Raw genomic sequence first — 52970 nt, forward strand, 5'->3', positions numbered from 1 at the left:
TATTGCATTCAGTAGGCAAAAGATGCAGTATTCAAAGTCTAAATCCATAAGACCAGCGATATAGGGTCAGTCCAAATGTCCATCCAGCCCAGTATCCTGTCTGCCCACAGTGGCCAGCACGAAGTGCCCCAGAGGGAATCAACAAACCAGGGAATCATCAAGTGATCCCTCCCCTATTGCCCATTCCCAGCCCCTGACAAACAGAGGCTAGGGACGCTATCCCAACTCATCCTGGCTAATAGCCATCGATGGACCTGTCCTCTGTGAACTTATCTAGTTCTTTTTTGAACCCTTTAAAGTCCTGGTCTTCACAACATCCTCTGGCAAGGAGTTCCACTGGTTGACTGTGTGCTGTGTGAAGAAAAAACTTCCTTTTGTTTGTTTTAAACCTACTAGCTATTAATTTCATTTGGTGACCCCTAGTTCTGATGCTATAAATATACGTATTTAGAATTCCATACGTCTGTATCGACCATTCTTTACATAACTTCTGACTAAGACTGCACTGCCCAGAGTGATTACACCATCTGGCTAAATGTGTGGTTCCCCACCTAGTGTGTTTGTAACTTTTCAGGGTTTTAATGCACTCAGTATTCTCCTGCCAAGCCTATGCACTTGGAAATGAAACACGTCAGATGTCAGCAGAGCAAACACAAGTTATAGGAAGGTCGCAAACATTTTGACAGTGAGTCATCTTGATGTGGTTACGGTAAATGAATGGCAGATTTTTTTTTTCCCAGAGAAGCTACTCTGGGCAGGGTCCAGAATAAGATAGCTGCAGTGTCTGCAAAGTTCAGGAAAGGAGGGATTTTGGTTTTTGGCACAAAACTAGTCCCCCTTTCCTGCAATGTTCCTCGGGAGTTGGGAAGAGAAGAGTGTCTGTAAATAAGCTTCTAACCTAATAATTAGCGACAGTGGGACCTTGCTACACAAAATCAAGATCTTTAGGGCATGCAGAGGGATGTTTTTGTTGTTTTGGGGGCTTTTTAAAACTATCTAAATAGACAAAACAAAAGATGGATTAGACCCATTTCTTTGCTGAAATGATTTTCCTCAAAGTCACACACAGAATCTGTGTCAGAGACACAGATCACACCCAAACCCAATCCCATGTCCTAGGTGAGAAATGCTAAATGGATTAACTGGTCATCATGAATCAACATTTCAATGGCACAATAATAGAAGTGTACTCTAAGTATTTCTGGGTGCTTGTCTACTTTTCAAATGTACTGATTTCATGTACAACTCAGAATACAAAGTCTACAGTGCTTCCTTTGTAATCAAAAATAATAATCCCAATAGCTGCTCTGTAAGAAAAAAGGAAATAGTTTTTTTCAGTTCACTTCCTACACGCACTGTAGTGCAATCTCCGCAATTATCAAAAGTGCAACTGAAAAATGTAGAAGTACTATGTTTTACATAACAACGCTCCAAACCGAAACTATAGATAACGTTTAGAGCCAACGAGTCCACTTGGTCCTACTTCTTATTCAGCCTGCCACGAAGACAAACCAGTTTGTTTATTTGTATGGGAGATGACAGTGCCCACTTCTTATTTACAATGTCATCTGACAGGAAGAACAGGCAATCCCCGAGCACTGTTGTAGCTGGTTGTGCGAGGTATCTACTGTCAGACATGCTAAATATTCCTCTGCTCCTGCATGATTCAACTTCCATTCCAGCAGACATGTTTGTATGCTGAATTTAAACTGGCATTCTATTATTGTTTAGCGGTGCTACTACAGCCGCAATTAATCGTGCAATTTTTTTAATCTCATGATTGAGGGGTTTGTTTAACTGTTTGACACTCTTAAGAAAAATGTTGCTGGAATAGCTACACTGGTAAGCCATCCTAAATCTTACAGCTTGGTGCCAGCTTGCCTGGAGGCTTTCCCTGATGCTCCCATTGGCCAGAATCCCAGCCAATGGGAGCAGCAGGGGGCAGTGCCTGGGGGTCCATAAGCACCCCCTATACTCTTCATTCTAGACCCCTCATCCCCATCACTCTCACACATCCCCCCTCCCATTGAGAGATCCCACCCTCACCCTGTTCCTGCACCCAGACCTTGCAACCCCATCCCTTGCTGCATCCATTTTGTCATCATAGGTGGCTGGCTGGTGGTCCATGGAAAGATTTACATTGAGCGGAGTGGGCCACGGGACAAAAACTTTAGAACCACTGCTGTAAGGCCAGGGCGTAGACGCATCCCACGTTGATGGAAAGGGGTGTCCAGCTCTGTGGCTAATCCACCGCTCCAAGAAGTGGTAACCAGGTTGATGGATTGACTTGGGTGTGTCCAAAGGGCTTTACATTGACCTAACTGGGGCCATGCCCAATTTTCACAACCTGAGTGATCTAAAGCCAATCAGAATTCTAAGTGCAGAGCAGGCCTAATCCTAGAGCTAAAACCTCTCCCTGATGCTGCTAAACCAGCAAAAGGGTCTAGTGGAGACCCACCTTTTCTAGCCCAGATCAGGAAGTGTGGGGTCTGGACCCACACTGACTATTATAGTGCTACCGTCGCTTTGCTAGCAGGAAAACTTCTTCTGCATTGCCAGTGCTGCTGGGCACACGCGGGCATGTCCCCCGTGGCACCCTCGCTGTTTACTTTCTAATCTGCAGCTCGGCCCTGCCCATCCCCTTTCCCTGCATTCGCTTGACAGCAATTCTTCGGGAGTCCCCGGGCTGCAGCACAAGTACAAGCACGCCCTCGTGATAAACAAAGCCACCCGCCGCGGACACAAAGCCCTTTTTGTTCCAACCTGCTGGTGCAGAGAAAGCCCCTTGGTGTTTCACGTTGGCCGGTGAGGCTGGCGGGGGCCCCGCGGGCCTTTGAGAGGGGAGGCGGGGCGGGGTAGGGAGTGATGCTACACCCAAGAAAGCAATCCAGCCTTGGTTTGGGCCACGGTAGGGGAAGTTCGGAGGAAGGGAAGAGTTAGTTTGTGGCGAAGCATTTGAGAAGCCTGTGCTGCCTTGTCCCAGGATAGAGAGGATCGGCAGAAAATCCGCAGGTGAGGGAGAGAGGAAGACCCAAAAAAGCTCCTTATTAATGCTGTTGTGTGGCCCCCAGGGGCTCCAGCCAGGTCTGGCCCCTATTGTGCTAGGAGCTGTACACACAGCGGGAGACAGTCCCTAGCCTGCAGGGACTAGACAAAGGGAGAGAAGGGAAGCGTCAGGATGGAGGGGTGGCGACGCAGCAGAAGCTGGGCATCGAGTCCAGCTAAGGCAGGTAGCAGCATGGAAGAGAGCGTTACGGGGGCTCCCGAGCTGAGCACGCTCTGTGTCGGTGCAGGGTTTGTGCTACTCACACAGCCCAGACGGCACTGTTGCTGGATTTACAACCCAACCCGCTCGTCCAGGCAGTTTTTGCTGTGTGGACATTTCTGGTGCGGGGGGGAGGGTGAATTGTTCAGGGCCACTCCAGGGACTAGAACCCAGCTTTCCAGTGCAAGCCCTATCCATTAGGCCAGGCTGCCTTGGGCAAGCCTTTCCCTCCTGCCCGCTTGATGGACTCCTGCTTCTTCAGCCGCTTTGCCAAACGGTGTTTTAGTTCTAAGTCCTGGTGTGTCTGCGCGGTACTTCATCTGGCACAGTGCCAGAGCCCTTCATAACCTGCCGTAAAACCAGGGCAGCGGGCCAAAGAGAGCAGCTTACGGGAAGCAAATCTAAATGAATAGGACGTGGACAGCACTTTTATACCCCATGCGTAAGCACAGGCAATTTGGACCTTGGAATAATCCCCCCTTTGCAATGGCTTCTCCACCTGCCTGGAAAGAGAAAAGACAGTGCCGGTGTCCGAACTCAGAGGCCTGGAAGGCTCTTGCTCCTAAGCCACTCTCAAAAGCCCGTCCAAGTATGCAGGGAAGTAGGTTTATCTTGTGCAAAGCCAGGCAGGAAAAGCATTGCCCTGTCCCTAAGGGAAGCGGTCGTAGGCTGGAAAGAATCACACTCTCCAGGCTCAGAAATGGGCCAAGAGCACGTACAAGCGGTCCGTTATCAGCCTGGCGACTGGTTACCGTCGGATGGCCTAAGAGATGCACCAGGGCTGGTCCATGTGGACGTTGGAGATCAGTTGGTGCAGAAAGGGCTTGAACAAGGCCTGCTTTATTCTCTGACCCATTCCAACACTGGGAGCATGTGCGGGAATCCCACGCAGCCGCTGACGGATACAACACAGACCCTACTTACGGGTGAGGTGAACTTTGCACCTCATGAGTTCCTCAGTCCTGAACCAGTGAGTAAGGCCTGATACCTCGTATCCCCAGAGCAGCACAGCTTGCCGGAGAAAGAAACTGAAGGCCTGATGACAGCTCGCTTGAGCATAGCCCTGGTGTGGAAGGAACCATGAAGAAAAAGGGACTTACAAGAGCCGGACTCATTCTCCCTATTTTCTATGGGCCCCAGAGGTGGATGCTTAAAACAGGATTGGGGCAATGTCTTTCTTCCTTATTGAGCGTGAAGCCATTATCCTATAACATAAGAACTAAGGGGTCACTAAATGAAATGAATAGGTAGCAGGTTTAAAACAAACAAAAGGACATTTTTTCTTCACGCAGCACCCAGTCAACCTGTGGAACTCCTTGCCAGAGGATGTTGTGAAGATCAGGACTTTAACAGGGTTCAAAAAAGAGCTAGATCAATTCACAGAAGATAGGTCCATCAATGGCTATTAGCCAGGGTTGATATGAATGGTGTCCCTAGCCTGTTAATGGGCAACAGGGGAGGGATCACTTGATGATTCCCTGTTGTGTTCACTCCCTCTGGAGCACCTGGCATTGGCCAGTGTGGGCAGACAGGACACTGAGCTAGATGGACCTTTGGTCTGACCCAGTGTGGCCGTTCTTATGTGGAAAACACCATACCGGGATGGGCAATGCGGAAGTGGGTACCTCTTGGATACAGCTCCCAAAGAAGCAGCATCTGATGGTCTTTTATTTCTGAATTTCTTTTCCACCATAAAGCTGAGGGTGAATCAAAAGACAAAAGCCGAACCGAGACGGTGGGGGAGGAAAACCCACTTCTCATTAGCAGTCTGCTGTGCACAGCTGGAGGAAAGAATCCAGAATTAGACACACACTGGCGGCACCTACTAATTGTGCCATTAACCCTGCTGGAAACGAAAGGGCTTTACAAATGTCATTCCGCGGTGGAAGTAATCACGCGCAGTGAACAGAACAGTCCATGGTGTGTCCGACGGGGGTGCTACCTCGCTGTTAGCAGCTTCGTCTCACGTCACTCTTGATCCAGAGCAAAGGGCTGTTGTAATGTGGCACACACACGGGGCCTCTCTGCTGGGCAGTGCCAGCATGACTCCTGAATTAGCCGTCTTGTTGGGAAAGCAGCACTTCCCGGACAGGGATCCGAGCACAGAGAATTCTCCTTGTAGTGCTCTGAACACAGTGTACGTTTCTGCAGTGTCTAATGCATTGCTGTGCAGTGACGATGTGATGTGGAGGCTCAAAGCCTTCACCGTACAGTATGGATGTTAAAGGGAAAAGATCAAGGCTCCCTAGCTACTTTTCAGGAACAAAATCAAGTTTCTACCCTATTTTAGACCCATCAGGTGGGCATCCCCCTGGGCAGCAGCGTGCGGGAGAAACGCACCTGGCTTCTCAGGAAACTTGGCAACATTTGCTCTTTTTGCCTCCACTTGACTCCTTCCTCCTCCAGCTCCCTGCGGGCGATCCCTTTCCGACTGAGGTGTTCGCGGAAGTCAGAAATCTTAAACTGAAGAGCAGCCGCTGCTGGGTACAGATGAGGGCTTCCTCCGTGCTACTCTGGATGAGTTTCACCAGTCCTACCAGCCCAGGAACTATGCGTTATGCTTCCCAGCACCATGTCTAGTCACTATTCACCGATCTGCGGATGCCAGCATGCTCCTGGGACAGTTTCCTTTTGAGACTGGTGGTGCGTCTCCACGGAAGCTTCTGGCGGCGTTTCTACCTATGCTGGCTTTGACTGAGATAGCTGTGTAACGCCAGTGGCGGGGTGGCAGGACGGGCTAGCTGCCCCACCTACAATCCCACCGGGATCTTTGGCACAAATTTGGGGCATTCTTTCCATGCTCAGTTCAACTGGTTTTGATGCCCAAGAAGATCCACCTGACCTCCCGCAGCAAACCCAGCCAGACAGCTGAGAAATAAGCACCTGACTCCAGGAGAAAGAGCACTTTGATGGCATTAAACAGGCCTAGGAAACATCTGAAAGGTCCAGACTCTAGAGAATGTGAGCTAGGAGGGAAGACTGAAAGAGCTGGGCTTGTTTCGTTTGGAAAAGAGTAGACTGAGAGGGGACATGATAGCAATTTCCAAGCATCTAAAAGGGTGTTACAAGGAGGAGGGAGAAAAATTGTTCTCCTTGGCTTCTGATGACAGGACCAGAAGCAATGGGCTTAAATTGCAGCAAGGGAGGTTTAGGCTGGACATGAGGAAAAACTTCCCACCTGTCAAGAGGGTTAAACACTGGAATAAATTGCCTAGGTGGGTTGTGGAATCTCCATCCCTGGAGATATTAAAGAGCAGGTTGGACTGGGATGTTCAGGGATGGTCTAGGATGGTGCATGGTCCTACCGTGACGGTAGGGGACTGGATTTGATGACCTCTCAAGGTCCATTCCAGTTCTAGTGTTCCGTGATGCTATGATTCTATAGCCCCATCTAGCTCCTGAGTGCTCACAGCAGTACCAATAGCGTCTGGAAAGGACCCTGAGATCAACAGAGCCAGGTAGATGAGTTTACTAGACTTAGGAAAATGAAGCGGCGATTTAAATAACATTTCACGAGGGATACCGGAGCGGTCAACAAAGGCTTCCCTTGTCGACTGCAGCACATCCAGACTGCCCCTCTGTGCCACCAAACAGCTGATCAGCACAGCGTGGCGGCCATTTTGATGTAAATGAAGCGGCGATTATTTAAATCGCCGCTTCATTTTCCTATGTCTAGTAAACTCATCTAAATGGCTCCGTCGACAGAGCCATGTGGTCTAGACATATCCTCATTAACCCGAGGGATTGTGGACAGGACATGGGCAAATGATCTACTGATTGAGGTAATTAAGGTTTCTAGATTCTGCTGCTGGACTAATTCCCATGAAGTGTTGTCTGTGTTCCAGGGTTGGAAGGCATTAGCTTCCACTGCCTTATAAAACATTGATATCCATGAGACGGGACTGTATGTGATACATTGTCAGATGGGTGTTTAAGTCTGGATCCTTTTCAGTGCCCAGCAAGGGTCTGACTAGCAATTAACATCTCTTAGGATGTGTCTAAACTACGTGGCTCTATCGATGGAGCATGGAGATTAGGCTGATCGGCAAAGGGAAATGAAGCCGCGATTTAAATAATTGTGGCTTCATTTAAATTTAAATGGCTGCCACGCTGAGCTGACAAACAGCTGATCAGCTGTTTGTTGGCTCAGCGCTCTAGTCTGGATGCTCCCGCACCGACCTGAAAGCCCTTTATCGACCTCCCCGTTATGCCTCGTAGGATAAGGTTTACCGGGGAGGTCGATAAAGGGCTTTCATGTTGGCAGGGGAGCATCCAGACTGGCCCGATCTGCCAACAAACAGCTGATTGGCAGAGCGAGGCAGCCATTTAAATTATTTAAATCGCGGCTTCATTTCCCTTTGCCGAACAAACAAATCTACATATCTCCGTCGACGGAGCCATGTAGCTTAGACGTACCCTCATAGTCCTCTGGGGTTGGAGCTGGGTGCTCAGTGTCTCTGAAAACCAGTCCCTATGTCCCAGATCCACAAAAGTTGTTCCTAATTTCCACTGATTTCAACGGGGCCAGTTGACATAAGAACATCAGAACGGCCAGCCTGAGTCAGACCAAAGGCCCATCCAGTCAGTGTCCTGTCTGCCCACAGTGGCCAATGCCAGGTGCCCCAGAGGGAGTGAAAAGAACAGGGAATCATAATGTGATCCCTCCTCTGTCGCCCGTTCCCAGCCCCTGACAAACAGAGGCCAGGGACACCATCCCTGCCTATCCTGGCTAACAGCCATTGATGGACCCAACCTCCACGAATTTAACTAGCTCTTTTCTGAACCTTGTTCAAATCTGGTCCTTCCCGACCTCCTCGTTCCTTTTGATGATCTGGGCCTGGATCTGGATAATTTGCACGCGTCTTCAAAAATCAGCAGCCACTTCTGGAAACATTGTCTGCCATCCTTCTGCGGTCAGTTCCCCCGCCTGAACTGGTGCTAGCGATGCGCCTTCTCTGGCTGTATTTACTTGGCGTGTGTCACAGAGGAATCTTCCTCAAGAGGGAAAGCGAATGGAACGGTCATGGAGGACCCAATATAAGAAATATCTGCCGGGTGGAACCTGTCTCTTAGTTTTACTAGGACGGTCAGAAAGATGGGTTCAAAGCAACAGGCTCCCTGCGTGGCATACCTCCCCTCCCCAGTCTGTACAGTGTTCCTCTGGGTGTCCAGATCCTTGTAATTAAGCTATTAGAAAAAAAAATCACCCCAGCCGTATCACCACAAGCTGTGGTGCCCGGCGAAGTGAAGGAATGCAGGGTGAGTTTAGCGCGGCTGCTCCAGCCAGTGTATTCTTTGGGGTCCGTTGCCAAGGGTTACATATTGAGAAACAGCCTCTGTGCCGTCTCGGTTTCTAGCAAGGAAAAAAAAATGGCACTAAACCCTGTCAAACCCAATTTGACTAACAGTGACCCGGGCAGGAGCCTTGTGATATTTCTTCATAATCCGCCTGCCACTTCCTTTCAGCTATGACTCGATAAGTGAGCAAAGTGCAGGGCTCCGGCCTGGTTATCAGCTTTTCCGCCTGCTCCGTGGACGCGAGTGCTTTTCCCTGCGGAATATGGGGGATGGCGGGGGGACGCCCATACCAGGCCTCCTGGGCTACAGCGCAGTGTACAGCCCCCCTCGGCATGGGAGTTTGTTTCCACTGAACAGACTTTTGTCCCATTGTGCAGTTTAACAGCTGTGAGCACGTCCAGTCTGAGCGCCAGGGAGCCCCCGTTCCCTGCTTGGGATCGGTGCAGGTTGTGAAAGAAAGTTCAGGTCACTTCTGGTTTGACTGGAGCTGTGTTGTGCTTCTCGGTGACGACAGAGACCTTGCTGCGACACCCTCAGTTGTTCCCTTGGGAGTGGCCTGGCAGGGATGAAAGCGTGTGATGGATCACGGGCGTGGCTGGCCTCTCCCCCGCGCCCTGCTACCACACCTCTGCTGAGGGACGCCCTGGGTCAGTGTGAGGGCCGTGTGCCAGGGGGCCAGCTGGTGGGGCGGCCTGCCCCACGCACTCCGTGTGGGATGGGGGCTGGTGAACCGGTATGGCCCAGTTGCGGGTCCCACCGCCTCACTCGCGTGTCCACGCTGCATGGCGCAGGCCTTCTACCTCAAGTCTGTGGACTGAGTCACCCAGCGTGACAGGGTTTGGGTCTGAATCACAGGAGGAGTCGGGATCTGCCCCTCTCCCGCTCTCCCGTCCTTAGCAGCTCCAGATTTTGGTTTGTGTGTGGACAGGAGGAGTGGGGGTTGGGCTCAAACCTGAGGTAGCATCCGGGCTCAGGTAGACGCATAAACAGGCGCTAGCCCTGGTGCACAGGGGCAGGGCTTGGGAAAGGGAGTGGAGCTGTTCCTTGCCCACCATGGGGCAGGAGCGCTGCCTGCGGGTGTGGGGCATCATGAAGCCCCCTAAGAGTCAAAGTCACCTCCCAGTGGGTGCCGGGGGCAGGGGAGAAGGCTGCCATCCCTCGGGCGTCTCCTTCCCTCCACAGGTGCCACAGCTGACTCGGCCTGCTGCTGGCTCCACTCCCTTTGCCGTAGCCAGCAGCAGCCACCGGTGAGGGAGAGCAGTGGGCCTGGCGTGGATGGCCAGGGGAGGCACATGGGAGGTGGCAGGGGAGGCCAGGGGAAACATGGGGGAAGCCACGAGGGGTTGGTAGGCAGGGCCAGGAGAGAGCAGGCCCCCAGGACCTGAGTATTGCTGCAGCATGGGCCCCCCAAGCCCGTATTACTCACCACCCCTGCCATTCGGGTGCCCCTTGTCTCCCTCTAGGGGTCGACCCAGGTCAACCGGTTTATTAGTCTTCTGCCATCCCCGATTGAGAGAAGTGAGAGTCTTTAGCTCCACTCGGCTCACGCTTTGAGGTGCAGGGTTCAATTCCTGCTGCTGACAAGCCGGCCAGAGGCATGAGATCATATAGGCATGCACTGTGCCTGTCTCCCAAAGAGATCTGCAAATACACGGCCCCGCTGTCCGCCCCAGCCGCACCACCTCTGCCTGTTGGCCAGTGTCTGGTAGACGGGGCCTCTTCGTGGCCCGAAATGTTAAACCCGAGTGCAACGAGCCGCCCAAGCTTAGAATAGGGTGAGCTCTGTCTCTTCACACGACTTCTGTTCTGCATCAAGTATGAATCACCCACAGACCCCGGCAGATCTACCGCAGCGGAGCGCAATCAGGCAGCCAACCAAAGGCTGTTGCAGTTCTGGGTTGTGCAGAGAGACAGCTCCTTCCCCAGCAGAGCTGTGCGCCAGGAGGCATTCAGAGGATTAACCACGACGATCCGGGGTCTGGCGGGATCCGAGAAGACCCAACACAGGCTAGCAGGGCCAAGTTCTGAGTAACGGAGGGTATGCGACCAGTCTGCAAATGGGCTGCCCCCACCCAAGCGGCCGTGGCCGTAGACTGACCCACGGTTCTCCAGACCTGACCACCCGAGCCACCACAGACTGAGTGAGTGGAGCAATTGCTGTGAAGGGGAGCTGGAGGAGAGCCGGATCAGCTGTGGCTTGGGCCCTGGGCAGGATGCAAGCCGCTTGCTGAACAGTGCGGCACAGTCGGATCTTAGCCCTCCGGGTGTGAATGTGGGGGGCGGGGGGAATGGACAAAGGGAAACACGGGCCAAAAGAAGCTTTAGCCATAATCCCAGGGAGACGTACCCGGGAGCCCCTTGGCCGTGCTTTGAAATGGAAGCCGGGCACGCGATAACAAGGACAAATCCAAGTGGGCCAGATGTTCTCACGGGTCTTTTCCATCTCTAAGCTCTAGAGGGGGATGAGACAGCATCCCTCTCCTGATGGAAGGAGGCGCCTGCGGCCAATCTACGTGAGCAGGAGTCCCGCCGAGGTCTGCTGCTAGGCCTCAGACCCACCACTGGCCCCCTCCCAGCCGCCTCCTTCCTTTTCCCATCATGCCACCCAGCGCGGCTAGCCAGCAATAGATCAGCTGGGCTCTGCTTTAAGCCATTAATGTCAGTGAGGCTTGAAAGATAATAACAGTAAATGCCGTCCTGGGCTTCCTCTCTCCACGGCAACCGATTCAATTTGCAGCGTGATCCAGCAGCATATTGATTTAACTATCTACCGACAATGACCTCTCTCTGGGCCGTGCGTTTTAGCGGCGGGCTGCAGTCTTCTGCATTAATATTTCAATAGATTTATTGTTCAATTGCTTCAGCGGAGGGCGGGAGCGCGGGGTCCAGCATGCGAGACGGAACGAGGCCCGGAGGCTGGCGGGGAGTCGGCTTGGCAGTGGCAGATGCTCGGTGTTCAGCGCCTGCCCTCGTTCCCCTTTGCTCAGAGTGTCCCACCTGCCCTCCCAGGCTTGGTCTCCCCGCAAGGCCAGCACCCAAAATAGCGGCACCACCGGACTCCAAGCAGGACCGGACTATGGGGGAGGTCGCCCCAGCACCCTGGATAAATGCCAGAGACAGGACAGTTTTATAGAATCCTAGACCACTAGAAGTGGAAGGGATCTCGAGAGGTCATCAAGCCCAGTCCCCTGGCCTCACGGCAGGACCAAGCACCATCTAGACCATCCCTGACAGGTGTCTGTCCAGCCTGCTCTTAACTATCGCCAGAGATGGGGATTCCACAACCTCCCTGGGCAATTTATTCCAGTGTTTCACCACCCTGACTGGCAGGAAGTTTTTCCTCATGTCCAACCTAAACCTCCTTTGCTGCAGTTTAAGCCCCTTGCTTCTTGTCCTGTCCTCAGAGGCCAAGGATAACAATTTTTCTTCCTCTTCCTTGTGACACCCTTTTAGGTACTTGAAAGCTGCTGTCATGTCCCCTCTCAGTCTTCTCTTTTCCTAACTAAACAAGCTCAATTCATTCAGCCTTCCTTCATAGCTCATGTTTTCCAGGGCTTTAATCTATAACACAAGAACTCTGCATAGCTCTAAAGTTGATCTCTTCAATCAACAGTAAAAGATACTACCTCACCCACTTTGTCTCATTAAAAGTTCTAATCAGTCAGCTGATGAAAATTTGATCAGAAAATCAGCTGACTTGCTTTCGCCAAAGCATTACAATATTTGAGCTACCTATGAAATCAGACCTGGAGACCAGCTGTATGCAGGCTGTATTTTTAAAGGTTCATCGATCAAGTACTGGAGAGGCTGAGAATGGGAGATTCATCTTGATGGTTAAATAATGCAAACACACATTGCGCACTTCTCCTCGTGCTCCAGGAGGTTGCTGCAGCCATTTGTGTGGACATGGAGAGCCAATCGTATTTTTCCTAAGCTCGGCTTAAAATAAAGCGCCCCGCGACAGGGAGTTCAGAATTCATTCAGGCATTTCCTGCTCTGTTTGCTCATGGAGTTGACATGTCTGCACATCAGGGCGCTGGGATGCAAAGATGGAAACACGCATCATTCAGGAACAATTTAAATAATTGACCTGGTGTGGATTCATCTTCCTTTTTGTTTTCCACACTGTGACATCCCTGAGGGCATCTTTAACCAAGGCCCATGGCCCAGATATCTATAGAACTGCCCCAAATCCATTCATGCATCCAACTGTGCACACTGGCTTGCATGGCTTGAATCCTTTCCCCAGCGCCGTGAATGGGGAATTTGATTAGGGGTTTGGAACGAGTCCCATATGAAGAGAGGCTAAAGCGACTGGGACTTTTCAGCTTGGAAAAGAGGAGACTGAGGGGGGATAGGATAGAGGTCTATAAAATCATGAGTGGTATGGAAAGGGTGAATAAAGAAAAGTTATTTATTAGTTCCCATAATAGAAGAACTAGAGGACACCAAATGAAGTTAATGGGTAGCAGGTTTAAAACTAATTAGTGAAAGTTCTTCTTCACACAAAATACAGGACTATGTAGCACTTTAAAGACTAACAAGATGGTTTATTAGATGATGAGCTTTCGTGGGCCAGACCCACTTCCTCAGATCAAATAGTGGAAGAAAATTGTCACAACCATATATACCAAAGGATACAATTAAAAAAAATGAACACATATGAAAAGGACAAATCAAATTTCAGAACAGAAGGGCGATGGGGGGGGGAGGTAAATGTCTGTGAGCTAATGATATTAGAGGTGATAATTGAGGAAGCTATCTTTGTAATGGGTAAGATAACTAGATCCTTTGTTGAGACTCAGGTGTAAAGTGTCGAATTTTAGCATGAATAACAGTTCAGAGGATTCTCTTTCAAGTGCAGTCTTAAAAGGCTTTTGAAGCAGGATGCAGGTAATTAAGTTGTTGAGACAATGTCCTTTCTGGTTGAAATGGCAAGAAACTGTTTTTTCTTTGTGATCCTGTCTAATATCTGTTTTGTGACAAGGACATTGTCTCAACAACTTAATTACCTGCATCCTGCTTCAAAAGCCTTTTAAGACTGCACTTGAAAGAGAATCCTCTGAACTGTTATTCATGCTAAAATTCGACACTTTACGCAGAGGTCTTAACAAAGACTCTAGTTATCTTACCCATTACAAGGATAGCTTCCTCAATTATCACCTCTAATATCATTAGCTCACAGACATTTACCTCCCCCCCCCCCCCCCATCTCCCTTCTGTTCTGAAATTTGATTTGTCCTTTTCATATGTGTTCATTTTTTAAAATTGTATCCTTTGGTATATATGGTTGTGACAATTTTTTTCCACTATTTGATCTGAGGAAGTGGGTCTGGCCCACGAAAACTCATCATCTAATAAGCCATCTTGTTAGTTTTTAAAGTGCTACATACTCCTGTATTTTGTTTCAGCTACACCAGACTAACACGGCTACATTTCTATCACTTCTTCACACAGCGCATAGTCAACCTTGCCAGAGGAGGCTGTGAAGGCTAGGACTATAATAGAGTTTAAAGAGAAGCTAGATAATTTCATGGAGGTTAGGTCCATAAAAGGCTATTAGCCAGGAGGTAGGAATGGTGTCCCTGGCCTCTGTCTGTCAGAGGCTGGAGATGAATGGCAGGAGACAAATCGCTTGATCATTGTCTTCAGTCTACTCCCTCTGGGGTACCTGGTGCTGGCCACTGTCAGCAGACAGGACACTGGGCTAGATGGACCTTTGGTCTAACCCAGAATGGCCATTTTTATGTGCTTATGTTCTTAATTTGGGGGTTGATTTCAATGGGTTTGCCTCTGTGTGGATTCATAGTGGTGCAGGGGGCCGGTGTGCAAGGCACTGTACAAATTCAGCGAGACAGTTCCCCTCTTAAAGGCCTTGAAAAGCTCAGTGTCTGAACACATACATTTTCAAAGGAGTGTCCAACGGTTTCTTGACTCCCATTAGCATCACTGCCACGTAATACTCACTGATGAGGGTGCTGTGTTTGGAGCGGTGTTAAAAGTCCAGGAACAAAGCAGAATGATTACAAGGACTGGGAGGTTAATTCTAGCTAATCAAGCAGGGAAACTGGATTCTTCTCAAATGACCTAGTCATGCTGAAACTGACTGCTGGCCGTAGCGCTTAGTCTAGTCAACAGCACCTTTCTGCAATTGTATTTGTAGAACCAGGTCCTATAGGTATGGCTACATGACCAAGTGTTGTTACAAAACTTATGCTGAGAGACGAAAGTTGACCACACAAAAGTCGCCAGAGGGGGTTCACACTCGTTCCCTCTGTCGGCAGATCATGTCCACACTGGGGACACCATCACTGACAGTGTGAGCAATGCATTGTGGGTACGTATTCAGCAGGGCAGTGAGGTGGGAAGACAGAGCTCATCCCTGCACTTCTTGGGATTCCCTCCGAGTTCTCCCCCAGCATTCCCAACTGCTGGGATCAGCCCCACAAGTAGCTCTGGGAGCACTCCATGTTGAGGAATGTCCAAGCAGCACAGCCATCTCTCCAGCCCTCTCCCTGCAGCAGCAGCCTGCCTGCTGCTGGGTTCCTAGCAGGGCAGAACAGGAGCACTCCAACACTTTTTTCTTTGTTCCCAAACGGAGCAGCTCACTCAGCTGTCAGACATTTCCCAGACCTTTGAAAGGGGAGGGGCGCATGCCTGCAGGGCAGCAGAGATCACAAAACACAGCAGAGCCAGCAGGGCAGGACTTGTGGGATACTGGCGGAAGCCAGTTTTGTCTACAAAACAAACAGTAAAGTTCACACTGGCTCACCGTCGACCATAAAGGGGCGGGGGGAGTGTCTGATAGAAGAGGAAGTTTAGTCACCAAAATTGGGTGTTTTTTCCGACAAAAGTTGCATTGCGGTGCAAACGTTCTCACTGTTTTTGCAGCCAAAAGGCAGTTTTTGGAAACACCACTTGGTAATGTAGACAAAGCCTAAAAACAGCTTTTATCCAGAACTCCATCCACCGGGGGTACTGACTTATAAACATGATGTAATAAAGATGAACACTCGTTGTCACTGACGGAGGGACCATGTTACCTAGCAACTTCTAGAACAAGAAATAATAGGCTTAAATTGCTTCAGTGGAGAGTTAGGTTAGACATTAGGGAAAACTTCCTAGCTGTACAGGTAGTTAAGCACTGGAACAAATTATCTAGGGAGATTGTGGAATCTACGTCCTTACGGACTTCTAAGAAAAAGGTAGGCAACATCTCTCAGGTCTGGTCTAGAATGGATTATACTTAATGCTGTCTCAGTTCAGAAGGCTGGACTACATAACCTATTATGGTTCCTACCAGTTCTGCATGTCCACGTAACAAAATACACCTCCCAATTAAATTAGCTCCACTGTAGATTATACCAGTTCTACCCATTTGACAACTCCGATGGAAACCACAAGTGATGAGAGCGAGGGAAACCCAAATTCTAGGCAACACTTCTGATACATGGCGACTCCCAGAAAACACTGATGTACAAACCAATCGCCACACGAGTGAGACTGGTTTTCCTTTCCTGGGCTTTAATACCACCCTCAAGAAGCCTACATCAAAGGAGGGGGCATAACAGTTAATTCTATATGGCAGGAACAGTATATATTAATAGTCCAAGTAATTATGCTATGATAGCTCTTGGCACAGAAAAGCATGAATTTATGTTCCGGCAAAGATCTAAAAGGTGAGAGGAGGAATTCAGTCTCCTTGGTGACCGAGACAACACAAAGAAAACAGAGAAAAAAGAAGAAACTGAAGCCCTTTGAGGTCATGAAGTATTTTTAGTCTCGCACCAATGTTTTCTCGTGCACCAAGGTCATTTAACAGCAGCTGGTACCAGGGATAGGTTTAAGGCTGGGTCCATTTTCCAAGGGTTCTGGGGTAATAGGACTCCAGATTATTTTTCATGCACTTCTTCAAAGGAAGACCCAGGAGACGGGGTGAGCGAGCTGTTCGCTTCTGAGTCAGAGGTTCAAATCTATCCAAAGTCCATGGTGAGACGAAAAAACAGGACTATGTAGCACTTTAAAGACTAACAAGATGGTTTATTAGGTTCATTTTTTAAATTGTATCCTTTGGTATATATGATTGTGACAATTTTCTTCCACTATTTGATCTGAGGAAGTGGGTCTGGCCCACGAAAGCTCATCACCTAATAAACCATCTTGTTAGTCTTTAAGTGCTACATAGTCCTGTCTTTTGTTTCAGCTACACCAGACTAACACAGCTGCATCTCTATCACTATTCTCCATGGTGAGAGAGAGTCATGATCAGCTGACAGCTGATGTGCAGTGAGTTTTCGCTAATGGCCCATAGTCTACCCCAGTGAAAAAGCTGTGGCACCCAGGGCTAATTATCATGCTGCCAATGGCTGTCACAACGCTGGCCGACCAAGGATGGAATGAACAGAGCGTCTCACCTCCAGGTTCAGAGCCAGGAGCCCTCCAGGAGAGATGGAGGTTCAGGGAGGGCTAGTTGGAGAGACTTTAGACCCTGTTTCCTTGACAAGCTGAGTATTTAGATGAGGTCAATTTCTAATGGGTCGGTCACCCTCACTGGCGGTTACTTTGCTGTATTAAAGGTCTACTTTCTCTTCTCCACATCGTGTAACCTCAGTGAGCTAGGAGGCCTTGCTTAGGAACTAGGAGTGTAGTTCGTGTTAATTAATGAATGTAAATTAATGTTAAGAAGTGAGATTTGCACTCCTGGTCTTAGCTGACCTAGTTGTCCGTGGTTTCTCCCCAACCAGCCACCATGAAGCTCTGTCACTAGTTGTCTCCTCCCCTGGTTTTTGCCATGTCTCGCCTGGGGTAGTGCCATATAACAAGCTAGAGTGAGTTGCCGGAATGGCCCCTGCGTGTTGCTACTAGCCGCAAACCTGGGCTAAGCCATACTCCGCTAGTGATAACAATTTGTCAACAGCTAATAACTTGCCCGAGCCGGCATGGTTGTCAGCAAAAGGCATTTCTGTGTGTATGATATGTGTACCGTGCTTACCGAAGGATTAATTCCTAAAGGCAGAAGCTTACAGAAGATGCTAGGAACCAGTGCCGCGTCCCATGGTATATGGCAGCAAGGTAAGTCTGGTTTTAATAATACACAATTAATCAGTGGATTACCCCGATAATCTACTTTAGTGATGGAGTTCTCTGAAATCTAAGCACCTCTGTCCTATTGCACAGCTTAGTTAGCTGCTTATACACCATTATGTTTCCTATTTCCTTACTGGACTCACGGCTGTTGCTTTGGACAGAATGTTGTATTCCCTGCCGTGTCTGTATCGCCTAGTGTCAGTTCAGGCAGCTGCTGTCAATCCTCCCTCCAAAAATGAAACACTCGGACATTCCGGAATCCACATTTTCACCCAAGAGATTGGAATTCCACCCTGTGATTTGCCAAACGGAAAAGTCCATGGAAATGGATCTCCCAGAAAACATGGGTTACAACTGCTTTTCGTTGGTCAACGTTTTCCAGCCAGCCCTTTTTCCATGTTATTGTAGTAACACCCAAAGGCTTCAGTCGGGATCAAGGCCCCATTGTGGCAGGCATTGTTCAAACACATGGAACAACCCAGTGCCTTCTCCAAAGAGTGCACAGTCTAGTTTAGTTTAGGCAAATGAACCCACTGGAAGTTTTTTACTCAGTCAACTCTGTGACAATGGCGGCTTTCATCTCTACTTCTTGTATGTGTTCCAATGTCATGCCCTCGACTTTCACAGGGTTAGGTTTCCCTGCAATTGTGTGCTGAGAACAGCCTTTGTTTCTAAGCCTTTCATAAACGGATTTTTTTTCTATGCGAAAAGAATTTGTCTCTCTTCGGGCTTGTCTCTTAAAGCTAAAGTGACTGTTCCCTCTTCCGAATGAAGTTTACAAAGCTTGCTTTTTTCATCTTCAAGAGTCAAAGGCTGGGGAAGGGGACCCTGAGCATTTCCAATGCTGCAGCTTAGGAGACACTTGAATGGTTTAGAAACATATCCACAGCCAACCCCCCTGGTCGTTCAACGGTAGTCACGCCAAACTGCCATTGCTCTGGGTGGAGCCCTGCCAAACACGTGGGCAGATGAAATGGGTTGTAGCCAGTTAGTTGCAAGCTTAGCCCCCCGAGTCCTCCACTTTGCAGTTGAAAGTCACGTGTGGGTCCTTCAACCACCAATCCCCACCATAATCTCCCCTCTCCTAGGAGGCCCAACAGACTCCCTTGTCTCTGCTGGCTCAGATCTTCCTGCCCTGAGCTCCTGGGAGGCTCCTGCCCCGCCTCCGGATTCCCAGCAGGCCTTGGGTTTCCCCTGCCCTGCAAGCGGGTTGGAGCTGCGTAAGGAAGTGGAGTCCCCTGCTAGCAGCAGGAAGAGAAACCTGAATTGGAGCATGGCATTTGTGCACGCCTTTGGTGCTGATGTCCTCTGCCTGCGTACGCAGCCGTGTGGTAGCGTGACGAGATCGACCCCGCACAGGCATGGGAGTCACGGCTGCCTGGCCAAAACGGGGGTTGTGCTGCTGTCTTCCGTAAGAGGTGGCAGTCACTTCCCTATCTATTGTACACAGGAGACGTGGGTTGTGGTGGGTGAAGTAGGTGATGTAAAATCATTCCCACGACTTAAAAAAAAATCTGCTGCTGATACGGTCATTGTAATGGTGTCTCCGTGGCATCATGCCTGGCTCTAGACACGGAAAGCGGGACTGGAATTTTGGGAGCAACCCATGGCCTTGTTCCCACCAAGTTCATTTCACTGAAGCTCTGGTTACTCCCTGCCTCTTCTTGGCCACCTCCGGGGACTAACCTTACTCCTTCGCGACACTCAGCAATTTTCCCCTGCCCACTGCCAGCATGCTGTCGAAGAACGCGCCAGCACGGGTGAGGGGAAACCGAGGCCAGAGACATCAAAAGCACACCCCATCGTTCATAAAAACAACGCCGCTCTCTGTTTGCAGAGAAAAGACTGGAAATGTGACCTAACTCACTAGACGGCAAATTAAAAAAAAAAACTAACATTAATTATTTTCAGAAATAAACTTGACTATTTAAATTGAATTGCTTGATTTGTGGAATCGGGGCTAGCTGTCTCGTAATCTTTGATCAGTTGAGGTTGACGATGCTGGGCACTAACGTAAGGGGCCCTGTTTTGGGCATGGGGCTGGACTCAAAGATCTCCCATGTACAGAGCCCCAGATCCTCAACTAGTATACACAGGCAAAACCAGGAAGGATTCATTGACTTCAAAAGCACTACGATTATCTACACCAGCTAAGGTTCTAACCCGGAACCAAGTATAACAATCTTTTCCCCTTCCTGCTCAATGGTAGAAGTAACCTGATGAGTTCATAGGGTTTGTTGTGTGCACGTGTGTTTGGCGAGTGTAAAGAACTGATGAAGTCCAAGCAGAAAGAATTTGTTCTGTCCATCGTTCCAGAGTGTAGAATTTCAGTGGTGTTCTACAGACGGTGCATTTATGTCTGTGTGGGCAGGTACAAACCATGACACAGATCGTTGGGGCCTGCCAAATGACTCCGTTTCCGGGAGGTCTTCATGCCTGGAGCATTGTGAATAAGATGCAGTGGCTTCGCTTGACCGGATTGGATACGCTAAATAAATAAACAAAAAGTTCTGGGGTCATTTTGGTACAGGAGTGATCTGTAAAAGAGACATCCGTATACATATAAATAGTAACTATGAAAGGTGCCAGAAAATGACTCCTGGATTTTGTGGGGTTAATAAACAACAAACAACCACAACCTCAACCACAACCTCAACCACAACCTCAACTTCTTCTTCACTGCAAATGGCTTGCAAGCAGCTCTCTGAGTGCAGCTCTTACCAGTACCATACCCAGGACTGCTGTCCCTACATGTTTAAAAATCATAAGCCAGGCCTCAGAAAATGCGGAGACTTTCAGAAGCTGAATTCTGGTCTGGTTCCTGGGCCCCACAGGGGAACATAGGTGCCATATTCAAGCTTTGCTCAGCCGCCAGGAGAGTGAGCAATCTTTTTCACGGCTACTGAATTTCTCATGTTATGAGAGGACTGTGGGACCCAGAGGGGTAAGGAAAACACATGATGAGACGTGTGATCAAATCACAAGCGGGGACGGAGCTGTCTTGTGGCAGGGCGTGCTCGAGGCTAGGCAGCTGGTGTGAAGTTTACTCTTCGGCAATTACAAGTTTCCCTCCGTGGTCGGCAGTTCGGCTCCTCCAGGGCCCCGACCATCGATTGGGGTAGGAGGGCAGATTGTCTGGCAGGCAGCTGGGGCCAGTTCCGTGGAGGGTCGGAAAGGGGCAGAGAGGTTGAGCCGGACTCAGTGCAGTGGGGAACCGATGCAAAGTGTGGCTCCACTGCCTGTGCTCCAACACTGCAGGCGTGAGCACTGCATTCAACACCCTGAGGAAACCAGAGCTGAATGCCGTAGCCAGCTCCCGGCTTTTTTAAGCAAAATGCCCGGAGGCGGCATTGGCTGTCTCCACTATGAAGCGGCTAGCAGAGCAGCCTTCTGTCTCGCTCAGCTGGCATTTACGGAGAGCCCTCCAAATGGAGTCTGCCAACCCCCGCCCTGTCGCTCAAAAGCTGCCAGCCTGCCTGCTCGCCTTTTCCTTTCGGAGCTTCCTGCGGCTTCTTGGCAAATCCCCCCCGAGCACCTGTTGAAAGGCAAAAGCAGCAACAGCCGGGTCAGCCACTGCTGGGACCAGCCCCCCACACCTGGCGCTGTTGGGGCTGATCCCGGTTTCCCCTGCTTTCAAAGAACAGCCCAGGGGCGCGTTCCGCCATCTGCCTCTGCTCCAGCAGAGCAATGTGGGACCAATTGCTGCTTGCTCCAAAAAAGACTCTTCAAACACCCCAGAGTCCCACTTTCCCCGTCTCCGGGAGGGAAAGCGGGAGGAGACGGGAAAGTAATTTCTCCCTGCACAGAGAGGCCAAGAAACAGAGAGGCCAAAATAATGACCCACCAGGGTCCCTTAAATTCACTAAGGGACACAGTCAGGTGTCTGGGGGGTGCAGAAAGCTACTGTTGTTTTTCTATGCACAAGCTGTTGCCTAGTAGAGCTGTAGTGTCCTTGGCAGCCATGGGATGGGCTGGAAAAGGGATCCAATAATTACACGCCAGATGTGGGGGGACATAGGAAGCCACAAATGACTCTACTTCCCCTGCCAAGTGCAGAGTGGCTTTATTTGGAGGCGCTGATGTCATTTTCCTGGCTTTCTTTCAGAGGCCGGGGTTCGAACTGTTGGCAAGTCCCAGAGGGGTCGCCGAGGGAGTCTATATCCACAAAGCCAACAAGGAGTCTTCTGGCTCCTCATTGTGTTGGCTAGTGCGTAGTTCAGTCCAGCAGCCCTTTCTCTTGCTCTGCTGACACTGCAGGATGCTAACCTGCTCCCTCTGGCTAGAGTCAGCGTGATCGGGGGTGAAACTTTGCTCTGGGCTCTGCCACATTCCACGTTGGGTTCGCACTCGACCTCACCAGCATGAAACCCACCCGTGAGAGCAGCAGCAAACTGGCCGTCCTCCGCCAAAGCAAGTCCTGCTGGGCCAGTGGGTCGGCTCGTTCCTTCGCAGAACGTCCCTGCATGCTGTGAACGCCCCTTTCCACGTCCTCCCCTCTGGACCCTCCCCGTCCCGAGGGGATGTCGCTAGCACACATTGGAACCCCAGGCAAACTGCAGTTCTGACACATTTCGGCCGCTAAGGCTACCAGCAGCCTTTGCCTTGGGACGCCTTTCCTCCTGGCGTAAACATGCCCTGAAGGTGAGATTTGTCTAAAGTGCCTAACAGAGTCAGGTGCCCAACTCCCATGTAAAAGGGAGAGAGGTGATTGACCAGCTTAGAGCCTCCTCTGGACACTCTCTTACAACCCAGATCTAAAGCCCAAGACGCTGCAGACTTTCTATATTCATTCTGTAGCACCTCATTCATCCTTGGAAAAGCAGGGGACTTCTCAGGCAGAACATAGATTTACAGGCAAACTCTCCAACCATCTAGCTCTGTTGCCTTCAGTGGGGTTATGCCATTGTGCACCCTCTGCGGATGTGGTCCTACATGGCACGCCTGTAGATCCTTCTTAAATTGTCTTTTAAACTATATATATATAATCATCCAGTTGGCTGGGCTTACAGCTGCATTTACTGCCTGCTTTGGGCAAGGACACCACACCCAGGGGTACAGCTGCCTAGATGTTGAGATTCAAGAAGTTACAGCTTTACAGCTCTTAGAATACCAGTTGTCAGCATCACGTCAAGAGGCAAAACAAAGTAAATAGTTAAGTTCCCAAGCAGCATTTTTCTGAATTACCTGTTTGCCAATGTCATTTATGAGTAGTGATGGAAAAATCTCTTTTCAGTGCGTGTGTGTGTGTGTGTTGCAACTAACATTTAGGGGTGTGTCTGTGCAAGTGGATGTGTGTCTATGTAGTGCAACTGACATTTACGGGTGTGGGGGTGTTTGTGTGTGTGGTGCAACTGACATTTAGTGGGGTGGAGGGGTGCAACTGACATTTACCCATTAAAAATTACCTCTTTCTAAGCCAGGTGGGGAACGAATGCAGACACGCCTGCTAATTGGCCTGGAGTATGTTTTCCTGTCCCTCCTCTTACAAACAGCCCTGTGTGCAGTGCTCCCAAGCAAATGAGTCTCTCCCTCTCCCCGGGGCCAAAATAGTACAGTTGTGTGGCTGGATGAAAGATGCAGCGAGGACGGGGTGGAATTACTGCAAAAAGTGCTTAGAAAGGCCAAATGACATGAATGAGGAGCGCATTGCAGAGGAAGCATTCCTCTGCCGGCAGTTTGGAGGTTCGTTAACTCGTTAAGGGCCTGTGGCTGAAAGACACCACACTTGCGCCTCTGGGATTTCTTGGACTGTCTAGGGGTTTTTGTGATGTTCACAGCCTGCCAACAGGTAATTTAGATGAAAACATCAAACTCTCTTGGTGGACAGTTGCAATACACCACTGCTTTAGTTCTCAGAGCCAAGCCACCTGCTTTTTCTCACCCTGCCTTCCTCTAGACGGGCTTTCTGCAGTTGGGGAGAGGAAGCCTTCAAGCCATGGAGGACCTGCTGGCCTTCAGACATTCCCCTACCCACTAGCTTCAGACAGATGTTTCAGGGTTTCTCACGTCAACACGGATAGGTAGAATCCATGTCCGCCAGTTCATGCACATGCTAATTCTCCAGAGCCAGGGGATCCCCTTCTTGACTAGTGCTCCAGTCATGGATTTCTAAGGCCAGAAAGGGCCACTGTGAAAAGTCTAGTCTGATCCCCAGTACTGCACAGGCCTCAGTCAGTCCCCACGGAAGTCAAGCAAGCTGTTTATCCCAGCTAAGAACCTGCTCTGGCATCCCTGTGGCTGCTAGAAGACTACTGTTTTGCTCTTTGATAGCATGAGGACTAGTCCCGCCATTTATGGGACCTCTAGCTTGGAAAGAGAAGCCCCCCAAAGCATTGGACCCATCTCGGGATGGTCCTGTGACCAGGCGTGATGGGTGCAATAGGGCACAGAGAGCAGAGACTCCGCCCTTCTGGAAACCGGTCTGTCCTCTCAACGAGAGGAGGAGGGAGACTGATCCTTTTCGGGGGTGGTTCAAGACTGGAATGAGCTAACCCCAGTCTCAAGGCCCATCATGAGCTCCTCCTTCTTTTCCAAAGGTAAGGCCCATGTCTCTGACCTTTGCTCAGTATAAACACAGAGCTGCCCGTAGGTTTCTTTTTTCAAAACATCCTGCCAACAGAAGGCATGCCGCTGCACAGGTTTCTTCCTTTGGGGAGAGGCCGAGAGACCAGACCATGCGTGCTAGGCATGGCGTCCCATTGCTCTGCCATTTCCACTCCTACACATCTGATGAAGTGGACTTTACCCACGAAAGCTTATGCCCTAATAAATCAGGCTACGTCTACACAGCAGCGTTATTCCGGAGTAACTGGCGTTATTCCTAAATAACAAAGGCCACGTCTACACACACGCAATTATTTCGATATAATGTCGAGCTGGAGGACTTCTTCCTCCGACTCCTGTAACCCTCATGGTAAGGAGTAAGGAAAGCAGACATGCCTTTGGGTGCCATGGGCCTGCTGATTGTTTTTGCATGGAAGGACAACCGTCCTCCCCAAAATCCTGCCCCTGCTTCGGCACGGACCCAGGACTGAGCCTTTCCTCCCGGGGTGAATGTTGCGATAGGCTGTCCGGGACAGCCATGCCAGGCAGACGGTACCCTGAGAACTGACGCTCGGTGCTCTGCCACGGAGAGCAGCCGTCTTATTTCTGTGCCATGCCGCAGCACCCCACTCCGGATCAGGCTGCCGTAATCCGGCCCCCGAGCTGCACCTCGGAAGGAGCAGAGGAAACGTTATCACTATGGCGACACATCCCTGTGACCCCCCCAGGCTGGATTTATTGAGGTAGCGAAGCCCGGCAGGCTCTGGATGCCAGATGAATAGAAAGCTGCCGTTCATAATCTGGCACCGTTCTCGAGCACTAACGATGCACTTTATTCTTTTTAAAAAGTGAAATTAACGGCACTTTCACTGCATGTCTCTGAGCCAGCTGCTAATCCCACGGCTTGCTACTTACCGCCGGTGCTTGGCAGTGCTTCTTCAATTCATCTTGAAAGGACTTTTGTGTCAGTCACCAGGAACCAGATTGCCTGGTTTAATCAGCCTACTCTTGTAATGTTCCTCCTTCCCGACTCTGGGCCGGATCCCGCTGCGCTTACTCCAGTCAGGAGCCCCATCCGCTGCAGTAATGAGTTAGTACTTCCAGAAATTATTCCTAAAGGCTTCCCTGTTGGGAAGCTCTTGTCGTATCAAAGGAAGGAAGCTCAAGTTACCGGCTAGCCAATGCATTGCCAGCCCTGTTGGCCACCGTCTCTTTGGTTCCAAAGAGGAGAGAACCACTAGGAGCCAAATATAGAGGTGAGGAAAGTTACACCAACTTAGTCTGCCAGCTCTCCAGCCGGTAACTTCCCACCCTTTGTTATCACGCTGCCTCTTCTGCCTCCAAAAGCTACATCAGCTGCCACCCCCACTTCTGCAGGCATCCAAGAGCACAGGAAACGACTTTCTTCACGGAACGTGTGTGCTTGTGTCCGGCAGCTAGCCCAGTGGGGCCTCTGCATGGCACAGCTGTACTATTTCCTTACGCGTCAGGGAAGGGAGAACGCATCTCTAGCGCCGCATACCCGAGAGTGAGGAGGACTAAGCCCTCACGGCAGCAGGTTACCCCACATGGGGCAACTGGCAGCACCAGAGCCAACCCGTTCTTTAGTTGTATTACAGCAGCATCTCGCCGCCCTGGCGGGGTCAATGGGGGTAGTAATACCTGGTGCTGTTCATCTGCAGCTCTTCACAGCACTTTGCCAAGGAGGTCGGTGTCCCTGTCCCCATTTTACAGATGGGGAAACTGAGGTACAGAGGACACACTTTGCCTAAAGCTCACCCATCTGGCTAATGGCAGCGCTGGGAATAGACTGCTGGTCTCTCCGTGCCAAATTTGAAAACATGCTGCTTTCCTAACCCCCTTCATTTTTCTCAAACAACATTCTGAAACCCTTGGAGCTGCCCCTTGGAAATGATCAGTTTTCATTGCAGTGTTTTCCTCTTCTCTGATGTGAAATGAAAGCTGTTGCAACTCTGGGACTGCATGGGCCGGCGCTTCTCAATGCTGAATCGGGGCCTTTGTCATGCAGGAGAATGTGTCCCAGCAAACAGTGAACAAATGCAAGAGTGCCAAGGAGTTAACCTCGAAGTCAATGGGGCTAAGTGCGTGAACAAGACTTATCCAAATGAGGTCAGTTTTGGGAGCAAGCCCAGTAGAGCCAAACAGTTTCCTTGCCCTTATCAAGTTGGGTAAAGTGCTCCAAGATCAGCAGGCAAAACTCTGTCATCTGGGCTAAGTATCCTGGTGATAGTATTATCATTCATTCATTCATTCATTCATTCAAGGGTTTTCCAGGCTGACAGTTCCCTGTTGACCCTGTTATTAGCAGCATATCAGATTGCTTAGGCAAGCCGTCCTCTGAGCTTGGCTTACTCTTACTCTATGAAAAATGTAATTGCCCATGGTTCTGAGTTACCACACGACACTTTCGAAACAAGCATATTAATCCGTAGGCATTGGAGAAAACATATTAAACCCATTCGAAGAACCTTCAGGCATGCTAACAAGCTGTCCAGCAATCACTCCCCAACACCAACTGCCCTTCAAATGCCCCAGCAAGGGGTTTTCAGTGGTTACAATTCGGAACAGCCTCCGCTCTGAGCACACCCCTGACAGCCAGTTCCTTGGTACAGCTTGGGCCTTTGATCTCCAGCCTTCCGGAGCAGATAATCAGCAGACAATGGTTCCCTCTGTGGGGGTTAGCTTCAAAAGGCAAAGGTTTGTGCCTAACAACAGGGGGTAAATTTTCATTTACCGCCCCTGAGAGATTCCCACTTTACGCTTTGTCCTAGATGTTTCATTTGACTCTGGCCCGAGGTTTACACTGGCTATATGTCCCCCGCCTCCCTGAGAAGTTCCGGACAATCCCACAACAATACCTGAGAGTTGTGTTTTCAATACGACAGACTCCAAAGGGACTTCGACTTGTTTCAGTAAATCTTTCTAAGGATATTGTCGGAAATCGCCACGTCTTTCTCACTGAGACCACCCGGGCTTTCGTGTTTTAAAAGGACCATCTTTCCAAGGGCTGCCCACGATGGCCATCGCCGACAGAAAGGGGGCCTCCTCTTTCCCCTTTTTCGGGTTCCAGCGTGTCTGCAACAGCCCTTTCGTGCACGAAGGTTCCCTGTGTCTTTCGATCTGGCAAATCCTGCTTTGGCAACTGAGAGGTGAACCTCAGCCTAGCATCTAAGCATGGGCGTAAGTCCAGCCTGGTTCACCAGAGTCCACCCTGCTCCCAAGCGGAAGCCAACAGGACTTACTCATGTGCCTAAAGTTAGGCGCAGGCTTAGGGACGATGCGGAGTAGGGAAGGACTGCTGCACTGGGGCATGATCGATCCGCAGGCAGGTGTAAGTGCCTGTAGCATGTGGCCCGCTAGTCCAGTCCCTTTGTCGTGTGTCTCTTTGACAAAGCTTTAGGCAGGAGAAAACCAGCTGGAAAGACTGGCCAAAGCCGTTGCAAGCCCATCCACTGGCCCGGGGCGGGAGAGCAGGCCGTAGAACCAGCACTGAGCTGAATTTCATGCTGTAAAACACGTTCTGTAGGCCAGTCCTTGGGAACCCAAGCCCCTCTTCTCTCTTCTGCCACCTTTCCAGAAACAAGCCATGACATGGGTGGGAATACCAGGGCGATTGTGCTTTGCGCTGCACACCCACAGGGGGCAGCAAGAGCCTACGGGGGAGCAAAATCTCAGAGGGGTTGCCGGGAAAGTCTGTACCTTTAAAAACAACAAGTGGTCCCATGGCACCTCAGAGACTACCCAAAATCAAAATATAGTGTCGTGAGCTTTTGTGGGCAAAACCCACTTCCTCTGAGGGGTTTGAGCGGAAATAACAGAATCCAAGAGAGATATAACAGTAGAAGAAGAACCTGTCGATCGTAAGACCCGTGTTAATGAGGCTAATTAAGTGGGCTGGACATGTCCCATCCATAGCTTTTGACGTGGAAATGCAGATGTTAAAGGCAGGAGAAATTGGACCCACACTGGTAAGTGGGTTCTAGGTTCTACAGCGGGTGCAGAGGAGGTCTCGACTCCACCCTCAATGAAAGCATCATCCAGCATAGCCAAGGCAGCTTAAGGGAAGGCAGTAATTTCCTGTAGTTATGGCTCAGCTTAAGGCTGGAGCAAGGCAGGTACCTACTGGCTAGTCTGACTCAGCGCCTAATTACTATCTGAAGTGGGGAGGCTCGTGGGTCGTTAGCTAGCGAACTTGGTTGTCCTTGTGTCACTGTCTAGCCCTAAGACTGCTCATTTAAAGGTGGCCCCTGGCCATGGAAGTCTACAGTGGGGGTGTGACATGGGAACTGGGTAGCATCCCTTAGGCCTCGTCTATACTGACCTGTGGATTGACACTCCAGAGGTGGTGATCTGGCATTCGATTAGCGGGTCTAGTAAGGATCAGCTCAATCGAACGCTGAGGGTGCCCCCATTGATGCCGGTACTCTTACTCCTCGCAAGGAGTAAGGAAAGCCGATGGGCACGTGTCTCCTGTTGCTCTCCCGCTTTGAGGATGGTGCCAAACTTCAAATCAAGTTATGTTGACTCCAGCTATGCAATTCACGTCGCTAGTGTTTAAAAACAGCGAGTGGTCCTGTGGCACCTTAGAGACTAACAGAAATATATGTGGGATCATGAGCTTTCCTGGCCAAAACCCTTGCGTAGCGTAAGTCAAACTTGTCCCCTAGTGCAGAGCTGGCCTTACATAGTTTGTGAGTTACTGCTGGCTGCTTCAGAAATCTCTAGACCAGCAGTGAGCATATGGAACACATGGCCTTGCATATTGTGTGTAGTTATTTGGACTCCCACTTCGGCAGGTTGGCGGCTGCATATTCCGTATGCTGCGTAAAGTGCCGGCAGCTGCCCTGCATTCCTGCAGTGCACGTTTTCTGCTCCCGCTTTGCTTACCCAGGGTACGTCTTGATACAAAGGCCGCTGTTTGCGAAACATGAGACACAGGCCAGCTCGCTCGGGGCTTCCGCTTTGCATTTTCCGACCAATTTAACAAGCACACGTACGGCCATGGTTTGCATTTATGCTGGGGCTGTGCTAACACAAACCCTCACAACAACCTGGGGGCTATGGGGTACGTGTTACAGCGATGATGAGATGTTCCGTAGGAAAGGTGGCAGCCACGTTTATTTCCAGCCTCACGTTGGCGTCCTCTCTGCAGTCCACAAGAAGCATCAGATCAGCCTGAAAATCGGTAAATTGAGTCAGAAGCTGGGGGAAGTTTTGGGGCAAAATGTGAGATACGGTAGCCTTAAAAATGAGCTGTACTCAATGTTGCAATGTACGAGCTGCCAAGCAGACAGGTGGCCACATTATGATAGTGTCATGCCTTGGTCACTCGCTGGGTGGAAAGCCAAATGGTTCCAGTGCCCCGTAAGGACAGTTAAGTACCCTCATATAGGGTGACTCTGGCATAGGAAGAACTAGCGTATTGCTTATCCAGGAAGCGTTGTCTTTACTCACCTTTCCTGGAGGTGCCTGGCTAAAAGTTGGTAACACTTTCTGGTTTCTCACAGTAACCCGTTCGATTCTGCCGTCTGTTCCCATTTGGATCCAGTTCTGGATTGCTAACCCCCAAGCTTTAAAAAGAAGGAGCAAGTCACGCCGGCGAGCCACTCCTGGGTGGCCTTGAGGAGGTTACGTTGTTTGTCCGTGCCTCAGTTTCCCCATCTGTAGCATGCAAATAACATCTCTCTCACAAAGGTGGAGAGAGAATAAATGCATCAAAGAGCGTGACGTGCTTTGAGATCTGCTGATGAACAGTGCTTCCCAAGTTTAACACTGCCCCACTTTTCCCCTATGGACAAGCCCGGATCATTCGGCCGCAATTGCAAATGTCAGCCTGCGTTTGGAGAGCCTCCCCTCCCTCCACGGGGTCTGCTCATGGGGCTGGCTTCATCGGGAACAGGGGCCACATTGAACGAGCACACCTCAGGCGAGAGGCCTTTTCGCCATGACGGTGCCATGGGGAGAGTTGTGGTGGAAAGGAGCCACGTCTGAGACAATCCGAACGCCAAAGAACAAACATGGCTTTGAAACCTCACCGGCTGCTCTGGGCATCTTGCTTTATTGCACCAGCTTCCTGAGGGTGGGGGCGGGGCCTCAGGGTACAACTGGGGGACAGGGGCGTCTGCTTTAAAGCTAGTAGAACGTCGCTCACCCTAACCAGGGTTGTGCAGAGCGATGCTGCGGGGAATATTTCCAACCTTCGGGGGAGGGAGGGAGGGCTGTGGGAAATACTCCATGTGAATTTAAGCCACCGGTAGCATAATTGTATAAGCCCTCCCCTGCCCACGCCCACCGCTCTCTGTACTTGTAGGGGGCGAACGAGGGCAGCGCTGTACAGACAATACAAAGCTACGTGGGGCTCCCTGAAGAGGCAGAGTCGGTGGTGAAGGCTGCGAGAGCCTGGCCCTGTGGGGCCATACGCCCTGCCTGTCCAAAGTGCTTGGTTTGGAGCCCAGCGGCCTTCTCCAGAGTCCAGTGAGGAGACGGGCGGCAGTGGTTGGGTTTGGCAGGGCTCCGGCGGTTTGAGCACATTTCTTGCAGCATGAGGCCACCCTGTTCTCCCCAGCGAATGCGGCTGGGACACGAAGGCTGGGATTTTTGGGGCGAGGGGGATGCATCTTCTGTTAGGCTGCCTCTACTCCCCCTTTCTTTCTTTCTTTCTTGTAACCTTAGGGTCCTGGGCATTTCTGCTGGGCTTGTCACACCACTTAGCGCTGGCGGCCCCAGCAAAGTCGCTCCCACACCATTGTGTGCGGACATGCACGTGCACCCCCAGTCAGCCATTTCTGCCCCCACCGAGGTGTAGCAGGCACCAGGCCCAACACTGTTCTGCTTCGGCTCCTTACATGCCTACCTCAGGTGTTGCCATGGCGATGCGGCCCACGTCGGAGGAGGTTAATGGCGAGGGCCAGCCATGCAAACCGAAGGCAGGGGCTGGGCATTCTGGGCCAAAAGGGCGTTGGGGGAAAAGCAGGGCTGAGCCTGAAATTAGCAGGCAGCAAAGAGCAGGCCCGTCAGAGTTTCCCCCAGACTCGGAGTCTCTGGAGGGTGGGGGGTAAGCTCTCACCGTGCAGCACCTCGGTAACCCTCCGGATCAGGGCAGGGGTCTGATTCTTGCATCAAGCGTCCAGGAGCCACACTGGGGAAGTTAGAGAACCCATCAAAGCTCAGTGCGGGAAAGCAGAAATCCCTGCCCCTTAGAGAGGTGGGTCAGCCGTGGGGCAGAGAGAGAGAGAGAGTTCATGGGGCCTCCAGCTGACGGCAGCATACTTAGCTCTCCTTGCCACCGTGTCCTCCCCGCGGGAGGTAGTGGCAGATGCTCTTCCCGCGACTCCACCTACGGCGGCGCGAACGGGAGGGCGCTCGGCTGCCCGTCAGTCCAGCGGGTCGTGTAGACGTGCCCGGAACGTGCACACCTCCCTGCTGGGAACACACAGGCACGGTCTGATCCGCCGCTCGGACACAAACCTGAACCGGCATCAGGCTGTTTCGGGCATTGCTCTTTCGCCAAGAGGGGCAGCACAATATACCATCTTGTCCGGCGAAACCAGACTCCGATTTGGCAAAGGGCGAACGAGAGGCACTGGAAATAGGACACAGGCTAGGGAAGGGAATGGACACCCTGGGCCTTGGGGGAGGGCAGCTGGGAAAGTCTCATAGGGTGGGGACCAGTTGGGGGGGCAGATGGTGATATCAGAGGGGTCCCTCCAGCGGTCCATTTTCTCCTCCACTGTTCTTTGAGGACTCCAAGGGAGAGTGATGGTGGAAACGCACCCGCCCCCGCCCCGTTATTTTCTCTTCACATCAGACACTAGTTGCCCGAGTTGGCTGGTTCCTCGGCCGTGATTTTAACACAGTCCTTGAGTCATGGCAGGAAGCCTTGTGGTTTGGACTCAGCCCTTCTGTCCCTCGTGTTCACCTTTTCCCCGCCCCCATTGCTCGTTCTAGATCATCGGGACATTTGTACGGATGGTCGCTTGCGTCTCACCATTGAGCTCACAGGGCGGATGGGCTGGCCCAGACATGCCAATATCTGTCATGGGGGAGCAGGCGGGGAAACATTTGTAGCTCCAGCTACGGCAGATAAGGAAAGGGACCAGGTCTTGCCCCAGATGCATTCTCCAGGCATGTCGGACAGATCCACCATCAGCTCTGTCGTGAGGCGTTTCACAGGCTGGATCCGGCTGCGCCATTCCTCTCGTTGTGTTTTCCCACCGGCACGACAGGCTGTATTGCCTGGGCGGGTGTCCAAAGGCCGGAGGAGTTTATTGCCTCACAACCGAAATGTGTCATCCAACCCCACACAGGGACTGGGAGCTTCCCAGACCAAGCAGGGATCATGCAGTTTGGGAAGGCTCCTGCCCAAAAGTAGAGTTGCCAGATGGTTTCAACCAAAATACCGGACACGCTTGACATGACATCACAATCCACATTCCATCTGATTTAGAAAACACCCGACAGTTCTATTTTCTCATTTCTATTTTCTCAATTTGTTTCCTGAACAGAACGCTCAAATCCTGGACAGTCCGGTTCAAAACTGGACCCCTGGCAACCCTACCCAAAAGTGCCCTGCGGCGTTCAAAGGAGAAAGCTCGGGAAGTATCTTGCCCGCAGCCCAGCCCTGTCGTTAGGGATCTGCCGTGCAATATCCATCCTGGGCAGCACTAGCAGGTGGGAGCCCGTGGGCTGCATGCGGCGATTTTCCTCCATCTCGTAATGAGAGAGAGCCAGCTCCCTGTGATGTGCAGGGCTATAATTAGCCCTCCCCGCCTCCAGCAAAGAGCTCTCCATCACCCGCTGTGATTTGCCCTCCCAGCAGCTATTCAGGCTGGTGTCTGTTGAAGGGGAGCCCCCCTTGGGCGGGACACACAGCCACATAAACATCTCCGGCACCGCGCCAGCAGCCAGCGCCCCGTTCTCGCGTGTAGGCAGGGCTCGGCTTCCCAGCACTTGCCTTTCAGCTGAGCGCGCGGAGGCAGGCAGGCTGAGGAAGGGGCGGTCGGGGTCGTGTTTGTACAGCACCTGGCGTAGCACGCCCGGCTCTTTGGGGCCACTGCGGAGCGAGACATGACTGTTAGCAATAGGGTGGGGCTCTTCAGGGGGAATCTGAGTGCAGGAGAGGCTGTAACAGGGAGGGGCTTCCGCAGAACTCTGGGGAGAACTGGGAGAAACAGGCAGCGCAGGTGTGGGAAGTAGGGGTGAGGGGAGCTGCCAGACCCCCAGCTTTTGCACCCAGCTTCCCCACGCCTGGGAGCCCCTCCTGCTGCCGGCTCCCCCCACCCTGGTTCCCAGCCCCTGGACGATCCTTGCGGGGTCTGCAGGCCTCATGGGCTTTGCCGGCCCCCAGGAGTCTTGCCCCTGTAGGCTTTGCTGCCTCCCCACGGTCCTGCTGCCTCCCCAGCTCTCAGGGTCCTGCAGGGGCTGCTCTCAGCAGGTCGCGGGGGGGGGCGGGCAGTTCAGCACCTCCCCCCCAGCATAGTTCCAGCACCCCTATCAGGTAGGGCCCCAAAGTCAGGTTGGGGCTACAGAAGGAGGCCGTAATGGCTCCCTGTAAGGGGGTAGCTGAGAGGCTGGTGAGCCCAGCAGCGGGGGAGTCTGGAAAGCAGGAGTGGGGGGCAGGGCAGGCTGTGGCTACCGACCGGTGGGCCCCTGAGGTGAAGCCATTTACACTGTGTGTCCCATTTTCTGCGTACGTGACACTGCATCTCTCCCCCTTTCCTGGCTGCCTGGTGAGTTCCTTCCCAATGGGTTCGCAGTCTAGGTACAGCGCCGAGCGCAGCGGGGCCCTGCGATACAGACCAGCACCGGGGAACTCCGCTGGGAGACAGCTCAGGCTGCGGGTTTGAGGGTGCGAGAGGACCGGGCCGTCCATTGCTTTCCATCCACCCCCCTCATGAGCACCAGGGAATGTCCGTGCGGGGATGGATGACACGGAGAGTCACAGTCTCCCTGGAGGTTTCCCATCACATCTTGTGATTTTCCTTAATGGGTCAAAATGAAATCATCCCATCATTTCCTGGCATGTCCCGTGTGGTGTGTCACCATCTCCAGGAGACCAGCCCTGAGCCGGGCCCGGGAGTCGTCCCTGAAACACTAGCCCAGCTGACGCAGAACAGTCTAGAGGAGACCGCCTGTTCCTTGCACGGGGATGCCTCCATCTGCCTCTCCTGTGTTGACTTAGCACCTTTCCATCTGCCACGGGCCGCGCCAGAAAGCCAGGCGAGATCAGCAGGAACGCGGGGAGCGAGTCCCCACAGCTGACCTCCGGGGACCCCTTATGGTTTATGTCTGCCTGGCGGAGAGGAGAGAGCTTTGTACCAGCCTTCCCCGGAGCCCCATTAGCAGGAATGCAGAAGGGCAGGAGAAGATGCTTCCATTCCTGAAATACTTCACCCTTCTGACCTGCCCTCCCTCCGCCCCCGGCCATTTAAATTCCACAGGCTGAGAGTCAAAAAGCACAGCATCAAAGGTGTGTGTGTGTGTGTGTGTGTGTGTGTGTGTGTGTGTGTGTTACCTTCAGTCACAGCGTAGGTTAACCTGCTGCTGTGCCTTTTCCATTGTCAAGGCATGTAAACATAAACAGGAGGAAGCAACAATTGTTTGTAGTGACATTTCAATTATATTTCTTACCACTGAAATGCCAGCAGCAAAAATGACCTGATTTGGGTGTCAATTTCATTCTTCGCTGTTTAATCGGCCACACAGCTGTCTGGTGTCCTCCATATTTTGACGGATCAAAATACAATATGTTTTTACAAAAAAAAACAAACCCCACACTTTTGTGTGTGTGAAAATGTCATGGAGAAACAGATTGGAATGGCCCTTGGGTGATTAAGTCGTGGGAGGCAAGCTAAGCACCAAACCACTTTCAGAAGCAGCCCCAGGGTATTTAGACCAGCTCTTCTAGTTATCCGAATTAGACGGGCCAGATCCAGTTACTATGAATTTTAGGCAGTGGTTTGGGACACTACTTATTTGAGTCACACAAGTTCAGCCATACGTATTGCTGATCAATACTTGCCCCCCCCATGCATAATGATGCCCCTTTGTGTTTAAAAAACGAAATGTAGGTCTGTACGTTTTAAACAAATGGGTCGTTGATATTAACGCAAATCCGCCCTGCATTGATGGCTTGTACGCACACCGCTGCTCCAGCCCATCGGCTCTTTGGACGATGATCCAGTCTGAGCTCATGCATTTTGGAAGTCAGAGGATTTCACCCAGGGCCTCCAATATCTCACATACAAGCTGTGGCTGAACTAGATCATATATCTTTTAGAGAGGCCTCCGGGCCTGATTTAAAGACGCTCAAGGAATGAAGAATTCACCACGTCCCTGAGTAAGCTGCTGTAACATTGAATTACGGTCACTGGTTGCAAAATTCTGACGGGAAACAAATGCAAATTATTTCGACTTGAATTCGCAGCCAGCAACTCTTTCTAATTTGTCAGCTGAATTAAATATCCCTGTAGGCTGTGATATCTGTGCCTTGTGCAGGTACTTCTAGACTAATCAAAATCACCCCTTCACCTGATGTGTTCTGGTTTTGTTGGCTGTTATTTAAAAAAACCCTCTCCACCCCGCTAAAAGTGCAAAGGGGAATAAGGTAGATTGTTAGAAGGCTCCTTTGTACCTGTGTAATTGTGGCCACACTAGGAGTTGTAACAGTATCACAATCCATTAATAAAAACCAGCCATGCTCCTGGCTAACAGAGGGTACGTCTGTCCTGGCACGGAAGGTGTGATCTTCAGCTCCGCAGACCTCCACGAGAGCTAGTCAGCTAAAAATAGCAGTGTAGCCATGGAGACGTGGGAGGTGGAGTGGACGAGCTATTCTGAAAACGTACCTAGAGTCTTGAATGGGCTCATCGTCCGGGCAGTTCTCGCTGCTCGCGGGACAGGCCCAAAGATTCTTGGGTTTTCTTCCCTTCCCCTCCCACCCCTTTTTTCCCCTTTCTGCCCTTAGCAAAGACGAGGACAAAGGAGAAACGACAAACAGAGACCGGAAAAGGTGAAATTTTTTCTTTGCTGGTTTCACTGGGGGAAAAAAACCGGTTTTGCAAGAACAACTTTTTGGTGACCATTTGCAATTTTGCAAAAAAGTCATTGTTTGGTGGAGAGAAAATTTTTTTAAAAAATATCCGCAGGCACCGGCTCCTTCCAGATGGAGAGGCCCCTTGGTATTTATATTCAGTGGCACCCAAATTTGCCTGGAGGTCACCCCAAGAGCCTTGTCTACATGAGGAAATTGACCAGCCTGGCTAGAGCAGAATAATTATACCAAAGTAGCTTGGCCAGTGTGGATGCCTTATTCAGGAACAAAAGTGAATCTAGTGGTGTGATCACTCCACGCTGGAGTCAATGGCCTGACTACCTGCATCCTGCTTCAAAGAGACTTTAACACAAGACTTCAAAGAGAAGCCTCTGAACTGTCATTCATGATTAAATTTGACACTTTACGAATGGGCCTTAACAAAGATGCTAATTATCTTACCCATTACAGATTTTCTAAGGTGATAATAGCTTCCCCAATTATCACCTCTAATATCATTCTCTCATAGACATTAACATCTCCCCCCACCCGCCCTCTGTTCTAAAATCTGATTTGTCTATTTTATATGTGTTCACTTTTTTTTTTATTGTATCCCTTTGGTATATATGGTCGTGCCGATTTTCTTCCACTATTTGATCTGAGGAAATGGGTCTGGCCCCTGAAAGCTCATCACCTAATAAACCATCTTGTTTGTCTTTAAAGTGCTACATAGTCCTGTCTTTTGTTTCAGCAAGACCAGACTAACACGGCTATATCTTTATTACTATTCCAATCTGGGGAGGCGTCTACACTACAGAGGAAGATGGAAGCTGCCACTGTCGATCTTCCAGGGTTCGGAATAGCGGGTCTAGCGAGGACACACGAATTCGAACGGAGAGGGTAAACGTCATGCGACCCCAACCCCTCTGTTCTCGGAGAGGGGTGAAGAAAAGCAGCGCTTCTTTGTCCCGCCTATGCACCGCTTGTGACTTACACCCTCGAAATGGCGATCCTTCCTCTCCCTGGACAAGATCTCCCCCATCCAACTAACCAGGAGGCGCTAAAAGGAATGCTAGTTCCTGCTGCACCTCAGCCAGCCCAGAGAGGAGAGGATGGAGTTGTCTTTTCTGTCCCACGGTGACTCCCTGACAAGCTGGTGTCTGATCCTGTATATTCAGTGCAAACGCTGTAGCATAAATCTCTGCTTCCAGCGGGGTTGTTAGCACAGTCAAATATTCATTCACAGCACGCTTCTGCACACAAAAGACCTGACAGTGAGTACTTCCGCCCCAAAGAGCTCCCTTCGACAGCGCCGTTCCATGTAGCAAGCCCCACGCTGCCTCCTACTGGAGTTCCCATGCAGCTTTCCACATGGACACAAGTAGCGGCTCTTGCTTTACGAGGGCAATTTGTAAAGTGGGGGCCGTGGGAGGCTGGATTCGGAGCGGCTGTACATCGGCAGAGCTCCCACAGCTGGGCTGCTCACCCGCTCTGAGGATCCGGCCCAGGAAACGTAGCCTCTTACGAGATTTCGGTGACAGTTGCTCCTTACAAAGGGAACCGATTGACACAGCATGTCTGTCTGCAAACTAGTGTCGCCGCCTTCCTGGGCCGTGTGGGGGAGCTGGTATTTCTTGGCTCCGCCCCTAAATGGCAGCGTGATTCCCATAGGCTCCGTGTTGGGAAGCAAGTCCCGGTGAGAGGGTATTTCTTGGCCAGGGAGCAATGTTCCCACTAATCTCTTCCATCCACATGCAGAATAAAATTATATGTGCACTGAGACATGTGCCAGAGTGCACCACCAGCAGAAACAAAATGTAGCTGTGGGCACTCTGCTAATCAGCTGGGCAGCACTGAGATTTCTTCCAAGTGGCTGCACAAGTGCCCAGCTCACACGGCTGGGGAGACAAGAGAAGCCTGTGTACAGCAGCCCCAGGAGGGGAAAAGCAATTGCCTTTCTGAATTTCTGCTGCTTTCGGAGCTCATGGCAGTGTGATTATCTGGGTACCAGGGCCAGGCTGTGCCAGCCCACCCAAATGACGGCCATGAGGTTACATAACGACAGAGCTAATTTCATTTCAAGATCATTGCTCCTTTTCTTTTTTATGGTGCAGGTTCATGTTGCCCTTCTCTCAGCTCTTTGGGGCTCTCCGTGCACCTGTGCCAACATGCCTTAGGCCAGATCTCCACTTATCGGAGGATCGACACTCTGGCGATCGATCTTCCGAAGTTTGATTTACCGGGTCTAGTAAAGACCTGCTAAATCAAATGCTGCAGGCACCCTGTCGGCACTGGTACTCCTCACTGTCACAAGGAGTAAGGGAAGTGGATAGGAGCATTTCTCCCCTTGACCTCCCGCTCTGAGGACAGTGTCAAAACTCAGTTTGAAGTATGTCGACTCCAGCTACGTTATTTACATGGCTGGCATTGCGTAGCTTAAGCCGACTTTCTGGTGTGGTACAGACCTGGCCGCCGTCTCCCCATGCCCTAAGGAAATTGTTATGCCCAGGGAGAAATCTGAGGCATGGAGGAAAAAAACTTCTTGCCTGAGGCCAGACAGAGTCAGGATTAGGACCCAGAAATGTGACACCCACCATGAGAATTCGCTCCTGGACCGAGCTTCCTCCTCAGCAGGGTGACTAATGAATTCCTGAGGCCCGGGATCTGTTTCTGCCTGTAAGTCACAATCCTCCCTGTACCATGAAAACATGGGCGGGAGCAGCCTTGGGACTGGTAATGGGCTGTCGGCCTTTTGTGTCTTCCCACTGTGAGCGCAGATGGGGGCGGGAGTTCCTAACAGTGTTCTCATGGCTGCAGGAGGACCCCCAATAGATGCTCCTGTGACCTTTATCCTGCTGGTTGTTTGACCAGCTCGGGCGATCTTTATTGGCAGGCTTAGTAACAGGACCCCCAGGACTTAATCCTCAGTTTGGCTGCTCAGCACACGAACCAGCGGTGGAATAAGAGGGAAAAATGACTCTGTGTCACCTTTATGTTCCCCTGCCATCTGGGGCTGCTAGCGGCTGGTTTGGCTCCCGCTATAAGTTAAAGCAAGTTGAGGGCGCTGCCTTCCTGAGCCTGCAGGCAGCTCCCTTGCCTCAGCCACTGCGTGGGGCCCTTCCCCCCTGAAATGAATCAGATTCCGTCAGTTTCCCAGCAGCTCTGCGTGATGGATCTGCCTTCCTAGCCGGGCCTGATCTGCGTGGTCCCCTCTCGTGGTGGATGGGCCGGAGAGAGACTCACTGAGCTGCTACAGCCTTGGCCGATGGGGCCCGGAGGTGCCAACGGGAGGCAATTGCTCTGGGGTCCTTTGAATTGCTGCCAGAGTGCTGCTCTGCACAGCTCTGAGGGCTGGAGGGGGTCGCGCTCCTGTGTAGGCGGCAGTAAGGGCTGACTGCCCTCAGCCCCGCCCCTTCCGCCCTCGTCCCTGCCCCTTCTGACCTTAGCCCCGCCCCTTTTTGCCCTTAGCCTGCCCCTTCTGGTGGAACGGAACTAACACCTCCCACAGCCTGGCCTGTGTCAGCCCCGCTGCAGGTGAGCAAGGAGGATTCTCCGGTCTGTGGTGCTGCCTTTGGTGCTCAGGAGCATCTCTCCTGGCTTTTCCATCTATGTCAATCAGAGGCAGTTTGAGTCCCCCCTGCCCCTTCCCTCAGGCTGCCTGGAATTTGACCCTTTCTGTAAACTGCTTCAGTGCCTGTCGCTCAGATGATGTCTCCAGCCCACCTTGGATTTCCTAGCGAGCCGTAAATGGAAGCACTGTCAGCGCCGGTGGTTTCCCCTCAGCGAAGAGAACTTCCTCCAGCACCTGCTTTCTGAGAAAGGTTCCCCACCAGCAGGGTGGTAAACGACACCGTGAACTGGTAAACGACACTGCGGGGTGGCAAACGACACTGCGGGGTGGCAAACGACACCGCGGGGTGGTAAACGACACCGTGAACTGGTAAACGACACTGCGGGGTGGCAAACGACACTGCAGGGTGGCAAACGACACTGCAGGGTGGCAAACGGCACCGCGGGTTGGCAAACGACAGCGCATTCCTGTGAGCTCACCACAGCAGTCACTGACCAGGGTGGAAAGTCCACTCCCAGGGGCCAGGGCGGTGCAGGGGAAAGTGATCCCATGAGCAAGGCTGGACACCAGCCTCACGTGTAACACCCCTGGGGGAGACGGGGAAATCCTGCCCACCAAAGTGCTGGCTGGGTGTGGTCAGTGCTAGGGTCCCTGCCACCGAAGGGGATACGTCCCCCGGAGCACTGGTTGTACCTGCACTTAGACAGGCCACAGGAGTATCCATGATGGGGACTTTTCCTTCTCCGGCAGCCTGGCCCACCGACTGGTGGAGGGGAGGGCAGTTGCCCTAGGGCCTGGCAATTCAAAAGGCATCCGGACCCCGGGCCCTTTAATTTGCTGCTGGAGATCCACATGATGCATTCTGGGTGGCGCTGAGGGCTGGGGAGGGGTGTGGCACACTCCAGGCAGTGCTGAGGACTGGCTACCCAAGGCCCCGCCCCCTTTTTCCTGAGGCCCCGCCCCCTTCTTCCTGAGGCCCCGCCCCTTCTGGGAGGATGGAGCCGTGCCCCTCTCACACACTTTGCCATGGGGCCACACAAGCCTGTTGCCTGCCCCCCCCATTACCATCGACTCTCCGAGCCCCCCTCCTTCGTGCTGAATAGCGGAGGTCGAACTCAGCTTGCTGCTCTGCCGTTGAGCAGTGGGGATGCTGCAAGGCGGCTCCTCCTGGCAAGCCAGGGCTGGCACCCCAGCCCCGAGGGCCCCCCCACGGGCTCTTGCAGGCTCTCCGCCTCCTCCCACCCCCCCACTTGGCTGGCATCTTTCCCCGGGAGCCAGGCTGTCAGCATGCCGGTTTCTGAGGCGACGGGGCGACAGCGGAGAACCGCAAGGGAGGCAGGCTCCGACAGGCCGGGCGGGAAGCCGAGTGCTGTCTCGTGCCTCCGGGAAGCCGGTTACCCACATCCTGCCTGTGCTTGCCGCCTCCCAGCCCCCGCTGCAACCTGCTGCCTGACACTTGGCAGCTGCGGACGGCTTGTAGGTGCAGAAGATGCAGGGCAGAGCCCGCTTGGCTTTTGTGCTAGTCGCTCCCCTGAAGACAGGAAAAGCCGAGGGAGTCGGCGCTTGCCTGTCCCTCTCCCTCCCGCTCCCTCGGCCTGGAAGCCCATGGCTGCTCCCCGACTTAACGCTCGTGTTGGCCAGAAACCCCACCCGTCCCTTTTCTCTTCTCCCTTCCTCCTCCCTCCGCCCCTGTTAATCCGAAACCCGCTCCTGCCCATGCCCCCTGGATGCAGCTTCCTCCTGGGAGGGTGTCCCCCAGCTACAGGTGACAAGGTGTCAAAACTTGTCTTCCCGGGGCAGGCAGGCCCCACTGAGCCGAAAACTCCTCGTGATAAAGCCCGCGACGCAGCCCCTGTGGGCCAGTGGGGTCTGGGAAGACAGAGCCGCTGCCTCTGGGCGTGGTGGTGAAAGGCCTGAAAAATGGGCTGTTTATCCGCCAAGGCTACATCTAACCTGGGATAGAAAAATTGGTGTCTGGGCCAGGTAGGCTGGTTCAGGGTCGGCTGAGGGGCTAGAAATCTGGCTCAGTCTCTCCAGGACCTACAAGCAGGAGACCCTAGACTCTAGCCCAAGCCAGAAGATACGCACAAGGATTTTGAGCCCCACTACCTGAGCCCTGAGCCTCAGTCGCTGATCAGGGCCAGTGGCGGCCATGACGGATCTTTTTTCCCCATGTAGATGTACCGACAGCATTCACATGGCTAACGGAAAGGGGCAATCCAGAGCCGTCTGGCCCCACTTTCAAACACGGCAGTGGGAACTGAAGGGGCCGACCGAATTGAGGCGCCTGGTTAGCATCCCTTTGAAATTCTGGGAGAATTTCTCTCTGCTGTTCCCAGGAATGACAGGGGACTCCAGGCTTCAGACTGCACCATGGACCCTGGTTCTGGTCCTCTCCCGTGGGGCGCATCCTGGCAGGGAAATGATCATGCTAGGAGACGTGTATGGGCTGCCGTTGCCACCCTCGCTGCGTGTCTCAGGGGCTGGGGTGCACGTATCCTGCCAGCACATGTGGGGATTAGGCCATTGTACTTAATCCCATTATACAGATGGAGAACTGAGGTGCGGAGAGTCTAAGTGACTTCCCTGCACACCCGCCCACCTCCCAGCAGGGCCTCTCGCGTCCTAGCCACGGCGAGCGCTTCTAGCGAGTCAGCATCGTGTCTCTCTTAATGTCGTTGGAGGGAAGCCACTAGTGTGACGGTGATCCCTCTGGGGTGGAGAGGCTGCAAGGACTCCCCGCTGCCCCCATGCACCACGGGGAGCAGGAAGGGGCAGTACACAAGAGGCCCAGCTGGGATGCCGTGGCTATTCTTCCTGTCCGGCCCTTACGATCCAACCTAGCTCTCTGAAGAGGCGGTTGCACTATTGTGGCTCAAAGCCCCCTCCGGCCAGCATCCCAAGGGAGCGTGGGCCAGCCCCTCCAAAGCAAACCTCGCTCTGCGGCTTCAGCTTGGCTCCGGCCCTCCCAGCCCTAATCGCTTCGGGGGGAGCGGAGGAAAGCCCCGGAGAGACAGTGCCCGCAGCGGCGAGCCCCGGGCAAAGCAGCGTGCGGCGGAGATGGCGGCGAACGGGGAGGGGTATTTTTAGACGTGCTCTGAGCGGCTGACACGGCCGGCAGCCCAGGTCCAGCAAGCGGGGGCAACGCCGTTGGCAGCAGAAGCGAACGCGGAGTCAGAGGGGAGCTGGCGGGAAGCCAGTTGGATTTCCTGCCAGCCTGCCCCGAGGAGTCAGAGGCAGAGGAGAACAGAGAGCTGCACACCAGGCGGCAGTGGGAACCCATGGGGCGTGGGGGGGGACCTTTGTTGGGCCGGGGGCTGCTGGCCCACAGCCAAATCACTCCGGGGCCGCACAAAAGGGAGAAGCAAAAAAGACCCCAAGTCGCCCGCCGAGGTGGCCTCCGGCAGACAAGCAGAAAGCCCCTCCCCACTTTCCCCTCACACAGCAGAGCCTGGGGAGGCTGGGCTAGTAGGTTTTGTGGCCCATCCCCTGGCTTTGAGATGAGGCAAAAATGAGGGGTTCAGTGTGTGTGTGTGGGGGGGGGATCATGGGGGTGTATCAACATCTGCCCCCCAGCCACCAGCCGGAGCTGGAATGAGCTCTGCGGGGGAAGGAAGGCCCGCATTTACCTCTGCCTTGCCTCTGGCGGGCTGAGCCTCCTCAGGGAACCCAGGGAGCCCCTGCTGCCTGTATCCCCACGCAAGCTGGGTCCCTGAGCACCGTTTGGCAGCCGGCCTGCTTCCCGGGCACAGGTGTGTGGGCAGCAGAAGCCGACAGGTCCCAGGTGGGACAGTCCGGCGGGCAGACGGTCAAGTGCCAAGCAGATGCCGCCCCAGCAATACAGCCCCCTCTGAAGAGAACTGAGCTGCTGTTGCTTTTCGCCAGCGGCTGCCTCCTTGGAGAAGGCCGGGCAGCAACGAGTGAGGAGACTCAGCTGGGGGGCTTTTCAGCTCCCTCCGCCCCGGCCTGGCCTACAGGTGTATTTTCCACCCGGGCTCGCCGGGCTGTGTCCGCAGCTGTCCGCAGGGCGTTCCTAGCGCCTGGCCAGGACAACAGCCCCAGCCGGGGGAAGCTGGTGGTAACACAAGAGAAAGCCAGGCCATGGGCAGCGTTTGGGCTGACAGAACCATTTCACCTGGGAGGGGGGTTTCTTTTCCCCAGCACAGCCCCCGAGTCTAGCCTGGACCCAGCTGTGCTGGGTTACGTTGGTAGAGCTCATTGGCCTTCCCCTACGGGGGCAGCTAGCCCCTGGGGATCGTCCTACGCACCCGGCTCCAGGCCCTGGCTCTGCTCTAACTCCTGGGGAAGGGGAGCAGGAGGGGAGGGGGCTGGGATGCGGGGGGGGGGGCGTGCTGTAACTCGTAAGCCTCTCCCGGCTGTGCCAGGGCGAGCGCACGGCGGGAGCTCTCCAGCCGGCCCTCGCAGCAGGGTCTGGGCGTGGGGGGACGTCTGGCAAGCGTCTTGGATTCCTCAGCAGCTGCCTCACCCCGCGGAGAATTTCACCTGGCCTGGCAGTCAGGCAGCGAAAGGGTGGGCGGTGGCTTATTGGGGCTCTGCTGGCACATCAAATGACTGTGGCAGGGTAAAACCCAGGCACGCCCCTTACTCCCATAGGCTCTGGGCCAAGGGGGATCCGTAGGCGAACTGGGGGAGGGGGAGTAAATTGAAATGGTCAGATGCTTTACAAAAAATGTTCTTATTATAGTTGGGAGGGGGGGTAATTTTTTTCCTCTGGAATCTGGACCTTGAATCTATGTTCGGCGGTCTCCGACGGTCCCCTGGGAGGCTGGCTTGCCGAGAGCTAGTCCTTTATTAGCCACACTGTCGTTGCGCTCAGCAGCAGTCAGCCCAGGACTTCGGAAGGATCCAGCTCTCACTGCCAGGCTCCGAGGCTCAAACGAGACCGTTGCAATGTTACTGCAGGGTGTGTTGTGAACTCCTGCTACGCTGGGACCCCCTTAGCCAGGATCAGAGCCCCGGGGGCTGTAAACGCACAAAGACAGCGCGTGCCCTAAAGAGTTTACACTCTAGATAGAGAAAGTACGGTAGGGGAAACTGAGGCACGGAGCGGGAAAACGATTTGCTGACGGCCAGAGGCGGAGCTGGAAATAAACCTCCAGTCTCCTGACTCCCAGACAAGTGCCCTATCAGCCAGACCACCCTGTCATCTTATTTGCATAGCACCGCCCACGTGTGTCATATGATAGCTGCCCTTGTGCTGCACAATGGATCGGGGCTGCTGGGAGGTGCTATCGGCAGCAATACAAATCCAGGGATCCAAGCCCCTAGGGAGGGGAGGAAGAAAGGCGAGCGTCCCTAGAGAAGGGCCTGGCTCCGTGGCGCGAAGCTGGAGCAAAGCAAGACTGGAGCAAAGTTCTTGTGTGAATTCCAAGCCAGGAGGGGGCACTTCAGAGGGGGATATTGCAGCACGTTCCCTGGGCAGCTGGCGTGGAGACAGGGGAAGCCCGTGGTTGGGATCCACATCAATCGGCGCTGGCAGCCGAGCGCAGTGAAACAAAGCGGAGCTCACTGCCCCTTCCTTGCATTTGGTGTCGCTCGTCTCAGCAGCTTCCGTTCCCCTTTCCTGGCAGCCCCCAAGAGCAGTTGTCGAGGAAGTGGCTCCAGCCCCAGGCTGCTGAGCGACAGAGATCTGGGTGACTCCTAGCTTTAAAACTCCAGATCCTCCTTCTGTGGCATTACAGCGAAGGGTCGGAACAAGAGACGGCCAGAAGCAGCTTCCAGACTCACTTAACACAGAGCCTGGACTCTAATCCCCCCCCCCCCCCCCGGTATTCATGTGAACCACCCAGCTCCGTGGGGCATTGCACAGGGGGCTGTTTCTTTCTGTGGCTTGTGAGGCCTCAAATCTTACTGCACCGCATCAACCCACAACCCCGCTGTGCATCCCCCCAGAGACGATCCCCCGAGCCAGGCTGCCTGTTCTGACAAACGCCCCACAAACCGACCGCTGGGCCCGTGACACACAAGGGCAGCACGGCAGGTAACCAAATATTTACCCTGCCCTCTGCACGTCAAAGGCCAGTCCCGCTGCTCAGCCAGAAGCCGAGTGATGAGAGATTCAGGCTTTCAAAACAGGCCGAGCAGCTGCATATTGAATTACCTGCGTGGAAGAGACTGTTTATCCATACATTTGATGAACCGGGCGCTGTAGTAAGCCAGATGTGGGGGAATGAGGAGCCAGGCAGACAGCCGTTTCTGGATAATAAAGGAGGAAATAAACAAATGTTAGCAGAGAACTAGGGGTGGAGAAAAGGAGGGCACCGTCAGAGCTTGCATGTGGAAGGCCTTGTCTTTGTGAGGAAATCAACCAGAATACTTATTGCCAAATAAAGGGTTGAGGAATAAGTCGGGGGGAGGGAGGCAGGTTATTCCAGACTCGTTACTCCTCCCTGGAAGCACACACATAATAGAGCAACTCCAGTTCTGGAATAGCATCCACCTGGGAGCAGAGCTATTCCCCAAGAGCCCTTGCAGAATACATTTCCCCCTGTTGGCGTTCCCTTCCTCCGGAGAGGATTGGATTTTAGCAGCCACCCACATCTGCCCCAACACCATCTGCGCCTACAATGGGATTGAAACTGAGGATGCGAATCAGGTGCCAGATACTTTGGGGTACAACCCTCTAGCGTGTAACCTTATGGTTTGGGCTCGGCTCGCCGGGCAGTGTAAACGGGCATAGCTCCAGTGAAGGCAATGAGACAACAGCCGTTCACTACTCAGCATGGTGGGGAGGATAAATACACATGTGCAGGTCACGTGCTCACACACCACACTGGTAAGAGGTGGTGTCACCAGGAGGAGGGAGGAGAATTGTTCTCCTTGGCCCCTGAGGACAGGACAAGAAGCAATGGGCTTCAACTGCAGCGAGGGAGGTTTAGGTTGGACATTAGGAAAAACTTCCTGCCTGTCGGGGTGGTGAAACACTGGGATAAATTGCCCGGGGAGGTTGTGGAGTCTCCATCTCTGGAGATAGTTAAGAGCAGGCTGGACAGACACCTGTCAGGGATGGTCTATGGTGTTTGGTCCTGATGTGAGTGGAGGGGGCTGGAAGCCACCCTAGATAGGAAGGAAGGACCAAGTCCCTTCTTTGGGGGCAGCCCAGGCCTGTAGACCGTGTGTGTCGGCAATGCAGTTCCACCCGGGATAGGCTCCTAGTTGTAGAATACTAGACCTGGGAGGGACCTCAGGAGACGGATTTGCCCCTCCACCTTGGCTCCTGCTGGCTCTGTAACACCGGGAGCCGTCAGCCTGCCAACAGCATGGGAACTGCGAGCGCAATTCTAGTGTCCCGGCTGGGCAGCCGCACCTGCCCAGACATGCTGACGCCGTTGCTGCTCCTGCCAGTACAGGGGTGGGTGGCGGCATGACATGGACACGCAGAAAAACCAACGCAAAGCTGGGAGCGCGCTTGCCGAGGCCTGCACGTCCCGGCAGCGCGGGGTTTGAGGGGCTTGGCTTTTGCCGTCGCTCTTCCCCCTCCTGGCTGGGAACCTCATTCCCCGTCACATGAGCGAGTGGGATCCGTCTACAAAGGCGTTTCTGCTGGGAGATGGGCGCCAGGCCACACAATCAACAGGCCCTGTGCCAAGAGCAGCAAGCCCAGGCCCCGCGCAAGCCGTTCCCTTCCACCTCCACCAGCCAGGCACCTCCGCAGCCGCCCTCCTCCGGACCCCCTTAGCTCAGGGGTCCCACCTGCTATTCGCCCCTGGCTGTGGCAGTGGGAAATCAGGCCCCAGGCCGGGTTTCTCCTTGGAAGAGGGTTTTCCAGGCAGCCACCCAAGTCACCCCCAGCACATGGGTGTGGAAAATGCTCCAGAAAATCCTTTATCAGCTCCGGAAATCCTCTAACGAGCGTTAACGATCTCCGAAGCGGCACAGCCGTTCCCCCCCGGGTGTGACTGTATGCAGATCAGCGACAGATCCACGTATCGGGAACGAAGAGACCTGTCCAGCGTGCCAGCACCAAACGGCTGCCCCACTGAAATCTGCTGCCAGGCGGCCTGTGCCATTCCAGCCCGGAAGCAGCCACCCTGGCTGGCCGACTCGCCTCCCACACGGATCCCCTCCCCCGCCAGCGCATGTCCTGGGGGTGTCGCTGTCCCCGGTCACTCACAGAGCCCATGGCCTCGGTCCAGCACCCGGCGAGTCTGAAACGCCGACAGGGCTGTGAGATCGAGGCAGAATCGCCCAGGCCTTGCCGGCAAATGCCACTGTTCCGTTTGCGAGGCCGACCTGACCGTTGCGCTCCGCCGCTGATTGGCCAGTCTCCGCGCCACGGACCCCCTCTTCTTGCTGCTGGGCGCTCTGACGTGGCATCTTTCCTTTCCCACGCTGCGGAGCTGGTGACCCCAGGCACAGGTGGGGGGAAGTGACAGATCTGTCCCCTTGCTCGAGGGGAGCTTCCGTTTTAGCCGGGCGCTCTTCCCCCGCCATTCAGCACGGCGGGCACATGCCAGGCGCCCTTGCCGGAGCAGCCTGGGTGTGCGCCTCACCACTTTCTAGCGGCTCCGCCTCCACCTGCGTGGCCAAGGGGTTCTCCGAAGGCTGGAAGAGCCGGGGCTGTGGGAAGAGCTCTCTCGACTGGGTCTGCGATCCGCTGCCTGAGCAAGCCAGCGACACCGTATGGCTTTTTATGGCTCAGATCCGGGCTGTAGTGAGAAGTGTGTCCTCATACGTGGCCATAACGGGCCATTGCCTGCGCAGTCCCATGATCCTGCACGGCCCGTGTGACATCTCACGCAATGCGAACACCCCCAGGGGTCAAAGCGTCGAGCAGTGTGGAGTGGAGGGGACGCCTGCTTCCCCGGCTGCCCTGCACCTCCCCATGCCTGTGGGTGACACTTGGTGGCTCTTGGTTTTCACTGATTTCAGTCACTGGGTTTTCGACGCTGCTTTTCCACCCCTGCAAAGCCGATAAGACGTGTCCGGGGTGCAATTCCATTGCTGTGATTGTCTCTTCTTTTGGAGAGCGTCCGCCCCCAGCCCCAGCTCTCACACGCCACGCCTGGCATGTTGGAGAGGGCGTGCCACTCCGGAGCGGGGGGCCCGAGCCAAGCGCCGGGGTCTGCTCCGTAGGGAGCTGGGGCCAAACTCACAGGCCACAGAGTCCTCTCTGTTCCGCAGCCGCAGCGCCGCTTCCTTCCCTGGGCTTGCACGAGATGCGCCCGAGTGGCCGAGGGCAGAATTTCACCCACGAGCAGGGCACCCTCTAGCCCAGCCGTTTTCAAACTCGCTTTCTCACTACCCTGCTGAAGATTATTGCTGCCGCCACCCAGAGTAGGTTGCCTGGAGGCTGGGCTCCGGGGTGGGGCTGGGGATGAGCTTTGGGCTGCGGCGGGGGCCACAGCTTTCGGCTCCAGCTTTTGGGGAGCGGGAGGGGCTGACCTCCAGCAGCTCCTAGTCAGCGATGCAGCCGGGGGGAAGAGGGAAGGCAGCTTCCTGCCTCTCCTGGCACCCAAGACCATGCTGCGCCCCAGAAGCAGCTGGCAGCAAGTTCCCAGCCCATGGGAGTGCAGAGCTAGTGCTGTGGGCAGGGCAGTGCATGGAGCCTTGTGTGTGCCCCTCCTCCCCTAGGAGCTGGGCCTGCTGCTGGCCACTTCTGGGGCGCAGCACAGTCTGCGGGGCAGGACAGGCAGGAAGCTGCCTCAGCCCCCCACAGCTCACCTGACCCCCTGCAGCAAGGAGCCCCAGCGCCTGACACCCCACGGCCCAGTAGGTCACTCACCCACATGCAGGCAGCATGGGCTGTGCATGATTTTCCACCAAGCCGACGTCTGGCCTCCCGGGAAACATTTCCGCAGAGCCAAAGTGGCAAACTTGCCTGATGTGCTCTCAGGGTGATTCTGTTCCCCTGTCCAGACCCGCCTGGTCTCTTTCTGACCCCGGCTTTGGGTTCATTTCCCAGGAATCTTCGCCCTTTCTTCTTTCCTTCCTCTTGCTCTCCACCTTCTCCATTTCGACATCTCCGCTCTGGGCCTGCCTTTCATCGCAGGCTCTTGCCTCGCCCCAGGGGTGCTGCGGCGGCCGGGCGATGCACAAAGACTTGCTTGTGTCTCCACGGCTGCGTGCTTCTAATTGCACCTCATCCTGGCAGGAGCGCCGGAGTTATTAGGCGCTGCTGCGAGTTTCTCCCATGCTTGAATTGGCTCGCTTAATAGGTTGAGGACTAATTGTCGGGAAGCAGGAGGCTGCCGCTAACAGCGAGTGCTTGATGCAGACTACACGGCCCCCTTCTGAGATTAGCCAGTGGCTTCCGATCAGGGTTCACCCGGAGTTTGAAACCCCCCCGAAAGAGGGCCCCGGGGCACTGGGTTCCCAGGGGATCGCTGCATACGGGCGTGTGTCCCTATCGAGCAAGGCCAGGCACTGGGCGGCTGTTGGCCGGCTGCTTGTAGATGGGAAGCATCGTGGAGTACTGGGGGAGTTTTAATACAAGAGCCATCCCGGGGAAAGGGCAAGGAGACAGACCAAGCCCCCTTGGAGCTGGGGGGCGGGCATCGGCCCCAGGCCTGGTGAGGGGCGCTCTGGGGGCTTCCCATAGGAGGAGAGGTGCCACCAGAGTTTGGAGCAATGGGGATAAGGGCCCCCATGAAGAGACAGATGAGCAGCCACCCCTAAACACAGCGTTCCGCAGTCACCCCGTGTTCAGCACCATGCTCGGCAGGTGATGCAGGCAAGGGAAGGCACGGCCTTCCCACAATTGCCCACACGCTCCGGCCGCCAGGGAAGGATGGGGCTGCGGCTGTAGGACACCAGCACCGGCCCTCCAGGGGACCAGGAAGGATCAGATGGGTGGTGGGCGGGGCTTGGCTCTGTGGGCGGGGCCTCAGGCAGAAGGGGCGGGGCTGGAGCTGGCTTTCACCCGCCGCCCGTGTTCAGGACATCCAGAAAGCTGGGTCACCCCTGTGGTGTGGCCTTCCAAAAGCAGCCGCCGTTGCCTCCGCACGAGCAAAGGGACCTAGTGCCTGGTGGGACTGGCCAGTGGCTGCAGAGCCCTTCAATACAGAACATTTCTCCTCCCCGTCCCGGCCATCGGGAGCCAGTGACCAATCCGGGGCCTCGGCAGGGGGCAGCCCTGGCTCTCTGTAGGGGCGGATGATGGGGGCAGGGGGAAAGAGGAGCAAGCAGAGGAGGGGGCCGTGGGGAAAGGGGTGCCCAGGGGTCAGGGTTTTGATGCCGGCAGGCCCCCTGTCTCCTGACTTTTAGGGAGCTCCTGGTTCAAACAGTTTTGGTGCCGGCAAACTAAACGGGACGTCCAATCCACCGGAGCTGGAAAGGGCCCGGCCGGCCCTCGCTAAGGGCAGCGCTAAGGCCAGCAGCTGGTGCCAGTGGCATGGATGGAAAGGGACTAGATGGGCGAGGGACTGTATTTACTGGGCCCACTGCAGACGGGGAGGGAGAGGCAGCAGGGAGTGGAGGCGGCAGCCACCAGTCATCACCCCGGATCCCTCCCCACTAGCCTCCACACAGTCAGGAGACCCAGCGGCCCAGCCCCCGGCCACCCACCCCCCGGGCTCCCGGCTGGAGCCGAGAGCTGGGCTGGGCGCTCCCGAGAGACTGGATGGGCAAGGCCAGCGCTGAGCAGCCAGTGCAGAACAACAAGGGGAGCCGCCGGGCAGCTTGCAGGGCCCCCTCGGCTCCCCTCCCCAGCCAGGCGCGGGGAGCTCTGGCAGCCCCTTTCTCCAGGTCATGGAGCCGAGCAGGTGCTGGGAGGGGACCCTCAGAAGGGGATTGCTGCAGGCTTCAGCGTGACCCGCCCTCAGCCTCCCGGCGCAGCCAGCAGCCGCCCTGCAACGCTCCACGCAGGGTTGGGGCTCATCTCTCCTGGGTCATGTTTCTCGTTCGACCCTCTGCAGCTGAGCGTTCACGTCCCGCTTGCCCCAAAGCCTGCAGCTTGAGACCCGGTCCTCTGCTTCCTAGCTGCATGTCACAGCACAGGGCGATGGCCCCTGGGTTTCCTCTCAGAGGGACCTGCCACTGTGATGTGAGGGGGGCCGAGGAGCCGTGACTTCCAACAAACACTGGTGGGAACCATGCGGCAGCCCGAGCGGTTAGTGGGGGGGCCTGGTGCTGGTCGTGTTGAGGGGGAGTGGAGCAGCACAGCTTCAAACCCCAGGTTTTCCCCCATGGTGTGGGAAGAAGTCATGTGGGGGTGGTCACATGGCCATTGCCCTTCCTCCCCGCCCCCATGTCTCTCCACCTGTCACCTCCCACCCCTCTCGGGGTTCAGCTGAGTGTTCCTTTCAAGGAGGTCCCTCTCCTCCCACCAAGGGCCGTAGGAGATCTCATCTGTCCTCTCCCTTGGGCGTCCTCTCCATCCCAGCCTAAGGGTCTGTGTATTGTTTGGCCCATTTCCCAACTGGTCACCTCATGTCGGCTTTTGTAGAGAAACCAGGATTTGGGGGGGGGGAACCATTTATAGACTTGCTCCTGCATCCGTTGACCTGGAGGTTTGATCCACCATGGGAGCCACCAAACCAGACATGGGGAGGAGCAGGTGCCGGGAGGGGGGTGGGAGGGACCCTCAGAAGGGGATTGCTGCAGGCTTCAGCGTGACCCGCCCTCAGCCTCCCGGTGCCGTGCTAGTGGCTGGGAGGAACCAGCCCCTTGGACACCAGGAGACACAGCAGCTCAGGCAGGGCAGGCGAGGGGGCTGCTGCTCCAGGCTCATCCCAGTGTGCCGAGCTCTGGCTGTGTCCCTGCTTCACTGCCAGAGCAGCAGAGCGAAAGAAGGACCCTCCCCAAACATGGCTTCCATTGTGCTGCAAACTCCCATTGGGGACTGGCAGCGCCCCAGGGTGGCCGCCTCTCCTTCCCTCAGTCCCACTTGTCCACGAGAGACTCTCCCTGGGCGGTGGGGCAGGTTCCCAGCAGGGCCCCCCCCGGGCTGTTCCACACAGACGCTGATTCCTCAGCAGGGCGGCGGTTGCACTTGTTCATTCTAGGGCTTTTCCCCACAACAGCTTGGAAGGAGCTGTTGGTCTTTCACACAAACCAATGCTGCCCTGAGCAGCCAGCCCTTTTACAGTTGTGTGGCCGCTCTCCAGCTGGGGAGCCATCTTAGCGCCTCTTCCCTTACCCTGTGATGGTTCTGAGGCTGGCCGAGTCTCCCAAACGCATCGGTGAATTCATCA

General features: G+C 53.7%; 1 long non-coding RNA gene across 4 annotated transcripts; it reads right to left on the reverse strand.

Moving 5' to 3' along the window:
• Window positions 1-18351: 18351 nt before the first annotated feature.
• On the reverse strand, window positions 18352-52165 carry LOC102461327 (uncharacterized). 4 transcript variants are annotated; one of them, XR_012905329.1, is made up of 3 exons: window positions 49562-52165; window positions 45938-46032; window positions 18352-20138 (listed from the first exon to the last, which is right to left on the reverse strand). It is a non-coding gene; the product is annotated as an uncharacterized LOC102461327 (long non-coding RNA). The 4 variants fall into 4 exon arrangements; XR_332353.4 differs by lacking the exon at window positions 18352-20138 and adding an exon at window positions 44608-45451; XR_012905328.1 differs by lacking the exon at window positions 18352-20138 and adding an exon at window positions 44608-45504.
• Between the last annotated feature and the right edge of the window lie 805 nt (window positions 52166-52970).

This window comes from Pelodiscus sinensis, chromosome 7 (genome assembly GCF_049634645.1).
Source record: "Pelodiscus sinensis isolate JC-2024 chromosome 7, ASM4963464v1, whole genome shotgun sequence".
NCBI lineage: Eukaryota > Metazoa > Chordata > Testudines > Trionychidae > Pelodiscus > Pelodiscus sinensis.